The sequence below is a fragment of the Lonchura striata genome, chromosome 1 (assembly GCF_050655825.1).
Source record: "Lonchura striata isolate lonStrDom1 chromosome 1, ASM5065582v1, whole genome shotgun sequence".
Taxonomy (NCBI): domain Eukaryota; kingdom Metazoa; phylum Chordata; class Aves; order Passeriformes; family Estrildidae; genus Lonchura; species Lonchura striata.
In genome coordinates this window covers 83395846-83456793 of record NC_140703.1, presented here as the reverse complement: position 1 = coordinate 83456793, position 60948 = coordinate 83395846, and the positions used below count along the sequence as shown (strand labels likewise).

General features: G+C 35.9%; 1 long non-coding RNA gene across 1 annotated transcript; it reads right to left on the bottom strand.

Annotated features, from left to right (window-relative positions):
- Positions 1-8004: 8004 nt before the first annotated feature.
- LOC146768741 (uncharacterized) lies at positions 8005-28695 on the bottom strand. The gene is made up of 2 exons (XR_014949422.1): positions 13880-28695; positions 8005-12858 (listed from the first exon to the last, which is right to left on the bottom strand). It is a non-coding gene; the product is annotated as an uncharacterized LOC146768741 (long non-coding RNA).
- Positions 28696-60948: the final 32253 nt, after the last annotated feature.

Below are 60948 nucleotides of genomic sequence, written 5' to 3'. Positions count from 1 at the left end.
GCTTTACAGCCCATAACCAGTTGTCCAGACAAACAGCATCCACGGGCTTTCCCCCATTAACTCAGTGGGTCACCTTGTCATAAGAGATTATGTTGGTTAAGCCGGACATGCTTTTCACAAAGCCATGCTGCCTGGGCCTGATCAGCTGGTTGTTCTGCACATGCCACATGATGGCATTCAAAATGATGTGCCTCATGACCTTCCCCAGCACTGAGATCAAGCTGAAAAGCCTGCAGTTCCTGGGTCCTGCAGTTTGCCCTTCTTGTAGAGGAGAATCATATTGCCTAATTTGTAACTGAACTCATTGCTCTTCTTAGAAATGAGCTTTTATACTTAGGAACAAATCCTAGAAGAAATGCAAATGTATGTACTGATTACAGCTGATTCCATACATATAGGTGTGCAGATCTATACATACATATACACATATACAAGTACACTCATGTTTAGTTTCAGTATTTACAGTTATTCAACTTATTTAAAAGAAAATGTCCATCAGCCTTCAGGTCCCAACAGAGATATTCCCAGACCAGGTCCATTTCAAAACAGTGGGAAGTAACATGTTCCTATTTCACTATATTTCTTCATCTACGCAAATATTCCAATGCTTGCCTATCTAGAAACTTTTATTTTGTTACAGAACATGCTGTGAGGTCTATAATTTATTACAGCATTATTTTCTAGACACAGTAAGTTATATTAGTCATCTCATTCACCTGTGAAAGATCATTCAGAAGGTGAAAGACCTTAGAGATATGGCAAGCATTATTCTAACAAATGGAGATGAACAGCCTAGTATAAATCATGTTTGTGGGCTAGATGAAATGTTCAGTGGTGAATCTAAACATCATTTATCAGAAGGGAAATTTTGTAAAACACCAAACTACACTCCACATGTAAACTTTTCAGACAACCTTTTGTGCCCAGTCTTATAACTGTCAGATCTATTCTTGGTCAAAATATCTTGCCATTAATCAAATTTTCACATTAATTTTTTGCATCTCCCTGTGTATGTAATTGCAGTTTTATGTGCCTATGCCTAAAACTTCTGAGGTTTTCTCCTGTGATTATTGCCATAAAAATTACAAAATAGAATACTGCACTAGTATGACAAATGCAGGACTTGTCTGTCAGTAGATTTGTGACTTCTGGTCTTCAGGAATGAGTGTTATTTCATAAAAAAAAATGTACACATATAGGAATATTCTATATTAATAATGTAATATATATATAAAATGAGATTTTGAATGTGAATGCAACTCCACTGAAATTAACAACCAGTTGAGATATGCATTTAGGGACATACTTATTAACGAAAACTCAATAGTGTAATCAAATACTAAATGCCAGGGGAAAAACTGTTTGTAACAGTTGTATTGTTACACACATCCTATTGCTTATATCTCTATATATGTTTGTGGATATTTTTAACATTATGTACCTTCATGCCATTTCAATTGTCACCTGGAGAGTTCCCAATTTCACCTTAATAAATTATAAATTAAAAACAATACATGTAAATTTTTCATAATCTTATTGATATACTTTAAGGTACCCAGAACAAAGTGCTTTTCTTATTTTATGTGTTTCTTTTGGTGACAGGAGTAGCTCAGATATTTTTGTTTCATCACATTCTGTGTAGAAACAACTACAGATATTTAACTTCTTTTAGGAGCATTTCAATACCATAGTATCTGAAAGTCTTGATTGTTATGTGCACTGTAAAATAATTTGCTTTTACTGTGGAGACATCTAATCCTTCTGCAGGAACTTTAAGATTTAAGTCTTTATTTACAATCCAAACTATTGCTTTTAAATGTCTTTTTGTAGGTTTACAGGGCTTGTAGCTTAGAGTTGCATTATTTTCTTCCTGAAAAAAGACCATCTTCCCTATGGTGAAATAGGGTAAAAAGGTCTCCTCTATTTAAATTGTGTTGAATGAATTTATTGGCAAGCATGAGCTAGAGTCCTGTCAGGTATAAGTGTGATTCTCATGTAGTTTTAAAATTATGTCAAAATATGCAATTTTAAAGATGTGGGGGTTTTATGTCTTTTGTAGGAAGGAATAGATCTATAGTTTTGTCACACAAGACATTCTTTATGAATAACACAATTTTACCCAAACTACAATATGTCACCTTTTTTTAAGTAGGAATGAAGAAACTTTCATTCTTAGCCTTGGTGGGATCTACTGTTAAAAAGTAGAATATAAAAGGGATTGGGAAGAAAACCAAGAGGAGTTACTCTGGATAAAATTTTGTTACTCACAAATGCATTTAAAAGAGTATAAGCATTAGAACTAAAGCAGTCTGACTTTCTATAATTTCCTGGCTGGAGACTGCTTAAAGTTAATGCCCAAAAACATGCTAACCTTGTCCCATTTGTGGGATATTTTTAAGGATTCTCTTCAATTTCCTGATGTGATATAGACTTCCCAGGGTCTAATGTGTGTGCTTATGGCACTGGTTTTCCCTCATCTGAGATACCTTCATTTTTTCATACCAGTTCATCAATTTGCAGAAAACTCAACATAATGAGCTTTCTTGAGACCTCTATCCCTTTGTTAACACGGACTGAAAAGAACTGATTTTAAAAGAAGCCAAGTAGAAAGAAGCTCTCACACAAGCACTTAAGCATGGACATAAACCTCCACAATAAATCTGGCAAGAAATCTTATTAATACGTATGTTTGTAAATCAGATCCACTGCAAAATCCTATGACTCTAACATATGTTAAGAGTGGAAGACAAATCCTTAAGTATTGCTTATTATTTACTGAACATTTAAAAATGCAATTTTTTTTTTTTTTTTTTTAGTTACAAATGAATCTCTGCTTTACTGTTCTTTCTCTGGAATCACATACTTCAGAGGATTTACAGAGGCAGACTTGAAGTTCACATCTGTAATATTTGTATCTGCTATTGAAACTTACTCATGTTTGTCATTCACTCTCCTCTAGTGCTGATGAGATCAAAGAGCCTTATTAGCTGGATTAACTTTGTCAAGTTTATTATTTGCTTTTCTTGTTTTTACTGCTGGCAGAAAGCTTAGCATCATTTTGAAAGCTTTAGCAATAATACTTTGCTAAAGTAAAATACTTCTGTGTAGGGATTTGCTCTTAGAGGTTATTATGTTGTCATTTAATCACATCCCTATTTCATTTCATTTCATTTCATTTCATTTCATTTCATTTCATTTCATTTCTTTAAAATATATAATAGAAGCAAATGAAGAATGCATTCTGCATGTTCATAGTATTAGGCTGATACTTTAAAATCCTGAAGGCCTATTTCATGATCTGTGATATATACACTACTAATTAACTTGATTCATCTGCTTTCAAAACAATCCTCCCTCAAACAGGAGAGCTTTCACTCTCCAACTTGGTAACACTAGAGGAAATTATTTCCTTACTGTTTTGTTGTGCTTCAAGCATCGTAAAGTCTGCCTCCATACAAAACCTGGATTCAATGAATGCCTTCTGTTTGAAAGAGCTGACTCTTTTGTTCTTTTTTATCATTCACATACAGGCACGGAGGGGTCTTTCCCAATGAAGTAGGTTCTTCAGCACAGAGGTTTAGTTGAGATAACCTATGCATTCAAGGCTGTGCCCTTTGGAGAAGTCCTTCAAACTGTTTAATGAAGCAAGAACTGGGAAAGTACTTTGTTCTTGCAGCTTCTTATCCATTCTTCAAAACCATAGTGTTTAGCAACACACTAATGAATCCGGTTTCTTGCATGGAAATACAGTACTCTTCATTACAGATGCTTTTACAAATAGTATCAGTTATCCGATTATTTCAGCAATACGGGATTGTGAGAAAATGATTTACAATTACAGCATTGCACTTGTGAAACTGCTTATTGGATGTTCATAAGTGTTTTGAGATAACCTTTAAAGGGAAATCCTACACTGGAAAAGTGTTTGTATTAAAATGGCAGCTATTAAGTGAACAGATTTCTTCTGCTGTGCTGAGGTGCAAACAAATCAATACAAATTAATGCAGTTTGCTTTTCAGTTCCCAGACTCAATTTTACAAGGGTTATATATGCAAACTATTTCTTTACACTTTTATACATACAAGTATAAGTTCATATATGCATATATGAGTAAATTACCAATTTATCATAATTTTAGACTCCTATTTAATTTTTACGCTTCTTTGAATCTTCACTTTAAAGTTAAACTAACTAGAAGTAATAACACATTTAAGTGCAAGGTTAAAGACTTGTAGATTGTTAGTCTCAAAGTGATACAGTTGAAAGTATCACTTTTAAGTAGCTTTGGCATCTATGAAATGAAAGGATGGCATTATGAATCCATTTGAATGTTCTAGTGTAAACAAAAAGAACAAGCTTCTCCAGACAAAATTTCTTTTATCAATGTCTGAAAAAGTTTGTGAAGAAAAACACTAGTCAAGCAAGACTATAGCACTTATATTCTATCCTATAAACAGCAAATTAAGTTATCCTATACACACTATATTAAGCAAATAGTATTACTATTAATTGATTATTTAACTTCAGGAGTTCAATTTGGTCATGTAGTTTTTTGGATGTGATTATTTCAATATCAGTTCAATGTCAATGATACTACTATTTTATTCCCCATTAAAAAAAAAGTGTCTGAAATATATTAAAATTTTATTTCAACACTTGGCATTACTTACTTTTATTGATAATTGTAGGTGTTCATGTACCTATGCATGTGTGGGCAGCTATGCATAAATATCAGGTTTTCTCAACAGACTACAGCAATTTCTCTGCTGTCTCTGACTGTGGGTCAATTTGGCTATTATCTTGTTTTGCTCTTTTTCTTTCACTTCTTATCTACCACTGATATGCCGGAAGATGGCTTTGAGGTGTTAATCAATAACTGTGAAATGATCAAATATATCTTGTGTGACCAAAAGAAAATTACATACCTTAGTTACCAGGAAGGAAACATGCAGATTGTCATGGCCTATTTAAACAGTATCTTCTCTCTGATTATCAGAAATCTGCAGAAGGTTTACAATCCTATTTGTTTGAAGGGACAATGCTTTTTTTAAAATTACCACTAGTTATATTATGTCTCAAGCCTTATGTAGAATTATCTCCTGTAATCCACATCCAAATGAAGGATCATATTTTCATTTTTGACTATTAACAGGTGTTTGAATTAGATTATATCATATGGCAATGAGATGAGTCCTAAATGTTTCTTATTTAAACTTAGTCACAGCAGAAACAACCTTTTTAAACATTCTGCATTATATCATTAAAAATATACAAACATATTTCTAAAGGAATACAAAAATTATGCTTCAATGTTGAAATTCCAGTCTGAAGAAGACAAAAGTGCAGCACAATCCACTTCTTGTGTATCTTCTATTTAGATAGCTTCTTTGTGGACTACTATACAAGCATGCCCCAAAGGGAAGACAATGCACTAACTACCTAGAAAATCATTGTAAAGAACCCAAATGCTGCTATGTTTCCAAGCACTTCTTCTGAAACTTTCTTTGCAAGTGTTATACAAAAGCAGTAAGGCTATAGAAAATACTTTTTTCAATTTCTCATTCTGCTTTATAAACCATTTTAAGATTTGCGCACACCTAAACAGTTCATCACTTATAGAAATGTCTGAAGTAAACATAATCCTTTGTGATTTGATGTAGATATTCTACTTGAAAATTTTGCAGACTAGGGAAATATTTATTTATTTGTTTTGAGAGGTGGGAATCATTCCTCTTCAAAAAGCAAAATAGTTTACATTTTTAAAGGATGTTTTTATGTCAGTAGAATGTTGTCTATTCTTCCAGGGGTAACTGTGTTTTCCCCATCACTAGATTGCTACAACCCCACATGTAGGAGTATTTTCTGGCAGTATAATTTAGTCCAGAAAGATATTTATTGTTCAACACTCCCATGCAATTTTGTTACCTGCTTGCCATTCACTTTTAGAGGATCATTAAAATTCTTCTGCAATACAGTTTAAGAACTCCTGATGTGTTAACCTTCACCCTGTTGAATAATAATAATTAATTCCTACTCTTTGTTTCCCACTTCTTAGCTATCTTCTGATCCATGACTGTTTTTTTGCTTCTCACCAAGTGAGCTTGATTTCTAAAAAAATTTTCAGGGGAAAATCATCATCTTTAGAAAGTTTATATCAGTTATTAATGCTGTTTTTTTACTTCAGAGTGTCTGAAAAATTAATGTGCAGAAAATTTTTTCGAAGGTAAAAAGATGATATTATTCTTCCACTAACATGACGAACAAAGCAAAAATAAAACAAACCCAAAATCTATCAAGAATTACCTTAGCACCAGTTATTGCTAATTTTTTTTTTTTGTTATTGCTAAATTTATTATTTGGTTTTGTTTTTATATTATTCTCATGTAATATTTTTATGACCATCACATTCTAGTGCACCTTTCATCACTATCAAGTAGACAGTGAGTTGTACAAAATGCCAGAGTATCAAAAATGTTATTCTGCCCTGTTGATAAATCACTTTGAGTGACTTCAAGCACAAACTTCATTAAAAGTCTGTAATCATGGCACTGAGCCATAGCTTGAGTGCTCTTTTATCACTCTGGGTAACGTCAATAGTAAAATCATGACAACCAGGTTTTTTGTTAATTGTCTTATTTTCTTTAATTTTCTGAGTCTTTATCATGCTACAAAATATTTCTGCTAGGTAAGTGTGTTGAAATCAGATTCAGGTTGTCAGTTCTATCACCTCTGTCTGCAAATGTGAGTCACCTGGTCCAAGTTGGGAATCAAAGCTTTTTCTTTAGCCTGTGGAGACGGATATTACTTCCCAACCTATATTCAGCCTATCATAAGCACTATGATTGGATGGGGGGCACCTTTCACCTAGAAATTACTCTCTCCTGCTGCTGATGACTGAATCTAGATGGATAGCTCAGACTTAAAGAAATAACATTGTTGATCCTTGCTCCATTAAATTAGTTAAACTGTACTTTAAACAAATGATATATTGTTTGTTACTTTCTCATATCTTTTTCCACCCAGTTATCCTTTATTGTTTCAAACTGGCAAATTCTTTACAACCAGATCTATCTTCCTGGTATATATGCAATTCAACTCAATTAAGCTATATTAATCAACTAAAGCAGTACACAAATTAAAAAATACATATTTGAAAAGAATATTTTTGGACCAAACTATACATTACAATACTAATGAGATTTTAAGTAGCACTACATTCTATTTTATTTAATTTTTTAGTCAATATAGTTTTGTTTTCATCACCTTTTTCCTCAGTTGAAGATAAATGCTTAATGAAACAGAGCAAAGTGAAATTGTACTAAGGAACAGTTAACATAAATTTTCAGTGGCCACCTTAGAAGTGCAGCACTCAAAAATGTAATAGTGTTATATCATTTAAGAAAATGTATTTGAGTTTTCTATTTCTTATGACATTTCACAATACTAGTGTTTAGTGATTTCTTCAAAAATACATGTTTTGACAAAAGTAATTAAAGTGTGGACATTTTGAGTTATTCTGATATTTGAAACTAAAAATTGTCTGTGTTGTTACTTCTCATCCATCAATTCTTTCATTCACAGTGACCTTAAAGTTACTCAGGCATAGCCATCTTGAAGGTGATTCTAAAACTTTGATTAGCAGCCTGTGGAGTTTTTTTCCTCTTTGCTACTCTTTTGGCAAGTAAACTAACACAGAGACATTACTCTTTCAGATGTTATAAGAATCTGGCAGGGATTTTATTCTTTAATGAAAGGTAACGTCACTGAAGGGTAGAAAGGAAACAAACTAGGAAAAATAGATGCTAGATTTCTTTAGAAAACAACATTCAGATCAATTTTCAAGTTAAAAAAATGGAATAGTAAAGTCTGAATAATATGTTTAACTTTCCTCAAGACATATTGCAAGTTAATTAAGGTTTGTTTGTCAATTTCTAATTTTTCTGTTCAAGTATCATTCAAGTGCCAAGCATTTGATTACTTAGCATCATAAAAATATGGAGAGGGTTTTCTTGTCTTTTTCTTTCCTTTCCTTTCCTTTCCTTTCCTTTCCTTTCCTTTCCTTTCCTTTCCTTTCCTTTCCTTTCCTTTCCTTTCCTTTCCTTTCCTTTCCTTTCCCTTTCCCTTTCCCTTTCCCTTTCCCTTTCCCTTTCCCTTTCCCTTTCCCTTTCCCTTTCCCTTTCCCTTTCCCTTTCCCTTTCCCTTTCCCTTTCCCTTTCCCTTTCCCTTTCCCTTTCCCTTTCCCTTTTCTTCTCTTTCTCTACATTACTTTTGCTTTTTTTTTAATGGGAATGTCTTCCAAAAATAAGTAATTTTTAGTATTTTGTTCAGGTATGTTAAAGATGTGGTCTAATAAAATTCTGTTTAAATAATTCAGTAATTGAGACCTTGCTGTAGAAAACTGGTGCCCTTCTTCATCAGAACTCTTTAACTAATCTCGGCCAGTTTTAGGTTGTTCTTTACAACATAGCCCTAAAGGGTTCTGATGAAACCTGATTCAGTAAGGATTTCAAAGTTACAAAACATCAGCAGGACCTCTTACTGTTCTCAAACCAATGGAAAGCCCTTGAAAAGTTTGAAATAACTGTTAACAAATGTGGTAGCCATTTTTTCCTGCTTTTCCATATGCTATTTTTCCCTGCTTTTCAGTATGCTACATTTTAGACAAATGACATAAATTGCATCAGCTCAGCTAAAAGGAGCAGGCAAATATTTTGGGCACTTCTCAGTGGTGTTGAGCAATAGGAAAAGAGACAACAAGAAGAAACTGATTCACAGGAGGTTCCACCTGAACATGAGGCAAAATTTTGCCCAGAGATGTTGTGGAGTCTCCCTCACTTGGAGGTATGCAAGATCCATATGAACACTACCCCATACAATGAACTCAGGAAGACACTACTTGAGCAGAGAGGTAGAAGTACGTGCCCCCAGCAGTGGTCCCTTCCAAACCTAACCATTCTGTGATGAGCTAGATTCACTCTTTGTCACACTATGACATTAAATAACCCATGCACACACACTACGATCAAAAGAGTAAAAGGAATCAAATTTTATTTCTGACCTTGCAATATATAGAATTCTAAAAGTGACAGTGGATTGGAGGACAACCAATCCACTGGTCAAACTAACAGTGTATTAATTCTCTCCTCCCACAAAAAAGAATGCAAAACAATCATTATTTACATGACAGTGCATGAGAAACTCTAGTAGAAATATGTAAACATCAGAAGGCATAGAAGACTTTTAAAAGAACTAAAACTTTTAAAAGAACAGGGTGCCAACTCTTTAGTTTGATCTTCCCTCCACCTTATTCCCCATAGTACCTTTACAGTTATATGCATATAATTTCCTCTGCTTTAATGTCTTAGTAAGCAAGTTATGCAGACACGGTATAATTGTTAAAAGTGGTGGAAATTGGTGTGTTGGAAGATATCGTGTGAGCCATTAGTTTAAATGGAAATGCTTGTAGAGACACTCTGTGTGAAGTACATTTAATTCACTGTTAGTAAGAAAATAATTACATTAAAATTTATGTCTCCTGTTTTTTATGGAAGGTGTTGTGAACTTTTTATACTAATTGCAATGTCAGTATATGCCATTTCAGATTAAATAGATGCCTTTATTATCATGTATCTGTATAACAAAAGGCAAAGTGCAATGAAAATCATACATACAACCCCACTTGAAATTACATTAAAGATGCAATTTTGGACAAACTTGGGCAAAAAGTGTTTGAAAAAACACTTTATTCTGTCTCTGTAATACCATAGATTTATAGGGTAAAAAATGGGCTTCCTTCTCAGGTAATCCATGCATTAAACTGGACTTTGCTTTATTTAAATATTGTGAAATATGGTGTAGCACAATATGATTGAAAAGACTGAAATGATGCATTTAGACTAAAAAAATGATCTTTAGAAGATTTGAGTTACATAACACAGATTGTTCAGATTCTGTGAACAAGCTGCAGTATTTATATTTTAAAAACTCCTGCTTCTAGAGATTGTGTTTGAATTTGTTGACTTTAAAAGTCTATGACCTTGAAAGATGCTTGTCTTATCCTCCATCATCCTATTTCTGTTCCACAACTCCTCTTCTAAAATGATATGTTCTTTCTGAATGAAAAGTAATTCTAAGCACTTCACATCTTCAGCAGAGATCTGGTATTTTGTCATTTCAGCATGTCACATTTTTAAGCTACCTAATGCAATGAATCAAAATGATTCAACACTAGTTCTGGGCTTACATTTATTGTGATGTACAACACACTAAAGATAAATGACAATTAAACCAAAACTCTTAGCCAATAGCTGCACTTCTTGCTAATGATTAAATATGAATGTGTCTGAGTAATCTAGGGATGGATTATCTGTGTACTGTATCAACAGAACAATGGATGTAGGCAGTGCAAATTGGTTCAGGTTTTACAAGAGTTATTAGTACAGCACCACTCAGACCAAGTTATGTTTCTTTCAAGGCTGCTTGCCTCTAAATGCAGTATAGCTGCTCTTTGCAAAGCAAGCATGAGCAAGTAAGGAACTGGGAGAATTAGGTAGAGCACACTTGCCTGCTAAGAGGGAACTAAGGTGATGGAGCCAGACTCTTTATCTTGTGACAGAAAAAGAGACAAATAATTCAAATTAAAGCACTTGAAATTCAATCTGAGCACAAGAAAACACATTTTACTGTACAGACGGTCAAAAAGAGAAAGAGGTCGCCAAAGTAGTTGTGGAATCAACATCCTTTGAGATGTTCAATGACTGACTGAACATGGTCCTGGGCAACCTAGTGTATCTGTCTCTGTTTGAGGGGAAAAGGGTGAAGTAGACAATCTCAAGAGGTCAATTTCTGTTTCACAATGTTTCTGTGGTTCTGTGTAAAAAATTCAAAAGATGACAATTCATTAGAGCACATATACAATGGCAAATAATATGAGAGGTGACAAAATAGGTGAGATGGACAGGATTGAGTCAACAGTCTTATTCTTCACCTCTACCACCAGCTCTAGTTTCAGAATTCATAAAGAATTCTCTTTATAACATTTATAAAGAGAAGTACCTGCTCACAATGCCTCACAAGACCTTCATTTTCCCTAGAAATATTACTGTCCAGGTGTTTCCAATAATGAGGATCTTTCAGATTTTCTGTTACCTCAATAAATTGAGAGCCAGTTCTGAACACATGTACATAATGGCTTTCATCAATTTCTAAGGACCTGTCAACTTGCAGGAAGATCTCTCTTTCTGTTCAGGTAATCTTTTAATACCTTTATTCTATGGTGATACTCAAAGCAAGGCTAACTAACTGCTCTCTTTTCTCTATGGCCTCATAGTTTAGAATTCACATGAACCCACCTGACTCAGTAATTTCTTGAGGACTGCTAATCAATTTAGCAATTATACAGCAATGTATGGTTTACATTAATGTAAAAGCCTTGGTTTTTGGTAGGGTTCTTTCCCTATATTTCTGAGAATGTCAAGCTATTTCTATTTCTAGATACATTCCTTAAGGCCTCTGATGCACTATAAGGCTATGGGATATTTTAAGATTTAAAAGAAAATTTCTCAGATATGTTCTCATATGCATTTTTATAAAAACTTCCAAAAGTGCTAGTCTTTAAGTATACTTTTTAAATATAGAGGGCCCAGAACTAAAATTAAACAAGCAGCTTGTACTGTTCAATACTAGCTTTTTGTGAATTAATAAAATAAAAGCAAATAAATCTCATGCTACTAGCAGTACCTCTTTTTAGATAAATACACGTGAAGGCATGAGCAGAGAGGCACAGGAACGTGCTGCTCTGGACATCTGCAATCTCATATCAGCTTGCAGACTGCTTTGGAGAAACAATGACATGTAAAGCAGAAACTAGGGTCCAGATGAAGCAGATATCACTTCTGGATTGATTCATTGTAAGTGGCAGTGTATCTATGCCTCACCTCTGGGATAAAGGATAATTTCTTTTCACCTTCCCACTCCTGAGAGAAGGGAACAACACTTTTAGCAGGTCCTCTGCTCTTGAGATGCAGAAGCTCTCATAGAAAACCTATTTTATAAAGCAGAAGTATATTGCTAATAAGTAGGTGGTTAGAAATTGAATTTCATGGATCCCCGGGCTCTAATATCAGTGGGGCTCTGGCTTTTCAACAGTGCTAATTCCACACTTCATTTAGAAGCATTGCACTGCTTCTTCAATTGAGTCAAAGAGATATGAGAATTCAGGCAATATTTACTTAGATTTTCAGTTTTATGTACTCATAAACAAGGCAAAAAGAAGTCCTGGTATCTTATCAGCCTATTTTTAATTGGTAGTATTTTTTAAGGTCAAAACCATTTGTATTGATTGATGATTCTTTCTGTATCAAACTACCTCACCACTACATAATTTTTCAGAACAGCTAGTAAAGGTGGAGCATAATTAAAGATTAAAGCAAAGAATTCGTATGGGTGTTTTGACCACATTTGTGCTATGCTAAAACCAGTTCAGACTGTGAAAACATAAGCACTCCAAGCAAAAATGTTGTGTGTTTAGTCTTTGATTGCTTTCTTTAGGAATCTGTTGTTTAGTGGTTAAAACATTATACAGTTTTAATCTCACACCTTGTGATCAGAAAATTTACCTAAGAATATACTTTTAAAGATTTTACTAACATGAGCCTGTAATTTTTCTTTATTAGACATTTTTAATAACCACAGAAATTGTTTATGTACATTGGTGTTTCACAGGTGACAATATTTAGAGCCATTTACATAACAAAGAGGTTACCTTCTAGAAAATATTCTTCATTTTGTTGATTTTTGGCTTGATCTAATGTACACTGAAGTAGATGGGACTTCTTCCAAAATGTACTGCCAAGAAGCCTGAAAGAAAAAAAAATTCAAAATAAAATAAATCAAATAAGGATAAAAACCTTAACCAGCTTCTCAAGAATTTGTCTCTAAGAGAGGAAAAGTCTCTGGAGTGACTTTTTGCAGCCTTTCAGTCAGTACGTGATGGAGTCTACAAGAGAGCTGGAGCAGAACATTTTACAAGGGTGTGTAGCAATGTACACTACATGCCCTTGTAGTGTACATCACTACATGTGAAAGGGTTTCATAAAGAAAGAGGGTAGGTTTAGATTGGATATTTAAAAAAAAATTCTTTACTGTGAGGGTGGTAAGTCATTGGAACAGGTTGCCCAGAGAAGTTGTGAAAGGATGCTCCACAACATATTTAGGCCTCAAATCTAGATTAACTACAATTTTCTGAGCCAAGCAGTTTACACTTAGCTTAGGTGATTTTATTTGTAAAATATAAGCTTTAAAATAATAACTACAGGAGTCAGAGTACTGACCAACACAAATGCATCCTGGAAAGCTCCCTCAATCCCTCCATCAGAAACAATTAGGAAGTCCTTGATATTTTTTAGTGATTCCAGAAAATGAAAGTACTGTTGCTCTATACTTTCAGTCAAGTAAACTGAAGAAGGCTCTGGAACATGCTTAAATCTTTTCTGTATGTGGTCAGTGGATGCTTTATAAATTACATTCATTGCCTCTGAACATCTGAAAAATAGTTGTCATGGTAAACAACAATTTTCTTTGTGGTAACAAATGGTAACAATTTTTTTCATTAACACTGTCCCTTCTGCTAAAAGTAGAGTTCATCAATTCCTCCTTTTACCATTAAAATGAAAAAACGTGAAACAATTATTAAAAAATTTTCTCTACAGTAAATAAACAGTAGCTTGTCCTTGAAGGAGTTTACTGTGATATTCTTCAATCATATTCAGCACAGCAGCAGTTTCTGTATTTTCCTCGTGTGCTGAGCCCCTCTTAATCCCACCTGTGTGTAACCTCTCGTATTTTCAACTCCTAAATACATTAAAGGAGGCTGTTCTACCTTCTATAGTCCTTCACAAATCCAGCTGACTCCAGCTTTCTCCTACAGCCACTTTCCTTAGGATGAGTGTGTCCATGAGTTCCACAATTTGCCTGATGTAGCTCTTTGTAACAAGCAGAATCTGAGGATGAGATAGCAAGCAGATATTTATTTGTGTCCTGCAAAAGAACACAGAAAAAACCAGCAGGTTTTACTTTGTCAAGTCTCATTTTGTCTATGTGGTTTTGTAACACACATGAACTCTTTCATATTCTGAAAATGCTTTGAACTTTTCTAAGTCTTAGAGAGAGAGAAAAAAATATTTTCAAACTATGCTGTCCCCAAATCCCATCTTCTAACAAAAGTTTCCATCATTCTAATGAGTGCTTACAAACTCCATAGGTTAACAGCAAATAACAGTACCTGGCCAAATGTATGATTCACCTAAAAAAAGTGGAAGAATCTCATTCTGAGATTTCATTTCCTCATAAAAGAGGTGTCTTTTTTTCTACATAAATTTCATCATATAAGGATGGGATAGATGTAGGTCTTTTGGTGACAAGAGCTAAACATTTAAAATCCTCACTAAAAGAATTCACCCAAACCCACTATTGACAAACTGTCAGTAAAAAGAGAACAATTTTCTGCTTTAGGTGTGCAATATAAATGGTAATAAATGGTCTCTTTAACATGCAAAATACCGCACATCTCATTTCCAGTGCTTACCTTTACCCTGACCTACTAGAAAGTATTCTGGCTATCTCCTTCCCTACATATCTAAGACATAAAACCTGAGCAGAGGTACCTTCTCTTTCAGGTCCCACAGTTTATAGAGGTATGCAGTTCTGCTCCATATATCAATAACCTTCTACCTCAGAAAGAAACACAATCTTTGTTAGCAGCAGCCAAAAATCTGTAAGTAGATTTAAATAGAGGATTAAGAAAATATATAGACATTAAGCCCATCGGTAGCTGTTAAACACAATGAATGAAATACAATCTGCCTCAGCAAGTTCCAGGAAACTGGGAGGTTTTTAGTGGAAAAGAATCACTTTACACCTGTTCTTACATTTTTTCCTTCAGTACAAGAAAGTGGAAAGTATTTGAAACAGGATGTTGGCTCAAAAGGACTTTTGAATTGATGCATTAGAGAAATTTATATATGTTACATATAAACCAGTTTCCAAAGCTCTATAATAAATACCAGATGACATAAACCAAAATAAAAGATCTCTTGAACACACAAAAGGATTCTGTATTGTCTCCTGATTCCTCTGTGTCTTAATCTTTGCCTGCCAGAAAACAAAACACCATCTATAGAAGCCTACATAACGATAGGAAGGAAGTTCAATGTGTCCCATGTCCCAGTGTCTTGCCAGATACCTTCCATTGTTATTATCCCAGAGTCCAGAAATGTCTTCCATTTTTTCAAGTTATCCTGTACATGGGCTGCTGCTCTCCAATTGGAAAGTCTTTCATGCTGAAGATTGCTCACCCATATTAGTTATGCTTTCAATGTTTTTGTTTTTTCATTTCCTTTCAGTTTTCCTTTGATTTTTATATGCAGTAGGTTTCTGAGAAGTCATGTTCAGGAGTCCACCAGCAGTGGTGTTTCTCAAACTTGGAACATCCTAATTTCCCCTGTCCTTCTTCTCCTAACTAACACACTTCCAAACCTGTCTTGTTGATTTATAGTCAGTCCTCCCTCTAAAGATAAGGTCTATTTCATTTAAAATGAGGCCATCATTGCTCTAACTAAAACTTCTATGGATTTGTTGTTATTTTCTGTGATTTGACTGTGTCAAATCCTACTTCTTCCCTCACTTCTCAAATTTATTTCTTGACTCAGAGTAGACACCCTCCACTCCCTGTGCCTCACATTCAATACACCACACAAACAAGATTCATAACCTCAATTCCATATAAATATTGATTTATTCATATCAAGAGTGCTCATTGAAATCTCTTTATTGATTTACCTCCTGAACATGTAGCAATGTGAGAAGCAGGAGGAAATGGTATCTTGACCTTCTGTATAGCTTGAACTAGAATCCAGGATGTTAGCCTTTAAATATCAAAGTTTGCAAGTAACACCACATACCATCTTTGTTTCTTCAAGACACTCAGTAATGCAGATCTTCCTGCATATATCTCTGTGATTCTACCAGAGAAGGAATGTACCTTCTTCAGAGACTACATTTGCCTTTTTCAACATTTGCCTATATTCTTGAAATAAAAATATTTAGGTACATATGCAAGGGAAATAAAATCCATCTTCTGTCCCCAGCATCCCTTATTTATCACTGTCTTACCGGAAATTAGGCAAAATTTCAAAGTAAAACTAAAAAGAACACAAAATTTAATACTTAAAGTAATACACAGTCCATTACTCATCTGCTTTTCTATATGTAGGAAGAACCTATGTTTTGAGAGTCATCCAAGGGGAATTTACAAATCTAAATTTCTGCTCTAATAGCATTTTTGTTAATAAACAGATACTTAGTGGTGGGAATTTGAGATAGCCTGGAGATGCTAAGCAACAATTTGGTAATTTTACTGTTCTTAATAACTAGCACAAGAGACCTATACATGGGCAGTGATCTTGAAAAAAGGCTTTTTGAGTCCAAAATATTGTTTACCTACATTTATAGATTTTTGTAAATACACATTATGTTGTTAAGCTTTTCAAAATTAATATGAAGGGATTCTTTTTTTTTTTTTTTTGGTTTAAAATTAATGTATTTTGTGAACCACCTGTTCACACATTTTTAAAAAAGATATTGTGCAGCAATTGCCTTCAAAAATTGGGTCATATGGTCAGCCCCTGAATTAATTATCTGATCAAGACTGGTTGGGATGAGACCAAATAATTACTCATTAGCATTCAGCACCACTGTCAGGCTGCATTTTGCATGCTACAGTGTATGCTGCCCTTTTTCATTTTACTCAGTCTCCTTTTTGGGTTACACCACATTGTTCTACATGACTGGGAAATGAAATTGAAAACAGAAAAAAAGAAGTTTGGAGAATAAAGCAGACATGACTTTATATAAAAAAATGTGCCTTACACAGTTTTGCTTATTGAACAATCATATTGTCTAATAACTCTTTCTATAAATCTGCCACATACTGGTCTCTGCAGGAAGTCAATAGGAATTTTGGGCATAGATAGTTTGAAGCATTCTTCAAAACTAGTGTTCTATGTTTAAGTGATCCAGTTTGCAACTGGTTGAGCTGTAAAGCTATATTTCCTCTTACCCTGTAGGCTAGTAACATTTTTTTTAGTCTGAGCAGCTCAGTATTGTATTTCAACAGCCATGCCATTTAGCACTGTGTGGTACAGGGTTCATATTCTTGGAGATGTGAAAGAGAAACAAACAGCTGTAGGTGTCCCCAGATCTGGTTTGGACACCATACTTCATAATGTTAGACTTAATAAGCACCATGGCATCTTAAAAGAATGATAAAACAGAATCTGCTTCAAGGTCTTGTATGTTACGTAGAAAATGCATTGGATTTAAGATGCAACGTTCTCCAAATCTCTGCCCATATGGCTATGCCTAAACTACTTAATTGAGTACACTCAAAGCTCCAGTTTCATGATGAGGCCAAGTGGAGCAGAACAGCTGCATCCATGCTGTTAGATTACTTGCTGTCCAAAACAGGACATCTACACTGGGAATGTGCCTAATTGCACATTTGGCCTCTGTCCTATGATAAGTCCAAACCTTTGTTGGAGATTTGTCAGGAGACTGCTGGTTGGCATGAACCTCAAGAAGACCAAGACTCATTCAAAACACTCAACTGTACAGACACTAAAATTTCAGATCCTGTGGATGTCAACTGGCCTTAGCTCAATAATAGATATGAAATTGAGTAGAAAAAGCAGAAAGTAGAAAGCATATGCCAATTAAATTCACCAGAATAATCTTGAAATTTTGCCCTCCTGACTTTGAAAAAATTTTTTTAGCCAACAAAGTAACTATGTAACAATTTCTGCTCATTATCATAGCTGTCAAAAAATCAGTATCACTACTTATTTAAATTCTGAAAGTAACACATTTTTTCCTAAATAGGTTCTGAAAGAATGTTTACAAGGATTATATCTGCATGTACTGCTTTCAAAAGTGTAGCAAAAATTCTTTAAACCATTAAATTTTTAAGTATCCCCTGCTTGATCTGAAAGATGCCACCTGTAGCAATCTCTACACTTAAGTGTAGATTTTAGAGCAGAATCCAAATAATCTAAAACCACTGACATTGTTTCACAAGGGAAATGACAAAATAGAAGTCTTTATTTTAGAAAATATTTTTTAGGTAATCTGTGTGAATTTCTTTTCTTCCTGACCATCACTGGCCAGGAGGATCCACTGTAAAATTCACCACATATTTCAGGCCCCTGAACTTGAAAAACACTTAATCATTCCCCATTTTGAGGATCCTATATATTTGGGTATGTTGGTTCTTTTGATATGAACCATGTTTTTAAGGAAAATTTTCCAGTCATTCTCACATCTCTTGCCTCAGTTGGCACTGTGGGAAAATATTAGGACAAATGAAACTGTAATTGTGCCAGACAAAACTGAAAGAGAAGTGGTACCTCCACTTTGCTTTCCTCCACCCCATTCACTTTCTGCATCAGCTTGTCTTCTCTGATCTTGCCTTTGAATCAGTCTCTCTTTCATTTGCTATAAAAGTACACTGATCCACTGCAAAATGCTACTGTGTCTGTTGATTCTCTCTTTATATCCCTCTCATAGAATTTTATGGCTCCTGTGGATTTTGCTAGTTGTCTGTTCTTTTGCAACTTTGCAGACAGACCTTTATTTTCTAGAGAATCTGAAGAATCCATATCTGAGAAATACACACATGGTCCTGTACTTTTCCTCATAGTCTGCCCAACAACCTCACTGCCATTGAATCATTCCCAGCTCTGGATGGAGGGAATGAGGTAGGCTCCTGCAGAGTCTGATTCAGAGGCAGACAACTGGTATTGTGGTGCCTGTGACCTTTGAGGAGGTTTTGCAAAACTTCCAGGCCCTAAGCACTAATTTCACAGCAGAAAGTCTTGAAGAACTGGAACTTCTCACCTAAACTGAGTTTCATGAGGGCTTCCAGAAACCTGCTGGTTTATGGGGCGTCATTTTTAATAATAAGCTCAGGAAATTCCAAAGGAGTAGAAGAATCCTAATGCAGTACCAATCTCTTTGGAGCTGCCTGACCAGCTAGAGCTCAATCACTGGCAGCATCCCAGTTCAAGTAGTGGGAAAGGAAAATCTATTTAAACTTAACTGACACAAATTAAGACAAGATGTATTAATAATAACTGTCAATAAAATTTTAAGAAAAATAGGCCATGACACCTGGTATCAGTTTTTAGTGCCACTAAAAGTGTGAGAGATGAAGCAAGATGAATGGGTGTAATACACTTAGTTTTGCAAAATATTTCATATGGTCTGAGCTATTGCACTTCATAAAACAACCTGCTTAAGAATAGTGATATGTAAGTCAACTAAATAATATTTGTCATAAGGTAGTAAACTGTCACCAGATCAAGAAAGTTTTATATTGCACATGCACCTGGTAGCAGACTTCATGCTTTTCCCCATTTTCTTCAGTAAGTAATATCCACCATTTAATTTTCTTCTCATGAAGTATGAGTCTAATTCAAAAATATATGCTGAGTTAGAGCATGAGAATTCTCATCAAACCCAATTGGATTCCCACTGACAGGCCAAAGAACACAAAATTTAAATTGCTCAAATGCCAAGAGGTAAATGAATGATAGAAGATTCTGTAGAACTGCAGGCCTGAATGCTTTTATCTTGGAGCATTTGTATACGCATGCCATGAGTAAAGTATTCTGACTAATCATGTTATTCTCTGACAATTTATTACAGTCTTACAGTTAGCAGAATATATCTTTCCCCTTGACAAGTCCCCTGGGAAAATAAGATGAAGTTAGTCTTTTATCATTATCTCAAGTTTGTCTTTCCAGATGCTTTTATTACAGTGATTTTGGAAGCAAGCATGTTAAGACAGAGATATTACAGGGCTGTTGTACAAAATAGTATTGTCAAATACCATGTAAGTGAATTTAGGTATTATCACAAATATCTTAGAGATAATTTAGGACTAAATAAAAAGAAGTAAATCAACTCTTGAGCCCTAGGGTACCTTTCAATAGTAATAGTTATAAATCAGAATGATAGCCTGAAACAGCCACTGATTTTTCCTCTTAATCAAATGAGATCTGAACCAAGCCATCATTCTAGTAGAAAAAGCAAAATTTAATTAGCTTATCTAACAGTGTCATTTAGTGAATCAAAAGCTTTGAAAGGTCAATGAATTTTGTCCTTATCATCTCATTATCTTCCATCACTAACAAGATATCATTAAGCAACTTCATGTGAGCATTTAATGTTGCAACAGCCAGTAGCACTGCTATAATTCAAAGGGAAAATCCAGGCCATTTAAAAATATTTATTTTTATTGAATTTTTCATTCACAGAATACTCCTAAAGGTCACTGGAAAAAGGAAAACAAATACAGTAATTTTACATTATTTCCATATATGTTTTTATCTCTGAAAAAAATAGTAGAGAATTTTTAACAATCCCAGTTGCTCAGACATACACAGAACTCAAAATATGTCTTCAAGAATATAAAGAACAAAACACCTCAAATGCTTCATTCTATTCCCACTAATATGAGTACAATCACCATATAATATCCAACATTATGACCTCTGTATCTACACAACCAGTGGAGGACAGTGATGAGTGGCATTCATCAAGGGTCAGTATTGGGACTGGCACTGTTTAACATCTTTGTCGGCACCATGGTCTGCGAGCTGGAGCTCAGCATCAGCAAATTGTAGTAATAAGACAAGAAGAAATAGCTTCAAGTTGAAAGAGGGTGGATTTGGATTAGCTATAAAGAAGAAATTCTTAACTATGAGTGTGGTGAGAGACTTGAAAAAGTTGCCCAGCAAAGTTGTGAAAATCCCATCCATGGAAGCTTTCAAGGCCAGGTTGGTTGAGGTCATTGGAAGATGACCCTGCCCATGGCAGAGGGTCTAGAACTAAAGGATCTTTAAGGTCCCTTCAACAAAAATTAGTCTACAATTCCATGGCTCTATGAAAAACATTTCAGAAGCCTTTCCCCATCCTTGCACAGGCAGGTTCCCCTTCCACTACACAGTACCTTCCTACCCAGCACCACATGGTCAATTTTATAAATGTGACCAGCAAAAACAGCAGGGTTTGGAAAACAAGTGCTGTGTGCATTGAAGGTCATTTCACTGCTCTGCTTTAGAGCACAGATACACAAACTCTTGAATACATCCAAGAGGGCAGCAACCTGCGGTGAGGCAAAAGTCTGCAGTGGGAGCCTCTCACTACAGATTTGCCTTCAAAGTAATTCTAATGAAGAACTGCACCCTGGAAAGTAATTTTGTGGAGTTACACTGAGCACTGCTGTAAGGCAAATAGTAGCACATTAGTTATAATAATTTGTTTACATTCCCTAAAATCAATGGAATTTTAACATTTGCTCTTTTAATAGCATGGAGAGAAGGCAAATAAAATAACTTGCTGAGGTTATCTCCAACAGATTGTGATCATTTTACCATAAGTCAGGTCTGGAGCCTAAACTACCTACACTGAGAAGCTGTAATGATTTCTAAAAATACATGCTCTTAGCTGAAAATCCACATGTGCTTCAGCTGAGATGTTTCTCTCCCCCCCCACACACACATTTTATTTATCGTATCTATCTACTTTAAATTGATTTTGCTATCTTTTGCTCATAGAAGGCTAGAAAAAAGGGCTAAAGGAATTCACATATCTTACACTATGCTGCTACAGAGTTTATGTGGCAATCCTTCATTGTGAAAGGATGCAGGCTTTACAAAAATCAGAAATCTTAACTACAATGGAAGTTATCTCTTAAAAAAGCAAGATCAGCAGTTTTAGACTGATAAGAACTTTTAAGATAGGAAACAGAATACTCTGGCTGATAGCAGAAAATATCTGAGTCTCTGAGACAGGTGATGAGGCAGAGAAGGGTGGGTAAACCTTTTTCCTGATCCTATTCACTGTTGTTATTGCCACAACCATCTCTGCTCACTTCCCATGTCAGATTTTTCCTCTGAGCCCAAAATGGGCAGATTTTTCCTCTGAGCCAGCCTTTCACATCAGCCCCCAGAAAATGAGAACTTTGCCTGTTTCTGCAGATGTGGGAGCAAGTGGCTTTCTTGCTGGCTTTTTGTGCTAGCAACCACTGCTGCTTCACCATCTGCTGCTCCTCTTTTGTGTCTCCAAGCAGCTGTAAGTAAAGCTGCTGTATTTAATTCACATTCCAAGTTTTTCTTAGCAACCACCAAGGCTAAAAAAACAAGATCTTTTAATGAGACCTGAGATTCTGCAGTCACTGCAGCCATACTAGACATATGCCTTATGGACATGACTTGGACCCATCCAGGGGTCTATCCAAACCATGGTAAGAGGGAACTGAGTGAGAGGCAGAACAAGTAATTAGAAATTTTCCAGCTAAGCAGACTTTTCTTGTCTCTTGTTGAGAAATGTTGTTTTGCTGAAACTGAAAGGCAAGTTTTCAGGGAAGGTAAGCAGCCAGGTCAGTGCAGCTGAGTCCCAGCTGGGAATTCAAGCAACATAAGAGACTTGGATTTGATCCTTTTGCTACCTAGCACCCTGGGGGTGTGGTACTCTGAGGCATTCTCTAGTCCATCAGTTTCCCACCTCAGCTGCCTATTATTGCAATACTACCAGGAACAGGTAAGAATGTAAGCTATGGGGCTTTATGAGGTGAGATTTAGCCATTTTATTGCTTGCAGGCCAGAAATAGCTGAATGGCACTGGACAACAATGAGAACTTTTCTAATAGTTAAACATTAAAAGGTTAATCTCAAAACTACAAATCCATAGGGTCTAGGTTGATAACTTTAGGAATTGTAATAGAGGAATTGTATAAGGCAGTATGTTTAGAAGTGTTCAGTACTGGTATGCATAGAAGTGTGATGTTTTTTCAGGAATGCTTTTATTATCTCTGCCTCACAAAATAGAGTAGTATTGGTGTTCATAGAATACAGGAGTCTCAGGACCACACTTTCAAGGCAGAGCACATATTTTTGCCTGTGTCATTTTGTGCCAGATCTCACAAATATTAGAAGTGAAAGCTAAAGTCACATTTTTCTTAGATGTACAAAAAACCCATTTTTAACACATGAATTTGTTTGTTTGCATAAGCAAACAGCAAAAAGAAATAAATGAAAATGTGAATCATTGAACTAAAGAATAAAGAATCTAGGAGAGCCTATAAGTGAGTGATCCTTCAACCCTGTGAGTCCTTTTTGACAAAACAGATGAAACTACTTTTATCAATAATCTACAGATTAGCGTTCATGATCATATGTTAATGGCCATAGCAGCCCCAGAGGAAGTGTAATGATCAATTGTGGCAATAATCCACAAATTAAAGATCTCTAATAGTATGCATTCACTTGACAGACTGCAAGGGTTTTAAATGCATATTGCATTTTATCATGCCAATGATCCATGGATTAAGGGCTTGCATTTATATATAGCACATTGTAATGGCTTTGAGGAAGCTATTAGGGTCTATCATATCAATGATCCATGAATAATGAGAGTTGTTGGAGAAGTATCTTTCAGCCCATGAGGATGTTTTAGCATGGTTTAAGGTTTAGCAAGTGTAATATACTTTATGTAGCACTTCTTACACTTGTATTTACACAATGAAAAAAACAGTATACAAGGTACATGAAGGCAAAAGGAAGAAGTACTGCTCCAAAGGGAAAATAATGGTTTGTTTTCCTTCAGTGCCTGAGATCAGTTTCTGGCAGCAATAATCTCTTACTTCCTGCTTACTGCAAATTCATATGGTGCTCATACTATTGCTACAATCAAAAGCATGTAGGATACAGGCAAGCTTTGCAGCATGACAGTAATCAAGGAGGTCATCAAGGTGGAATCAACAGAGTTATGAGGGGTTGGGTAACCTCCTAATATTGATTCAAACAGGGACTGTTCAGTGTTATGTGAATCCCATTCTATTTCATTTTGAAATATTCAGACAGCTCTTGAAGCTCAGAGATATACAGTATACAAAACTGCAGCTTTATTATTTCTTTCTTCCCCACAACATCATGTCTGCACAAAGATTTAAAAGTCATCATTTTCTTTAAAACAAATCTTGATCAAGTACCACCTCTTTCCATAGGTTTCTAAATCATGGAATTCTTTGAAGTTTATAATTTTGAGCATGATTGAAGGAATACAAGAAACAAGACTTCTTACATTAAAAATGCCCTCTGAAAATGTCTAAACTAATGTGGCACCATTTATGAAAATTATTCTAAAATTCTTCCATCTGTCCAAGTTGCTTCTTCCTCAGAAATTGTCTCCTCCTTCACAAGATCACCTCAAAGACAAAGTGAACTCTTGGCCTTGACAATACGTGAAGGAGGAGGAGGGAGGCAGGCCCTGTCTCCATAGCTTGGCAACATCATCCTGTTGCCATATTTCTCAGTGACCGTTTGTCTCAATGCCTATGGATGCTCTTGGGAAAGAAGGGACATCTTTTCCACAGGATACAGCTGGAGGGGTGAGGCAAGAGGACAGAAGAAATAGCTGCAAAAATCATTCCCATCTCAGTTTGTTGCCACATCCAACTCCTTTGGCAGGATGAAGCAGAGAAAGCATTTCCTGCTGTGGCTATTGCCTTTATGGGTTACTGCAGTCTGGCTGCAGTCATGTACAGACAACTGTAACCCACTGGATCACAACACTGGGAGCCAGCCACTGCAGCTGCTAACTTTGGACCAAATTTGAGGGCAACTTCTTCAGACAGTGTATAAGGAAATTTGAGTAGAGATCAAACAAGATGTAATGCGAGTGTTGGCGAATTCACGAGCACAGCATGTAGTGACTCTTACAGTCAGCAAATCCTAGTTCAAGCTCCGTTCAGAGCAGTGTAAATACTCCTGTTCCCATCAGCGGGCTTTTTTCCAGATGGAGAGTTATAGTTACAGGTCGAGGGAAACTCAGCCTCTCTTTTACAATCAGCAGTGGGAAACAGGAGACAACTTCATCCAGTGTTTCTGGTGGAAGTTCCTTGTCCTTTCTATCCTTTCTGCAAAATACAAAATTATACCTCTGTTTAGCTGTTGGATCTCCATTTCCTCCCTCATCTTTGTAGCTGGATTTATCAATCCTTGCAGAGCAGATGAACCAGTTGTAGTGGTATCACTATATACTCTAAAGCTAATGAACACCACATAGAACTGAGAATTTGGCCAGGTAACAGAACTTCATACAAGGATTTGCTTTCCCTCCACCTCACAACACACCTTTTTTTTTCCTTCTTCTTCCTAATTAAATGGAAAGACATCACAGCCAGTATTTTGAACTATTGTTAAAATAAGCTTTCTAAGTGCTACCTAAAATAATTTTAAAATGTGATTGTTCGTGAAAGAAAAAGAAAGACATATAATCTCCCTGTGTTTAGAAAGGCTTTTTATTATCATTGCACATATTCACTTCTCTTTTTCAAATAATTTATGCTGTAACAGCAACTTCTCTCTTCAGTCCTTGCCTGCTTTACCAGGTAGCCACAGCACTGAGTTTGTGCTACTACTGATTTTTATTATGGTTAGGAATGTGAAGCCATTAATATAGGGTTGTGAATTCATCACACCACCAAGCTAAGATGTGGGGTAATGAGGGATAACAATGCTATTCAGATACCAATAACTTCAGCAATATCTAGTGCAATGTAGACTATTGCAAGGAGATAAAATTGCTTTTTGTGCAGATGTTCACTTTTCAAAGAAACCTAATTGATATCTATAGTAAGAGAAAATATTAAAATCTTGAAAAATCTTGGAAAATGCTGATCTTTTTATACTGCTATCATGAAGTTGCACCTCAAAATACAGGGAACGTGCATGAAGGGCATGGAAATGCAGTTTCAAATGTGGCAAAGACAAAGGGAAAAGTAATTCAGGGAAACCATCTGTCACCTGGCCTCCTGGCTCAAGGGTAGAAGCTAGAACCAGTAATAGAGTTGAACTTTTTATAAAGCATGGTATGGAATATAGTCTAAGTTTCAAGGTCAATAGATGGTAAGCTTGAATTTTGTGCTAGGTGTGCAGGCTTCCTCATACCTTCTGAAGAAGATCCAAAGTCACTGGTTCAAATTAACATCTGAAATAAAAGTACAAAAATATGAAAATTACAAATAGCCCACAGAGGAGAATATGCAATTAACTTCTCAATTTTCTATTGAAGGGTCCTTAGAAATAGGCTGGAATTAGACTTCATACAATTTCAGTAGACAGACACAGCATATTTCAAAGGTAGAGAATTGTTTTGGGTTTGTTTTTCCAGGAGTTAGCAGGATTTTGATGAGAGAGGGAATGCTGGGCCAAAATTCTTTGACACTGAAAAAGAGCTGAAGCTGGGTCACCTAACAGTTGGGCCAGTCCTCCACGCTGCTGTGGAAAAGTTAAAAGGCACATGAAATTTATCCTGTGAATAACCTGCTCCTGTGGTCATGCTCAGAGCATGACAAATGAATCAGGGGATTTAGGGAGAGAAACAGTTTCCGGATCTTGACTAAGCTAAGTCAACAGGATATTTGAACTAAAGTTTTGTCTGTATGCTTGAGTACAAGATTGCATGTGTCTGGAAGATTTAAGGCCCATAGATACTTATCTAGTGTGGCTAGAGAGCAAGAGAGCTGAATTATGGGCTCATTCATTTGGATTCAGATGTGTTGGCACTTCATAAATGACCAAACTGAAGCAGTTTCTGTATCCTCATTAACATATTTTCTTTCCAGTTTTGAGGTTGCACAATAGTGATACAAATACAATCTTGTAAAATCAAGCAGAGATATCTTGAAAACAATTCCGAGAGAAAAAATAAGCTTACCTACTCACTGTGCAGTAACTTGAGATCCTGGCTCAGAAACACACACACACACACACACAAAAGAATGTTATCTTAAAATCAAGAGAAAAAAAAAAAACAACCCCTGAAAAAAAACCCAAAAAACAGGTTGTTCATTATTATTTTTAGTGAATGATAAAATGATGATGAAAATAATATGCCTCATATAGTGATATAGATCTGACAAATTTCTCAAACTATTAAGGATTATAATTATTATTCTTCAATCTACTTCAAAAGTTTTAATTGTATATAGCTGAAATTCCACATTAACATCTAAATAGCTTAGGTGTTTCTGCTGAAATAAGTCAAGCTACCTCCACAAATTATTGTGAAAGAGCAGGGCTATGTTCATGAGGGTCCAGACATTGATAAGGTCATATATGTCAGCTTTCTCTCACTTCCCCTACCCTCTAATTCACTGTCATGCAGTTCTGAGGTCTGAAAATGTGCCAGCAGAATCTCACCAAGGATGTGCATATGCGGCTGTATGTGATGGGGCTGAGAGTAGATGTGCTTGGTCAAAGTGCTGTCATGGGTTGGTGCTGTCGCAATGCCACTGCACCCATGAAGATATATTCTCCTCAAATGAGTGTCTATCCAGTGTCTAATCTCTTTGTCTAACTTTTTATTGTGTCATCTGGGGTTCTATCCAGTGTCTAATCTCTGTGTCTAACTATTTATTGTGTCATCTGGGGTTACCATGAAAAGCTAAGTAAAGAGAACTCTGTGAGAGGAGCTGTTTGAAGGTAAGCAATATCTAGTAAAGGGTTTCTAGTCATTTTAAGACAACAAATTTAATATGTTTTATATTAACAGGAAAAAGGCCATCTAACTCCACTAAAATGAGTGGCAAAAGAAGTCCTCTGTGCCCAGCTTTGCTATAGAGGAGTGTGAGGCAAATAGTTCTTCTCCTGTTGCACAAAATATTGTTGCAAAGGCATAGTTGAGGTACATTCCTTTCTTTGGGAATTCATCTCCAGAGGTTGGCCTGGGCAGAAGTAATGCATTATCAGAGTTTCACTTGCTGCAGTTTGTGACTTGCCTATTGTCTTTTCTATGTGGACCTCTGAGAAGAGCTTGGCTTCTTCTCTGTAGACCTCTTTTATTGAGTGGAAGACTCAATTTAATGTCTCCTTTTGCTTTTGTACTCCAGGCTAAGCAAGTCTTTTTCCTCCAGTCTCTCCTGTATGTTATATGTTTTGGCACCCAAACTATCCATAAACGTCCCTTCACCAGACTCTGTCCAGATTGATATTTATTCTGTCCCACAGCTGGTCAGAAAATTGCAGAGATGCCAGATGGAAGTTAATTAGCTTTTCCCTGGTCCTTCTGAATGCAGTCACTATGTAGGTAGATTTTATAACTTCCTATTAAATACATAGGACTTTAAAGTGATGATTTGAGAGGGTGTTTTATCAGGCTTGGCTAACACAAGACAAAATGCAATAGAAAACAGTTGAAAAAATCCTTGGCTATTTCATAGAGTTTTATAAAATTGCTCAACTAAAAATTTTAAACTAGGACAGAAGAGAAACTCTTTAAACTCTTGCTTTCTTAGTTGAAATAGAGACAATTGGTGTGATAGTTTTCCCCCAAACACTTTTCTTCATCATCATCCTTCCTGCAATCCTTTTCTAGCTGGATCTGAGTTTTCTTGGGTTAATTTCATATAGGCATAGGATTTCTTTTGATATTTTTCATTAAAATGTATGCATTGGAAATGCACCAGTTATAATATGGATATACATGTAGATTAATAATAGTGTAGCCTCATATAACTTTCATAATATTCTTGTCACTAATCTAAATGTATAGAATATAATTGGCTTGCTCTGATACATATATATATATATATATATATATATATATATATATAAGCACAACCTGGATAGCTCAATAAATTCTTTCAGTTTAAAAATCTTGAAATACTGTGCCTTCAGATTCAATTGAAATTCCTTTTAATTCATGATCAGGTAATGTACCATAAAAATTAAACATTGCCCAACAACAAAATGATCATGGTTCATTGCATAGAAAAATGAGCAGGGAGTACAGTTTCATGATTAGTTAATAACAGCAAAACATTAACTTTCCCAAGGTCTTTGTTGGCTCTGAAAACATATCCTATTGTATAAAATCCATTTATAAAAATGTACTTTCAATATGTATTCTGAAAGAAAGAATATACAAAATGTGGATTTCCTGCAACAAGGCTACCTGAAGTTCAGTTGTACTGACACAGTGTGGTGTGTCTCCCTCCTGTTAAGCTCAACAAGTTCAAGACAAACACAGAATCAAACTTGGCAACTGTTACTCAGAAGTGAAATCCCTCTTCCTAGAGGAAGTTCAATGACATATAACTCCAATGGATAACTCCTGTGAAAAATTAAATATTCCCCTGAGTAAGGACTGTAGAGGAGGCCATCTAGCCCTGAACATTTCCATCTGCAAAACAATTCTAGTAGTAAGTAAATGAGCATAAAGCTCTCATAGTCACAACCTAATATGTCTGAATTTGGAATTTTGGGGAGTAAAGGATTAGGAGGGAATCAATTATGTAAGAAAGAAACTACCATAATAAATCTCTTTCCTTTGTTTCCTTCAGGTAACAGATTCCCATGAAGTTATTCACATACTTAACAGTTTTCTTGCTAAAAGGTACTTGTAGTTTCATTGAAATTACTAAGAGAATGGAGTCATTCCATACGGAACAGTTTTGGGTGGGGAAAAGTCCTCATTCCTTCACTATGCCTACTAACCTAAATAGCCTATATGTGAAAAATAGCTAAAGAGCTTGTTGATGATGGTCTTTCTAAAAAATGCTTACATATTAAGATAACCAGCTACCAAAAGGAGAATATCCCACTTCCCTCTGTACCATTGTGTTATTGAATTTCATTTCTCCTTAGGTTAATTGTTATGTTATCTGCATGTTCTTCCAGGTCAGCTGATGAAGCAGTAGTCATATCTCTTAAATTTGAAGAGAAAAAGAATTATAAGAATGAAATAACAATTACAGTGTAATAGGGAACAAGAAAGTAGATGAGAACAAAGGAAGAAATACTTGTGAGGAAGGTTCTGATTCAATGTTTTATTTTTATGGTTAATTTGCATGATTTTATAATCACACATTTTCAGTTTTCCATAAGTATGACTTTATCTTTTCCGCAGTGTATTGCCTTCTTAGCCAAGCTTATCACCATGATAGGAGATTACTTCAGATGGCTTAAAGATGACAGGATGCAAGGAGGTGATAAGCTGTCACATATCCAGCATAAGTTTCTCTCTGCTAAGTCTCAGCCTCTCCCACTGTGAGGCCTTTGAAAAGAGTGGGCATCGTTTCAAAAGACAAGAACAATCACCCCTCTGCTCAAATTTCTTTTACTGCAGCTGGTGGGGAACTCTGCCACCACAGGTGACAATGTTCTTTCTTTAATGCTGAACAGATATATCTGAATGCAAGCTTAATGATAAAGAAAATGTGTTAGATGAAGGCTTAAATATTCTGGATATATAAACAGTCTGAATAATTTAATACCCTGCAGTCTAAACTGCGGCTGCTATTTTGGTTGAACGGGTTATAGCAGAATTATGCTCAGGGACAGGCCAGGGCATTTGCTATGCCTCTGTAATCTGGACCATCCATTTTCAAGAAATTAATATAAAACTCAAAGAGATAACATCTTTGATGCAATTATTCTGCAATAGAAATGTATGCCTGTAACAATGAAAAGAAAGATGTCTTGCTTATTTTTAAATGTATAAGGAACTGTAGGGAAAAGTTTTGATGCAAGACTCTTTATTTGGGTAAAATTTAATTTGGGATTGTTATGGATAGTAATGCATGAGCAACAAGCAAATACATTAATTTCTCCTTGCACCAATGGGGAAAAAGGTCACAGTAGACCAGTAAATATAAAGCCCAGAGGTGAGAAAGAAGGATATCAACCATGAAATTGTATTAATTCAATAATTAAAGTGAGTCTCAGTTCCAACACAGGCTCGGGTTCTGTAGCAAAGATGTGACAAAACAATTGGGAATGGCAGTCCATTGCACTCATATTAATCATCAGGAGAAAAAGAGTTCCAGTAAATCGAACGCTTTATGAACACTATCGTGTATCTAGCCCTGGACCTGATATCATCTCATTAATCAAACCAATACACAGGGAGTGAAATTTCCACCTGAGTGTAGTTTTGAGAAAGTGGCAGTGAAAAGTGGTAGGGTCATGTTTTTGTTCTCAGATGCTACAGCAGAGCCAGGCTTTGTAGTGCTCTTCCCAGCAAGGGAATGAAAACAGTGCTGTAGAGGGAAATTAATTATTATCAGGGACATTCCAGCTGGAAATCTCTGTTGCTGCAAAATGAACATATTTCAAGAAGTTGAGTGTTTCCTGCTGATCTTGTTAGGTTCCCTTGTGTTTAAGGGCTTCAAAGCTTCTATGGAAATGCAAGTTCCTATTAGGGCTCACAAGGAATTTAGAATTTGATTTTGCATTTTAAATTTTTTATTAGTTTTCCCTGTTCAATCCCAGAAACATGCAAGAAAAAGAGATACTCCAAGATAAAATCAGTGGCCCAGTGGCTGGGATATTAATTTAAAATCTGGAATTATCTCATATCCCCATTTCCAGTGTAAACCTTCTTGAACAGATGTGTTTTTTCTGGGTTGCTATCATTTATGAAAAACACCAATGGATGTTTTGGAGGGAGATTAGAATAGCTCACAGAGATACGGTTGCTGTTCTCCAATGAAATGTGTTGCAAACAGAGGCAAAATAGGGAGTGAATGCCAAGTGTGTGCCTGGGCCATTTGGATGCCCTGTAATTAGTGTTTCCTGTCAACATGAGTGCTCCCTTTCACCTGTGAAGGCATCCAAAGGGAAAGCTCTTCGTTTTCACAACTCATAGCTATTCTGATTAAGGAAACGTCTCAGGAAGTTTTCAACTAGTTCATATGTCTAATATTCTTGGACAAACCCCTTCAAAATGAAATTACCAACAGGATTAGATCTGTGACTGTCTTATTACAGGAATATTAAAGACTGCACCCATCCCACTTTTGTTCTGTGTCTCAACAACCATTTTCTTCATCAACCATTAAATTTAGCTGCTGGGTGTCCAGGTATAGGTTGAGGAGTATTTTGCATTCATTATTTGCATTTGTCATTAAAAAAAAATTCTTGCAGTGTTTAAAAAATGAAACAAGTATCCAGCCTTACAGTAAACAGATTTTTAAATACTTATGGCTTCCTTTAAAAGCCCCTTCACTATTTTTATAGAACACTGGGCTCAGAGTTTACACAGTATCAGTTAATATCAGAATGGATGTGACTTAATTTCACAATAAAGAAATAACAGCTAAATCATGGAAGGAGAAAATGAGGAGTGGATACACATAAATTTGGACTGGAGAACCAGAGAAATTTAATTCTACACTCAGAATAACATTCCTTAATTTCCTGCTACTTTGTTTCCATGAATAGTTATACTCACTTTATATATATTCCATTTTAAAATATATTTTCATGAACGCCTACATTATTTATATATATTCACATTCTTGAATCTTTGTTTGAGAGCAGAAATTTTTTAGAAATGCAAATAAAACAATAGCTGTTGAAAGACAGATTTTGACTGATAAGGAGTCAGGTATTTTGACTGTTCTATTAACTTTTTAAATCAATTATTCAAAATACCTCTATACCAAATCTGATGGCTGCAAAATAATTTTCCATTAAGAGTTTAATCAAACCGTAATTAATTAGACAAATACACTTTTCAGATCACAATTTTTCTGCTTTCCCACAACGTATGCAAATTTTCTTATCGATTTTATAATAAACTTTCCCTTAGAAGCTGATAACTGGTAGCTCCAGTAAATTATCATATACACATTTAGATTTGTTAATTTAGCATCAGCAGCTATGCTGAAAATGCAATGGCATGTTTAAAAAGTTGGTCATTCCATCACAACAGGCTCTAACACTTCATGGTTCTCTGTATATAAATATTTATTGGGAAAAATTTGTAGGACATAGGTATGTAGCCTTATAAAAACAATTCTGCAGACTTAATGATGTCAGTACAAATCTATTTTCCTTTAAACATCAATTGTTAGTGGCTAGACATTCCTCTTCTTTCTGGACTTTCCCAGGACCTAGCAGAGAGCAAATAAGTTACTTTCTGGTTTTGATTTATTAAAAATATGCAACATCAGACAATTTTGTGCCACAGAATTTTTTAAAAAATTGTGCAGAGAGGTGCTATATGGGGCCCTCAAAATTCCTGCCAAAGTATTTGCTGGAGGTCTAACTTGTAAGAACCATATCTCACATTCTACCATTTTCTCCTTATCCTTCACTGAGAACAATAGATTTGAAAGGAGTACAAAAGGTTAAACAAATATTCAGTTGAAGAGTATTCTTGCAACTTTTAAAAAACAAAATATTTCTGGTGTACTCAGGAAATCAGCTCTTGCAATTTCTGATAAAATTTGATTTTGATAAAAATTATGTTTTTGTCACTAAATTATTTTTTAGTGTCAAAATGCACTAAATTATTTTTTAGTGTCAAAATGTCTCTATATTAAGTCAACAAACTAATTTTATTTTATTATTTAAAACAACTAAAAACTGAAAAGGACCTTCCTAACAATTTACCATGTAATTATAAAGGTTTTGTGCTTTATAATGTTATTCTGTTATAAAAAGTAAGAATTCATAGATATAGAGAGTTGACTGGAGATATTAGGCCTTTAAAAAAAATTAAAGAATCAGTTGTGAACTTATGTTATTGAAATAATTTTACTAAGAAAATATGAAATAGTGGCATATACCCTACCTACAGAACCTAATTGTCTTTGTAGGGCACAGTGAGAATTGGATTGTTGTGATTTATATTAGCTACAATTTATACTGCTTGTTCCAGAGTAGATGAAGAATAAAAGTACTAGAAAAGCAGAAATTATTAGCAGCAGCACAACAATAATATTCAGAACTTCAAAAATATAAACCTGTTGGAACCTCAGACTTTGGTTTGCTGACTCGGACAATGAGAAATGCTGTGCTGTGGTTCTGATGATCTTCATAAGAACATATTTTAGGACAAAACTGAAACTCGTGTTAAAACTTCGTACCATTCAAATTCCTGAGTCACCAGTATGGAGGACTACTTATGGAGGACTTTTATACAAAATAGGTCAAAATATAATACATATATACATATACATGTCTGTACATGCATATACATACATACATACACATTTATATCTCTACATATGTTTGTCAAGCTATTTCTGCTTATAGCTGAAACTAAAAGCATTGTTGATAAAAACAATGGAAATAAATGCAAAAGAAAATCTTTCTGGTGCTCTCACAGCTTTCACAAACAAAAGTATTTTTCACATGTTTCATTTCAAATGTTGATTTATGGTCAATGTAGCTTCCAAATTTCAACCTACATCAGTGATGGAAACTTAAATCAAGACTGATCCTGTTACTCTGACTCATTCCATCATAAAGGCCTTATAGAAATTCTGTGACCTATTCTTTAATGTTATTCTTTAAGGAATATCTTAAATAAATATTATTCTTGTGAATTATGAGAATTAATTTTGCCTCTGGTTTTGTTGTATCAATAAACAGAAAGCAAGGATTAAATATTAATTTTGGAAATAACTTATTACAAAAATAGTAATCCTACACATATGTAAATGAAAGCCTTATGACTACACAAATATTTTGGTACTATTTTTGATGCAGCTGAGGGCAATTGCATCTGTAGTTCACATTAGACACACAGATACGGTACTGCCATGAGGCTGGAGGCACTTTTTCCGTGGGAGTGATATCCTGGGAAAAGAGATATTCTGGACCTACATTACAACATATCCACAAGATGTGCCTTTAACCCTCCACAGAGTAATATATAAAATCTGAAGCATATGGTTCTTCCTCAGGCATACCTATTTGCCAGTGAGTAGCATTATGGTAGTTTTATTTTCAATATTTTCATTACCTTTTATATATATATATATATATAAATCAGCTTCAAGGATTGGAAAGCAAGTATCTCATTCCAAAGCATAAGATGAGGTCAGATGAGATGAGACAAGATGAGAAATCATGAGATGCCAGCATCAACGAAGAATGTGAAAATCACTTTGTTAGGCAAATCCTGTAAGGCCTCACTCTCCACAGAGCAACTAGAAAAAAAACAGACGCCTTCTAGGACTTTCCCATGTGGAGAGGCTGCCCATAAAATGTGAACCATTTTTTCATTTGATAAACACTCATGTCTTCAGCTGGGCTCAACCTGGGGCTGCTATGGACTGCTGCCCTCCCTAACTACTATGACCATTGTACAGCAAATTGCACTGAACTGCAATCACGAGCTATATAGACTGCTTAAGTCTCCTTGCAACTCAGAAATGCCAATATTTCTACTTAAAATTAGAGACATGTCATATGGTCTGGAATATACCTTTGGCCAGTTCACTCTCAGTGGATTTGTTCCTTTATAATATGGCCACTGCAACCATGACCAACGATCATAATCAAAAACCAAAGTGAACTACTTTTTGTCCTGTCCTAGCTTTGAAAATGACTGCTGATCTTGACTACTTTAGTCCAGGATGCATCTGGAATATAACCATCTGTTTTATGCTAACTTGAGCAAATGCAGGTTATCTGAGCAAATTATATATTTGTGTATGTCTCTGTGTGTGTGCGTGTGCATGAACATATGTACATATATTTCTGTTTGACACAATAAATCAAATTTCAAATGAGCATTTACTCACCCCTTCCAGTGACTTTGTATGTAACAAGCCACATTCCTACTGCTGTGCAAATTCCACGGTATTTTTATGCAGCTCCTCCAGAAAAATACATCCCTACACGTTTTGTAAAATTCAGTACAGCAACCATGAAAATATTTCATTGTATATTAAAAATGTGTTTAAGATGTGTCATAATACATCACAGGCTTCCCATCCAGGACAAAACCATTGTTTGATTCACAGAAAGTAAATTCTATCAATCAGGTTGTCCTCTGTGGTAAAAAAAAAAATAAAAAACAAAACAACTTAAGATTTAACTAAACAAGAAATAATCATAAAATGAACAAAAAATAAACAGGTAAAGTACACCAGCTTAAGGTTTTCCCCACTTAAAACACTGAGAAGTTAATACTGTGTGTGGGCTTAATTCTAAAGATAAGATAAACGACAGAATCCTAAAAATACATGGGGTTAAAATCTGACAAAAAGTTGTATTTGTTCAGTAATTATACCTGGAGCTTCCCAGAATTTTTAAGTGCACAGTAAACCTTATGAAATTCTCTGCCTGCCTGAACTAAGTATAGAGTAATGAGGCTACATTTTAGAAATATAATTTGCATATTAAATCTCACCAGAGGTGATCATTTCAGCACAATCAGTGGGAGTTTATACTCAAGACACCAGATAAATGTTACACAATATCTTTTCCTAGCAACACCCTGTGTCAGCTGAGATTAAGGTTGTCAGAGTACCCAAAATAAGGCTTAATTCAGGTCAATTTAAAATTATTTTTTAATATTTCACATCTCAGTCTAGCAATTTCCAGTTTAATTCCACAGGACATGATGCAGCACTAAGTATTGGAAAATAGGGATCTTTTTTAATGAAGAATTAATATTTATTGAATATTTGGCTATATCATAATCTTTTCATGAACAAAACTAAATAATAGTGGGAGAATCGTGTGCTGGGGAAAGTGAACACACAGCAGCATTAACCTCCAAATAGCCATGCTCATTCATGCCAGTAGTGCCTTTTGCTGTGCAGTTTGCCCCGGGACACTGCTGAGCCTGTCCTCTGGTGGAAATGGCCTCTTCCCAGGTAGCAGAATGCGCTTGGCTCGCTGCACTTCTGCCTGGCACTGCACCGGAGGCCTGCAGAGCCTGACACCGCACGGTCTGTCACGTCGCCTGGCTTTAGCAAAGCTGTGCTAAAGTGTTGCAGGCTCTGTATTTGTTGACCATCAGAGTTCAGCTGGGAGACAATCTATCTTTCTTAAATACTCGTTATCTTTGTTAGCTAACTCATCATCATTTAGGCAGCTTAAGTCCATACACATGAAGGGCACAACAGCTAATGCTGTCAATGTGGACTTTGAAATGATCTATGAAGGAGAATATAGGGCCACTGCTTCATAATCAGATACTAGAAGTGAATTACCTTTCAATACTTTTTCTGTCCATAAATCTGAAATGCTGTCAGTTCAAAATACGCAGTTGTTTCCCCGGGGAGTCTCAATTTAGATCCCATGCCTCCTCTGCAGTGCAAGGCTCCTTTACCTGCCTTTGCAGCTGTTTGAGTAAGGTCAAGTGAGTCATCTGAGGTCACAGAGGGAAAGAATGACCCAGAAAGATGCTGAAACCAGGCCAGGACCTTTCAAAGTTCCCTGCTGCAACTACTGAAGCACACTGTCTCCCTTGAATAATTCTGCCTGTTGATCCCCACTGAACATACACATTTCCTAGTGCCACAGGAAATGAAAGCTTACATCTAAGCTGTTGTAAGAGCTAGCATGCAGTGGGAACAAAACCCTTTTTTTACTGTTATGTCAATAACATTACTTCCATTCATGTACTTCAGGATATCCTTACATCCTGAGAAAAAAATGGGAAAGAATACAAACCTATGTCCAAATACATCTTGCTTCACACTGTGAGTCAAAATCCCAGCTTTGTGGTTCTTAGATGTTTGCCTTTTCTTTGATGGGATTGAATTTAACAGTTTTGGTTTAGATTTTTCCATCACCAAGACAGTTTGACACACTTTTCTTTCAGGAAGAAGACATCACTGCATTTGTGACAATCAGAGTAATCCTACAAGGATTTCACACATAAAAGCCAGCCTGGAGTTACCTGCAATGTTCTTTATTTGCTACCAGCATCCACACAGAAAGTTTGAGCTAAATACCGTGCAGTTACAGCCCAGCAGGTAGCCTGTGTATGGTGTCCTACATCAAAGACAGACAAAAAAAGTGCATGAAACTACATACCTGAATGAAGTGGTAGGATCTGATTGTTGCATTGTATGGGGTCAGTTTCTGTGTACCTAAAATGAAAAAAAAATTATATATACAAGAAAAGGGAGAGAATTAAACCAAAATCACAATTGAAAGCAACATTTTAAATATTTAGCTTTTCACTTTTCAAAATCCCAGCTCCAGCCCTCATGTTTAAGTTTTCTTTGCTTCACTCACAGTGATTCCAGATGTTTAACTGGCATATAAGCAGGACCAGTAGTATTTTCCTTCTACCTGTAGGGAGCCAGTATGGCTCACATTCCATCATTTAAATGCAGAACTAGTCCATTAGTTAAAATAATAGCAATGCTAAACTCCTGACGTCCTGCTGGCACAGCAAGGGTGAGAGTTTAAAAAAGGCCTATGTACCAGCCATACCTTGGGGCTTGCACTCAGCTTGGGCCAGGTGACTTTCCCACCTCTCATCTCAGTCTGTGTTTTTGTTCTGCTTTTTCTTTGTATACTGTACCCTGTTTTACTCGATGTTCTGTGAACCTTCATTGCTGGTAGGAAGTACTCAGGACATCTGCTCTGAATTTACTTTTCAGATAATATCTATATGTGTGGGGATTCTTTTTTTTTTTTTTGTAATATTGCAGTTAGGTTGAAACTGGCAGTCTGCAGGAGGGAAGGAAAGATCAGTACTATTTCTAATAACAACAACTATTTGCAAGCCCAGGGACTTCAGCAGGTATCACTTTCCTCCCAGTGACACACAGCTATCTCAAATCAGAATACCACAGCCATTTTTTACCAGTAACATTGCACAACAGTTTTAAACAAAGGAAATGAAATATGTATTTATTCATGGCTAAAATACAGGGCAATTCCAAGGATGCAGAATGGAATTCACCTGGAAATGGGCCAGAACATGGAGGCCAACTTTTCACCCTGGGAAAGGATTGATGTGCACTTTTCTGTGATCAGAGGTCATCAAGGTTTCAGCCTTGTAACTAGCCATAGGGGTCTACAGCTGTGGCATTGCTCAAATTAGGCACTGAAGAAAACAGTAGGGAAGAGTGATCCAGCTCTCCCTAAAATAAATAGCAAGACTTCTGTAGGAGTTAGAGCACAGTGAATCACCACTTGTTTCTTAAACACCCTATTTTATCCTTGGGGCTCAAGTCACCTTCTTTTTAGTTATGATATCTGATGGGATTTCAGCCTAAGCTCTGTGGCTATGATCTTACGTCCTATAATTCAACCTGCTTCAGAAAATCTCTATTTATTGAGTGATGAATAAAAGAATTACTTAGTAGCTTCTTTTAGCTTTCAGAAAGGAAAACACAGTATTGTATGCACTATTTCAAAAGTTTTCCTCTATTTTCCCGTGAGGATTTATTCTTAAAAAAAAAAAAAAAGCCTCACTGAGAAGTATAGTAGTTAATTCAGATGGTTTCAAGTCGCCTAGAGCTATTGACTGATATATGCAAAACCTTGCCATTATGTTTTCAAAACAGCGACAAATAGAATTAGGAGTGCAACTCCTTTGATGATACTTTGAATTTTTTTTAAATTACCTTCCATTATTGTCTGGGCTTGATCCTTCTCCCCCAGAAAGTAGTGGGAGTTCTGCCACTGACTTCAGGGGAAAGGGAATTGGATTGTTTTCAGCACAGATTTTAAAACAAAGGCTTGAAGTTGGCAGGAATAGAACCCTCTGCCATGAATCGAGGCAGTAGGTTGCCAGATGGCAACTTTTCAGAGTTATGCAAACAAATTTGGTTTATTCAATACAAATATTTGAAGGGAAAAAAATTAAGAGTATTATTCTCATTTACCAAAGTGTCAGATCAGAGCCTTCTAAATTTTAATTTGGTTCCAAGAAAAATAAAATCTTTACCAAGATTGTTATTGCTCTAGAAAACACCTGAGTCTGGCTTTCCATGACAATTTGTACTACTTCAGATATAGTTTTTGGTAGGTGAAGAAAAACAGGAGTACTGGGGAAGGCAGGAATTCACACTGTTGCTGGGAGAAGGCAATTTAGGAGCAGTTGGTTGACCTCAGTTTAAGGAGAACATGTTTTGTGCACAACCTGAAGAGAGAGTGAGACACCCTGAGAAGACATTTTGAGCTTTTAAGTTAGATCCTTGAGGTTAGGCACTATGAGTAGCCCCATAACTCACAAGTGAAATTTTCAACATATGGATGTTGAAAATTTTCAACCACCCAGACCTACTCATCACTTAACAACCAAGAGAAGGAGGCAGGTCAAGAATACCAGAAGAGTTCTGTTGTTGGACTTTTGGGTCTATTATGCTCTGGTCTGGTTTAAGTCATGTAACACCCTGCAAAGACAAAAAGTGAATATAAAACACAAAAAAGGTAGATTTTGTTTTTCCTTGAAAATTAACTTTGGCTCTATTTAGAAAAATTACCCATGAGCAATAAATAATTAGTATTGCTGAATTCAGAAGACTTGACATTTTGCCTATTCAGTAAATAGGCTAAAAAGGAATACAGAACAGGTCAGAATAAGAGTGCTCTAGGACCTTTAATTCACTATCACAGTCCTTTTCTCCACTGCATCTAGCATTAAAATAAAAAACAATAAAGCACATCTGCCATGAATTCACTCTACATACAGTTTCCTTCCGCCTGTGGTGAGGGGTGTGCTTTTGGAATGGTAGAAGATTTCATCTTTTAACATATAATGAAATCCACATTCCAGTCAAATATAATCAGCCCTGCCAGTGAACAAAGATATTTTTATTGTTCATGTTTGCCTTCAGAGTGCCACTGCACATTACTAAGCATGTTGGCTTCTTGCCACCTCTATTTTAAGCTGTTGAGAAATCTGGGAAGTGAAGAAATATCTGCCTTTGCTTTTTAAGGGTAAAACCATTATTTAAGTAAGCAGACATTTTAAATAACTTAGGCTAGAAAATGCATCTGTTCTTAGATGGACACACTTCTTTTAGTTAGAATGACTATATCTTTGAATTAACCTATTGTTCCTCATAATCCACTTGTGTGCACTGTGTTGACCTCATGGGAAAGAAAATCAAATCAACTGTAAATTGCCTGAATAGATTTGTCTGAACCCATGGAGCAGCAAATCCTACATTTACATTTTTCACTCAAGACAAGTGGTACTTGCCACACCTTCTACTCAAAAGGTCACACAGAATTTTTTATACTCACTAACAAAATTACAGCAGTGGGCCACAGGTTTGAATTCATTCTCTTCATATGATTCCTAGACCATGGAGGAAGGGAGAAGAGAATAGTAGAAAAGTTCAGAGGAGCAAGGCAAGAAAGTGGGAAGGAACACTTTCATGTTGATGAAAGAGTTTCATTTCAGATGGATCCTCTCTGCAGCTAACTTTGGGGACTGGCATATGGCATATGCTACAGATGGATAGGCAGCAATACATGTACAGCTGTAAGGTTCTGGCACTCCTGGTCCTGGCCCACGCTGCCAGCTGGCCAGCAGAAAGCAGAAAGCAGGTTTGCAGGACGATTTGATTTTCCACAGCTGTTGTACAAAGCATGAGGTCAAGGGAGGTGAGAAGGAGAGTGAGGGGATTGTAGCTGACTGGTCCTTGCTTACAGCACAGAGGCTGAATTCACCCATGACAACTGCAATATCCCAGGCAGCAACTTTCTCCATGTGCAAGCCCTTCATTTAAATGATGTGCTGATATAAGGTTTAGGTCTTTACTGGGCACTCTGGAATCTCTTATGGTACAAAATTAATGAATACCATGCAAGATGGGTGGTTCTTGTCTAATGCACAGTAAATATACCAAGTAGATTGAAGTATAATTTTGTGAAAAAAGGACATCTCTGTTTGATAGTTATGCTTATGAAAACTCACTCTAACACCCCTCTGTGTGTTGACAACAAATAGTTTTGTAAAAGAAATCAAAATAAGATCCCCTTGTTCCTGGAATCATAGTCAAAAGCAAAGTCCTTTGCACACAGCCCAAAGCCTCACATTTTAGCTAGTGGGGTTTGAATCACAATTTACTATTATTTTCCCAGGAGCCAAAAGTCACTATATTCACTTTAATGGGATGGCTTACTAGAAATATTTAATTTCATAGATATAAATTTTTATTAAATTAATTAATTACTTGAAAATGTTTGAAAACAGACAGTTTTATTATTATATTATGTCAAGCCGTTTGAACAAAAAGTTTCCTATGAAATTACCTGATAACACTACTTTATTCAAGATGGTAAGGATAAGGAAGGAGTATGAGAAATTTCATATTAACAGGCCTGAGTAACTGGATAAAAAAATGTCAGAAAGAATATGAATATGGAAAAATCCCTCCTATGCAGAAAGGCTGAGAATGTTATATTTGTGCTGCATGGAGAAGAAAAGGCTCTGGCCTCATTGTGACTTCTAAGGGGGCTTATAAGCAAGGTGCAGAGAGATATTTATAGCAAGACCTGTCATGATAGCACAAAGTGTAATGGTTTTAAACTGAAAGATGGTAGGTCTAGAGTAGGAATTAAGAAGCATTTTTTACTGTGAGGGTGGCAAGGCACTGGAACAGGTTGCCCAGAGACACTCTGAATGCCCTATCCCTGAAAGTGTTTATGGCGAGGTTGGATGGGGCTTTGAAACATTCAGTCTAGTGAAAGATGTCCCTGCCCATGGCAGGGGGATGAAACTGGAGGACCTTTAAAGGTCTCTTCTAACCCAAACCATTCAAAGATTCTATGATTCTATGAAATTCTCAGCATGAGGAAAAAACCTCTCTACTTTCAGATATACAAGGTGATCTCTGATCTGTTCATCACTCTGTAGGAACGAGACCTTGAGGGCATGATAAGTAGTTCCACAAAAACATCAACTTAGTATTCAGAGGCACTCAAAAAAGAAATTCTTATACTAGGAATTATTGTGAAAGAAACAGAGAATAACCCAGAAAATATTATTCTAGAATATAGATCTATCATTCATTCTGACTTTTAAACTTGAACTCTAGTTATCTAATCTCAGAAAACATATGTATCAGCAAGGTTCAAACACTACCAGGATGGTTGTATGGATGACTCAATAGGCTCAAAACTTTATCTCAGAAAAGAGATGGTTTCAGATCATAGCACAAAGGTCTACAGAATCAGTGTTGGCCAGAGACTCATCACTCACTGCTCTTCTTTTGCTGGAAAAAAAAAACAAAAAACAAACAAAAAAAAAACCCTAGTGGAATTTGATTCAAAGAAGAAACAAAGAAGAAACAAAAAACAAACAAACAAAAAAAAAAACCCTAGTGGAATTTGATTCAAAGAAGAAACAAAGAGGTAGTTTTTCATGCAACATGAGTTAACCTTTGTAACAACCTGCAAAAGGGCCTAGTCAATACAAGAGGTATGTGTGGTATTAGTAGAAAGAAGGGTTCATAGAAGGTTACTAACTAGACAAACTGCAGATGTTGAGGGAAATACTTGAGCTGAAAATAACTGAAGATTAAGAAAGCATTAGAAAGGAGTATCACACACTTTTTTTCTCCTTCCTACATGTGCACTTCCAGGCTAGTGTTGGCAAACTAGATTAATCTGAACTCTGTGACTGCTCTTTCATTCCTATTGCAAACCTCTGTGTATTTTGTATGTATCATGGCTGCCTGACCAACTGCCTAGAAAGGAAACAAAACTTTATATTCACAAGCATTAATAAAGGTAACTGCATTTTAGCAGATTATTAGAAAAGGTGCATGAGGAAAGTTTTGGAGAGAGAAGAGGACATTTTGGAGCTCAGTCTATTGCTTGATCCTCTGTGATAGAAGGCTAAATGAAGAATTCAGAGAGATGAGCAAGCTAAGTAGAGAGGGACCACTGGTAGGAGCAGTAGGCAATGGGGGTGTCCTGCATACTGCTCCACAGAGTTCCATTACTCTGAAAGTTTACCATCTTCAACAGGGGTTTTGTGGACACATCTCTTCACAAGGCAAAGGTGCTTTTTCCTTTGTCAAAAAAAAAAAAAAAGCTCCCTTTCCTCCTACATGGCCAATATTCAAGAAACACACCTTCTTATTTGGTGTGCAATACAGAGTTCTCAATCAAATATGTCTTTCACAGTCTGTACAAAGGTCTTTTCTTCTCTCTTACATTAAGTATTCAAAAGGCTACTGAGGTAGAAGATGAAATTAACTCTAAAATCTGGAGTCTTGAGATTTGCACCAAGTTGTTAAACTACTTCTCTCTTAATTCAGTGAATAAATATGTAACCAGACTCAGTAACCAAGACTGAAAATATGTTCTTCAAAAAGGACCTTACTAAAAATGAAGTGACCAGATTTAATTATTTCCATCTAAAATAAGATAAAAATGTGTTTTCAAAGTTGCTAGTCTTTACCTTGGGGCAATTTTTTTTTTTTCTCATTAATTTAATGGCATAGTCTTTGCATAAAAGCAGCATCCTAATTCCTTTTCTAGTAACATTTAGAACTCAGATCTGCATGTCATGTAATTCATAGATAATTTGTCCTTCAAATATTGTCTGGTACAACAATGCCTACTGGGAAAGATACACAGGTGGAAATTCAGGATACAGCATATCCCAGAGTTTCCTACAGACAGTGTAGGGGAAAAACCATTCTAATCTGAGGGGAAAAATAATGTGGACATAAATGTATAGGTTTACATCAGTTTGTCTCTGGATCAGATAAGACTCCTGCACCTTTTTTGTTTATTAAATGCAGATAAGTCTTGGGAATACAGCCTGCACTGATAGCTAAGTTCCCTTGGGAGCTCCGGGAAGTCTCATGCAGACAAGGTACAGAGCAGCCTCCAGCAACCCTGGCCAATGTAGGACACAAAGGATGTGCAGCTGCAGCATGTGCATAACTTGGAAAGCTTCATTAGTCAACAATGCAGGGGAATTAACCACCCTTTTGTTTTTTTGTTTTGTTTTTTTTTTTTCTTTTTGGTATAGACATTGCTGATGGTGACTGTGCTTTGTATTTGCATAAGGATAACCTATTGTAATGTGTATCTATTCAGGTTTACTTGTGATGCTTTCTTCTTATTCTCTTTTATAAAGAAAGAAAATGCTTTGGTCCTCTGAGAATAACATCAATGAATCCCAGAAACTATTTATTGTTCTATGTATATAATGCACTTTTGCATAGATCTTTTGGAGTAAAAGAACAATAAATGATTCCTCTGTCCTTGAAAGGGAAGACAAAACCTGTAGATGAACATCATTAATTGCTGTTAAAATTTGACAGCTTGTAAAATAAAATATTTTAAACTGACAAACCTGGTTCAATTATCTTCTAAACTGCATGTGGAATGTGTTGAGAGCTCAAGAGATGTTATTTCTACAAGAATTGTGAAGACTTAGACTTCCCTTTTTATAATAGATCTGCAATGGCTGGTGCCATCAGAGAAAAAAACTTTGATGATGCATTAACATGGTCCTGACCCAGCTGGTTGGCATGCATTGTCACTCCAAAATTCCATTAATAGGGTGCCTGAGGACATGAACTCAGTTTGACTTGAAATCTTCATGTGTTTCAATTAAAAATGCATTTATTTAATTAATGTAGACATTAGAGAGAACACTAGTTTAAAAAGGAAGACTGAATCTGATAGACTATCTTCATCTTTTTTAAGACATCTGGGAAATATTGCTTTTTTTGCAAGTGTAAAATATAGGAAAGGGAGGAACGGAAATGTTGCAAATTAATAGATAGGAGGCACTGAGGAAATTATCAGGCCTACTGCACTCAAAGTAGTTATATTTGGAGGTGGATAGCTCTCTTTTCTCTGTCTCTCTCTTTTTTTTTTCTTTTTTTATGGATGAGAAAGTTCTAATTCCACTCACAGGTGCTTAAAACAAGAGAGGTTTGGCCACAATGCAAAAAATGTTTATTAGCATCACTTAAAGTGTAAAATCAATGCTTTTTGAAATACAATACATGTGAAAAAATTCCACCATTGCTGACACCTGAACAATTTCGTTGAAAGAGAAAAGTGAAGAGATGAAGGAAAAATACAGCTAAGGGACATATCACCACGGACATTCCTATTGAACCTAGTCCCCATAGACTCTATTTTCTATTTTAAGGAAATGTTCTGCTACTCTTACCGACTTAACTTACTTTTAAGATCATTTCCACTCCACAGCAGACTTTAGGGCCTTATCAAAATAAGATTCAAACTCCAAGTACAACTGCTTTTTTTGAAGCCTTGGAAGATCTCATGAAGAAGATGCCATTTCAGTCCTGCTTTTATAGATGCAATTTTCTGATGCTGCGTTCCTTTTAAATAATTAGCTGCCATGTGGATTGTGGTCACAAATGGATACATCTTTCCTAAGACACTCTGTATGGTATCCATTCTTATCAACCTAATGTAAACAGAGATTTAGTTACCCACAGACACACCACATAGATCTTATCTAGCACAGAAATACCAAATTAGCACTGACTGATTCTTAGGTAGCTATCACCTAGCTGGCAGCTGTGATTTTTCCTATCCAGTACATCTGCTTGGTACTATATGCCAAGGCTAGATCTAGGGATTTTGGCACCTTGGTCTGGTTGAACAAATCCTTTGACGTTTTCTCCTTGATGTGAGACCTAACAATGAATAGCTTCAATTGCATGTGCACTTAGCATTGTCTAGATTATTTATTTACTTTGAACAGTTGTACAAATGGGACAATTCTGCAATCTGATAAAAAGAGGGGAGCTTTGATAATGATGTGTCAGAGAGTGGACACACAAGTATTGCTTTTTGAGCTGCTGTCACAAAGTTTAATCTCAGATACTATAAAGGAAAGTGGTAGTCTATGAAGGTTTTGTGGCCTGTTGAAAGTGATTCAAAAGCCTAAGAAGAAGACAAGCATACAGATTCTTTAAGATATTATGCAAATGGAGCCATAATATCTCATGGTTTTCCTGACTTAGTGCAATAACACAACAGAATGATATTATGCACAAATCCATTCCAGCAGCAAGAACCTTGCTGCTGCTCTGCTGCCTTTTTTTTTCTTTTCCAGCTGCTCTTTCCCTTCCATCTTTGCCAGCTCCAGAGTCTCTGAAGATACACAGTACCTCAAAGAAGGCACTGACCTAGCTAAAATACTCGAGGAGGTGAGAGGGTAGCAGACACTTCCTCTCACAGAAAACTGTTCTTAACAGGTTTCATTATGTGGTGGCTCACAGGCTAGACCTGCCACTAGAGAGGAGATAGGGACAAGCATTAATGAACAGCCTTGGAGAAGGGCAGAACTTTCCTTTTAACCTTCTTTCCACATTAAAAACACCAGCTAACCATAACCAAAATGATGTAAAGCAATAGTCTGCAGAGTATCTCTTTCTGAAGGACAGAATAAAAGTAATTTAAAACAACAGAAAAAGGGGTCCTATTTATACAGGTTTTTCATATAAGAGTACACCTTCCCTGGGAATGTTAAATTGAAATTCTTTTAGATAGAGTAGTTTGAAAGCTGCTGATTTCTGGTGAATGGGCTCAGCTGTGGTTGAGTGCATATGCAACACAGCAGATTTTGTGTGTGGGACCAGCCTGACAGCTCTGGTGGGGACAGAAAAGGTCACAGATGGGCTGAACTAAAAGAAATTGGGACCCCAGCTTACCTGACCATGAGCAGTTCTGGACACAGGGTAGTACTGCTGCTCTGGGACTGACTCTGCTGAGCAGAAGTTGACTGCAAATGCTACAGTCTGGTCTGGAGACTTTCAGGAACAGCAAAGTTGCCTAAAGTATCTGGACATGGGGTGGGCATGGTGGGGGAGGGGAATGGTTTTCTAATTTATTCTGCACCTGTGAAATCGCCATCAAAATTCATCAAGTCCCAACAAAGTCACTCATGTTTTTTGCATAATCCATTGCTGTGAGAGGCATAAAACAACAAAGCAAGTATGAGCAGAGCCTCTGGCTCTGGGAGCATCACATTTTCTTTCCCTCAAAAATACCCACCTCAAGAAAGCTACATGCTGAACGTTATAGGTATTACTGCACACAATTCTTTCTCTTCCATGTTTCAAAGGGATGAAATGGCATACAGCTTTTATCTTTTTTAAATTATAGCTCTTTTTATTTATAAAGACTTCAGCTTGAAAAGCTGTTAAAAGTAATAAACCACATCTTTCTGAGAATACAATTTCATTATTTAATCATGCCCAGAGGCAGCAAAAACACTGGAAAATAATTGTCTTTTCGTCACTCAAGCATGAAACGCCCAACATTGTTTGAAACCTAATTCTAATAAACGTTTAATATTCTAGTTCAGAAATCCCTTGACCATGGGTAAGTACAATCTCATTTCTCAGTCTTTTAAAACAGTTTGATGAAGTATCCCAGCAGGCATAAGTTGTGTTTTCTTCTCTAGATTTTTTTTTTCTGTTGGCAAGGTTTCACTTTTTGCAGCCAGATCTACCAGATCACAATTTCAATAATATTTAAGCATCTCCATAAGACATTCATTCATTTAATTTCTTCAATCTAAAAATTCTCTTTTAATTTTTGGGAAAACCACATATGAAGAAAATGAAGCACAGGGAATAGTGGATCCAGAGATTCTGTAGCTAAATGAATATGGGAAGACTGTATTTACTGCAATGGCATTGTTTTGGCACAATTTGCCTTTCTTGGAATTTTTTTTTTTCCTACTAATTAGCAAGTTAGTAGAGTCTTTTAGTATATTTTTCCAAACCATGATCAAGAGATTTTTTCATATATCACAAAATCACAAGATTATGGCACTTTAAAATAAACTAATTAATTAATGTTAACATTGTAGCTTATAATTATAGGCCTGGTAAGTTAAGACACACACTAGGATGATGCTGTTACAGGACTGGATGTCTGTCTCATTCTGAAGACAGGAGAATAGAAAATAAACACAAGATATTGAGGATTGATATTTACTACAAGTGGCCCATAAACAGTAGACTTAGATTCACATTCAAAGCTAAAGTCCTACCTATAAGTTGCTTTGATACAGATGCTATTAAATAATACAGAGTTAAAAAATAAAACCTTTGCAATATGGGATACATCCAGTGCTTTTTATAAACTCTGACTAAAGTGAAACAATTTGAGTATGGACAGAAACCATATTGCAAGTTACAGTTTGTGAGTTACTCCTCCTTTTCAAAGCTCCAGTGAAGTATCTGGGCCATTTCATGTTACAATTGAAAAGATCAGGGCCTAAAATAGTGCAGGTGAAACAGGGAATCTTAAATGACTTTTAACTCCTGCAGGTGCATGCAGAGTACCTGAATCAATCAAGAAAATGGGCTACTGACCTGAAAAAAGAAAATTAAATAAGCACACAGCAGAGAAAGGAGAATAGGTATTTGCAATGGTGCAGTAGTTACACAAGAAGAATGCAGAAAAAAAACCCAGGAGACAACAATTTATATTCTATATATTAAAGATAGGGGTAAAGGTTTATTTCAGGCAATTGTCACCAAATATAAATTGTTTCTGAGTCTCAGCCTAAAATGTGGTGCAGCATAGCATCTGAGCACAGGCCAGATCTCTGATCACAAATGGGTATTTCTAAAAACCAACAGAGGTGAGAGCACCAAACAGCTCATTAAAAGCATTGCTAATTTTTTATAAAGCAGAGCAAATACAAAAGAGGCTGTTAACATTTTTGTATATTTGGGCATACTGTTTTTCACTATATTCATTAAAAAGTGAAACCATCTACCTTTCCCAAAATGTACTGATTGGAACCTGGGGAATGAACCTCACCCTGAATGCTGAATTCCAATTACATTTGGAAATGTCTAAACAATTTTTTTTGTTTATTTCTTTGAGGAAGATGTTTAGATTTACCTTGATTATGTGTGGGTTTTATATATATGCATATATATTTCTAAATAATGTTAAGTTTTTTAGCAGAATAAAAAATATTATTCTAAATATGCATTATTCACTAAGATAATACTGAATAACCTTAAAGACTATCAAGGTAGTACACAGCACAGAGAACAGCTGAATTCTCTATCCTCTTGGATTGCTATTTGCCTTGCCAAATCTGTAGTGAAAATGTAATAAAGGGGCTCGGTGAGTGGATTTTAAGCGAACTGACAATTTGAGCTTAGAATGATCACTGTTTTGTGACTATTTGGGGAACATGACTGCTGGAATAAAAAATGGATAATGACAAAAACTATTCTCCTCTGACAAACCATTCTTCTAAAGAAATTGAACTGTGTTTTGTTTTTTTTTCTCCTCGGCAGAGAGATGATACTTAATCCATTGAGATGTAAAAACTCTATAAAAGAGACTCTTTACAGGAGCACTTAGGTCACTAGGTTAAAGAAAGTGAATGGTATTCCTAATGGAAGATAAACGGTTGCCCTGTGGGGTTTTATCTGTCATACTAATCTCAGAAAGCATTTCATATAAAAGTAGAGTTAAAAAGACTTAAAGCAAGCTTCGCCACTGCAGTAAACTAATACCTGTGTCTTACTGCTTCTGCCCTACATATGTGAAGTGTTTAAAATGTTTGGCAGGAAGATTTTTCCCACATTTGGCTAGGCGTACTCAGTGAACCCAATGTGAGATAATCCAAAACAATTCAGGTTCAACAAAGGTTGAGAAAATATTATAGAGGACGTAAAGCTTTGATGGAAAGCTTCTTTGATCTTGAGATTATAAAATACACAATTTCTAATCTGACAAATTTTTAGCTGCAAAGCAGAATATCTAAACATTCCTCTTTTGTCATAACAGTTTAATCCCTTAAGAATGTGATTTAAACTGCTGGGGAGCAAAGGTTACCACATGATTTGTACGAAAGAGGAAACCTGCCCCAGACACCTAGATAGAAAAATGTGAAGGCCATTAAATTATATAACTAAATACTATCTGCAGATTGGCACTGCCAGGTCACCTTCAGTTCAAGCTGTGTCAAGTATCTGTTGTTCCAAACATACTTGTTCACTGAATGAATACTAAAACACTTCTGATTATTTTAAACTTTGGATTTTGTGTTCAAAATGACCCACTTTGCTGCGCATGAAAAATAGCTTCAAGTACAATAAGAGTTTATGTATCAAGAGCTGTGGAGTGGGAGGTTTTGTTCTGAAGTTGGTTTTGAGGGGGGAGGACACTGAGCATTTCTGATGTATTTATTAATCTCATAAAAGGTATTTCTTCTTCCTACTAATCTTTCTTAGGGCCATAGACTGAAAAATCTGCCACTAACATAAAAATAATGATTTTTAAATTAAAATCACCCTTACAAAGCATTGTCTACCTATTAGGGCAGCAATTCTTGTAAGGAAGTACAATCAGCAAAAGTAAATACAAAATTGTTTTGAGTTATGCACACTATGATTCAATATCACAAGTCACATGTGAATCCACGCATTGGAGTTCATAAAATGTCTTTTGGTGCTGATATACCAGCACAAATCATTAACCATTAACTTGAGCACAAAATCTAATAGAGCACTAGACAGCTTCTAATGTCTTTTAAAGTCAGTTGGCTCAGACTTCAAGCTTATTTTTTGAGAAAAAAAAAATCAAACAATAAAAATCTTATTTCCTCTATGAAATTGAAAGCAAAGTTCATCCTTTTTGTTTGAAAAGCCAACAAGTAGAAATTTAATTCCATGGTGATTTGATTTCCATGAATCTGCACATTACTGTTTGTCACTAATGTCTGCAACTAAATATCTTTATCCAAACTCCATTCAGTTTTCAGCTTTTTTAACAAATTGTTCCCTACCCTATAATCATGCCTGAAAAAGAGAAAAAGTCTGGGAGCAGAAGACAGGGATTGAAATAATGACTAGAATGGGTTTTTTACAATCATTATACAAATGAATATAAATAGTGATGATTAATGCATGGGTTGTCAATTTAGAAAGCATAGCCCAGTACAATGTTGTATTACAAAATGAGGAAAACATGGATCTTTATGGTAGAGTTTTTTACCATAACCGAACTTTTGCTTATACTTGGGCAGAAATCTTCCCATTCAGTGGGGAAAAAATAATGTTGATAAGAATGAATCTCCATAATCTCAAATTTCGAAGAAATCATATCAGAAATAGTAGGTATATCAGTTCCTGACATTGTGTTACTTCTTATGTTTCTTGTTCCTACATTAATGATAAAAATATTTGTTTCTTCCCTTGTCAAAATATGCAACTCTTTCTCTTAATCACTCCAAAATCATCACAAAAATTAATTTTACAAAAAAAAAACCCCAACAAAACCCACACAAATTTTGGTCTCTCATATAAAATCCAGTGAAAACCACCTAATAGGTACAAAAGGAGAGTAAGTTGGGAAGAGAGGCACCCTAATTGCACAAACCTGATTCCTTTTGGAAGCAAGTATATACTTGATTAGAAATAGCATTTTTGAAATAGCTGCACACTTACTGGAATCACAGCTGATCTTCTCCACATGCCCTGTAACCATAAAATGAGGCTTCTGACCCAGTGTAGGGAGGTAGGGTCTCTGCTCCTCATGCACAAAGGTTGAATTAACGACATGGTATTCCTTGAGCTCCACAGAATTTGCAGGATGTGGCTCTGCCTGGCTCCTCACCTGCTCAGGCAGACATTACATGCAGGGATTATCAGGTCTTTTCCAATTTCCCTAGAGCTGTTTCTGTTTCCTGGCAGTGTAGATTTTGGACCATTAAACTATATAGACTTCTGTATAAATCTAGGCTAATATTGTAACAGACATTATTCATTTCAAAGGTCAACACATCTACCATTAAGAACTCCCTTTACCATCCTCTATGTCTCTGAAATGCTATCCATATTTTCAGATTCTGTTATGCTCTTCAGCAAAACAATTTTGGATGTATAGTTGTGTGCTGATATAGCAAAATAAGAAAGTCCCATAACATTAAAAACAGATTTTCAATGTGTTTCCTTCACTAAACATCATTACAGCTAAATGGAATTGAGAGAACATATGATTTCTTAAAATAATCAGAAAGAATTTTTACACAGCATATCCATTACAACTTATTCCTTTCAGCCACAATAATTATTTACAGAGGTTTCATAAAATATTTACATAAAGTTTTCATTAAATACGTTATTGTTAATATCCATCTGAATCAAAGAGTAGACACTGGGGAAAACCTGTGAGAGAGAAACAGGGAACTGGGAGAACACTCATGCTGAAACAAGCTACATACACCCATGTGACTGACCCAGAAACAATTTAGTTGTTGCCAGTACAGCTGTCTTTGAAATCAGCCAAACAACCATATTCTTCTGCCAAAAAAAAAAAAAAAAAAAAAATTTTCATAGTTTGGCATCAGTGTTTTGCAATCAATTTGTCAGAGTTCCAGAGCAGCTATTTTAATTTTTAATGTGATTCTTCTCTAATCTTTAATTTTTATCTCTTTAACAGTGTCTTGAACAGTCTTTACTTCCCTGACAGAAACCTCTTCTCTATGTATCCTCCTTCAAACTTACCTTTGTCTTCTGCTGTTTCAATTGTTCTTCCACTGATGGGGATGCATTTCATTTGTCCAACTTTTGTCTTTGCTCTCAAGACAGATCAGTAAAATAAAACCAAACCCCTTATATGTTAAAGTCTGTCCTTTCTTCAGTCTCACAGTCTTTCAAAAGTCACCTCAATGCCCGATCATTTTGCTTGTGTTTTCTTGATATTTTCAGTTTTGACTGGATTTCTGCTAAATATTCCAGTGCAAGGTTGTAAAATCTTTCTTCTTTCAAAACATGCCTTTTTTCTATCAATTGCAGGTTGTTACTTCCTTCACTTGAGAACTTATTGTAGTCCTAATGCACATAATAATATTTAATGACCACTTTCTTCCCCCATGCCAAATCTTTCCTGTCTGCTGATGTGCTGTGCAGTTAAAAATCATCACTAGGATTTATCTTTGCTTTTGTTTAATTACACTTGAAAGGTTTCTTTTTGTCTTAGTTTTCTTCCAGTTTTGCTGTTGCTTTATTCATAATTTTTCCAACTTGTTGTCTCACTTGGATATTGAATTTTGAACCCAGACTTGTTCATATTAGTCTGTGAAAATAAACTGCAATATTGTCTTTCTGACCAATATTTGTGCTGTATTACAAATAGTCTTCTAAAGTGTTATGTTCTCTAGGAAGTTTTCATTTTCTGTCTTATTACAGTACACTTTGTTCATCCATCATCCACTCCAGCAGTTTTGTATCCTTGTCCTTGTAGGGTTAATCTCAGAAATTCTTATTTAGGCAGAACTCATCACACTATAACATTTTTGTTCCTTTTAAAAGTCCAAAACATGACAGAACTGATGCAGTATCTCTGAAAGGCCTATGACTTCTTTGAGTTCCAAGAATGGCACTGCAGGTATCTACATTTAGACACCTGAATGATGCCATGTCCAGTCTAAGTCTGGTTTTAAGCTCCCTCTGTAGTCCAGAACAAGTGTTCAAAAGAAGCATTACTCTCCAGAGATGCACTTTTTCTATTCATTGACCAGAAGGGAACCTAATCATTTCATTCCAGAGAGGTCAAGTTAGTTCAGTGCATCCTGTGACATATCCAACTAGTCATGGGAACAGTGGGTATTACTTTCTTCTCTGTGCTTCCTGAATATTTGAAACTGTCCTGATTGTTGCTATATTCATTTAATTTAAAATTTAAGATGGAAAATTTACCCTTTGGTCTAGCTTATGCTGAGCTTTAACTAGTATGAAAAGTTATCTGGTTTCAGGATCAATGATGGAATATATCTTCCTGGATTTCTTCACTTCAAGTATGTGTCAGAAATAGGAATTAACTCAAATAATTGCAACATATCAGACTGAAGAAAGATTAGGTTATTATAGGAAAAGATCACCAAAATAAAGTTTTTTGAGACAACTTCAACAAAGCAAAATATATTCATATTCCCTAGTTCAGTCTGGGTTGGCTGACAGGAAGCTCTAAGGAGACAGCATTGAATTTTTTTTTAATGTTAAATGAAGTCAACAACATTAGCCAGAGGTCAAGAAAGTCTGAATTTCAATTTGATGAGGTTGACAATCAATCATCTGAAAGACCAATATTGCAAACCTTTGACTGTTCTCTCTCAGGAAGAATAAGTAACACAAAAGGGTGAACATCATTCTTTCCCATTGATTTTAAATGGAAATAAAGGTGACTGCACCACAAGTACTGAGCACCTTTTAGGACCAGGACTTAATTTAAGAGAGGAGAAAATGAAACTAAAGTTATAAGAATAGCAGCTTGGAGGTATAGTTACACAAAATGGTCCAGGCAATAGGATGCTAGGAAATAGAGAATCTTAAGTAGATATTACCTGTGTGGAGACCAGGACTTTCAGGAATCCCTAAATATGATTCTCTATATATGATTATTTAATGATTAAATTACATCATTAAATAAATGTAACTATTTGAGTGAAGATTACTGGAATACAAGAAAAATATTTATAATTTCTTTCTCTGTAAGGACTGTCTCATAATAATTTGTGCAGAACAAAGCTCATTTGGGAGATGTTAGGAAGTTGGGATATTTAAAAAATAAAGAAGATTTACAACAATTTACATTGGGAAGGTGAAGAGGGGAGAGAACTCTAGAGTATTTAGCTGTCAATGTTATTTTTAACATAGATATAAATACTTCTTTCACCAGAATGGACATGCAGATTAAGCCCAGAGCAAAACCGTTTTAGGACATAAATGCTCTTCACACTTGTTTTCCTTCTTTGCAGATGATGGCAACAGTGAATGTTGCCAGAGAAATTTGTAAAAATAACTCTGAACCCAAATCTGAAATGAAGTGCCCTCCATGGAAAAACTGGCTAGGCTGGAAGAAGCTGGTTTCAGAGCTAGCTAGGCAGGAGGAGCATGAATAGAAGAACAGCTGAGTAGGATAAAAGCTTCATCTGGAAGGGACAAAGGAATTATTTTGGAATTAGAACAAAATGGGTAAGAAACAGACTGCTCAGAACCACTTTAAAGGTCTAGAGTCAGAAAATAAGAAACAGATTTGATTAAGTGAGGCCAAGTAAACATTGCTCATGAAAAGAAAGGAAAAAAAATCAATACTACTGCAGGCAAATCTGCAGACTGGGGACAACATGGAAATGAAGAATAATGAAAAAATAGCATGGCCAGAAGAAAGATGAAAGTGTATAAAAACATCTGGTAATTACCTGCATGGTTTTTCAGAAAATATAGCCTCCTACTTAGACTTAGTGTGCCAAGAAGCTTATCAAAAGTTCATTCTCCTGACAATCCAAGTTCTTGCTAAAAGGCTATCATTGACTTCTGATAGATTTCAACTGGAACAAAGAACAAGGACCAAGAAATGTAAAAAAAAAAAAAAAAAGGAATTCTGCTCAAAGTGTCCACTCCAAAGTACTGAAACATTTTGTGTCAAAATCTAGAACATTGGCCATTTCTTTTGGGCAAGGCGAAGAAGCAGGTGGCATTTGGAGAAGATTGTGATCATTAGGAGGACAGAATCACCTTCCCTTTAAGCATTTAAATTGAATTATAAACATTAATTCCTCCTTTTACAAAATCTTATATTCCTTGGAAATTTACTTTCAACTGTATTGCTGTATTCAGAGTAGCATTCTCTTACTAGTGCTTTCTAGCAAGAGTTATTTAGTGTTTAGTGTTTATTGCTAGAAGTGAGTTGCTTCTTGGAGCTTCTCATGTAAAATATTCTGCTGGCTGGCAGGAAGCCTAAGACTTAGAAATTGTAGTTCTGCATGAAAGTTTGTTCCAGGAGTCCAGTCTTTGGCTCTTTATCCTCTTTTCTGTGCTACTGATCCAATGACTTTAAATTGCTTTTTAAAAGTAATTTAATGAACTAATAATGTTTTATTTCAGCTTGATATGCATTTGGTTGGTTTACTCGGGATACAGTTACCAAACATGACTCACCCCAGGATGATTATGTTTCAGTTTCAGCCAGGTGCTCCCAGGACTTGGCAACCATCATCCTAAAGCTGATGTCTGTACTAATTCTGCACTTAGTGACCTTCACGATGTGGGTGTTTGGAATGATTCTGTTGGCGCAAATACAAATTCTCTCATGCAACCATCTGTTCCTTGTGGAGAGGAATTTTCAACAGGTATCTGGGCTGTTTCATCTACAGCACTCAGTTTTCAACACAACTCCCATATTTCTGGTGGGGAAATAATGCCTTCACTGCCTTGCAGAAAGGGCCACCAGTGATATTTGGAGACTGGATCCTTTATCGGTCTTAACTGTAAAGGGAACCTGCTGAGCACTTCCTCATGACACTTTAATACAACTTCAATTCTGAAGGCTGGTCTTTCATCCCAGAGATCCTTATTACTCCCATTCTCCTATCAAATAACCATTTTCATAAACCCCATGCTTACCTGCCCTGGCTGCTTCTGAAGATGGACCAGTACATGGCCAGTTGATGACCAAGGGTTTTGACTGGTTTGGTTGTAGCATAGTGTGACCAACATACTTGAGTCTCTTTGATACCCTGACTTAAGGAACTACAAACATCATTCACAGAAATAGGTATACTTTTTTTTTTCTTAATTTGGCCTACATCAAACAGGCAGGCAGGGAGAAAGGTTTTCATTTTTCTCAATTAACTATAAGCCTAACAGCTAGTTCCTAATGTAAACCTTAGAGGATTCCTGTTCCACTGGAACCAATGCCGGCATCTGTGCGGCATCTGTTTTAAGACAGATATACCAGTATAGAATGACATTTTTGCTTAGTATATGCAGGTTAATTTCCTTGAGGTCATTACTGATTTTATATGCTCTTTGGAGACTTCCTGCTCTTCAGAAATTCTTGCACAGTTTATCTACCACTTAAATGCACTAAAAGAGGAAAGCAATATTTTGTACACAAGAACAGTTTTTTGCAATCTTGAGGTTTAAAAAAAGAAAAAGTGGAAAAAAAATCACTGTCATTTGAATATTGAAAATGAAGAGTTCTCTCTGCAGTAAGAGACAGACTAACTCATATAAGGCACACATTTGTACAGAAGATAAACAAAGTTCCTATATGGATTTTCAGATTCACAGGTTACATGACAATGATTTTGAAACAAATATTGTAATTTATGTGGTGCACAGGGGGCTTTGCAGTAAAATTTAGTGATTACAGCAATTTCTCTTTCGGTATTTCTGAGACACCTTCTATTTTAGGAACTTATATTTTGGGGATAAGTATGTCTTTTTTTTTAATATTTCAATATTGTAAGGCTCAAGAAGTCTTTATTGGTTAGGAGGGAGAGGAATTATGCTGTCTTATGAAATATTTCCCAAACAAATCCAATGCATGGAAAAGTTTTGAAAATTTAATTCAATTTACCTCATCTCATTTTGATTTGTGTTTCATGGATTCTCCCTTCCAGTTTAGTGTGTTACACTCTATACAACGGCATGAAATTTTAGGAGTCAATCCAAATTGGCCACCAGTGTCAACTTCCTTTGTTGTCAGACCACTTGCAGTGCTCAGTGCTCTGCAGAAATTATCACAGCCACTTGATGCAGAGTCTCTGAGTTCTTCTGCTTCTTCAACTTATATTTCATGGAATCATTGAGTCACAGAATCATTTATGTCTAACTGTTAAGACCAGGAGTCCAGCCATTTACCCAGAACTGAGAAGTCCACCAATAAACCATGTCCCTGAGAACCACGTCTACACATCTTTTAAATATTCTCATGGATGTTGACTTGACCACTTCCCTGGGCAACCTCTTCCAATGTTTGACAACCACTTCAGTGAAGAAATTTTTCCAAACATCCTATCTAAACCTCCTCTGGCATTACTTAATGCCAACTCCCCTTGTCCTAAATTTCTTTCTTATTTCAACCCTATTAAAAATGTCCTACCTTATGTGTAGTTTTTGATGTACTCATTTATGATCTTATCTTTGTAGCAGTTAAATCCTTTAATGTATTATTTTTGGAGACAGCTGGCATACAGAATGATGAGCAACGTTAAGAGTCTAAATCAGGGAAGTGTCTCCAAGCAGTCAATGCTTTTTTTTTACAGATAAATAGTAGCTCTTTCTGCTTCTTCTCCTAACCAGAAGAATACAAGCCAGTTTCAAATAAAAAGAGTGCGGCTATATCAACCGTAGTATTATGGTCAAACTAATAAAGATTTTCAAAGTGTATGGCCCATTCAGACTTTCTTTTTCTTTATGTTATTTAACTGGTTAGGAGGTTTTAGAGCCAGAAAGGTGGGGAATCAAAATCAGTATAAGCTGCAAACCTGAGTAACTAGTGATGCACATGCTCCTTATGTCCATAGCGCTTCATTGCAAGTGCAACAGTTGGGATAAAAATGTGCTGACCATATCTTATGATACTTCATCAAAATTCCACAAGTGCAGGAGTGTATTCTGTGAGTGGTACTCTGCCAGTGGGACTCTGGGAGGTTACAAATGTGCTCCTCTGGAAAACTTTGGACTTTTGGAAGCATCTTAAGCCCTTCTACATTAGAAGGTATTCAGAGAAATGCCATCTTGAGGGTTTACTTTTGGGTTCTTTCTTTTAGGGTTTAAAGTGCATTTTAATGGCATCAGGTTTGTAGCAGAGACAGAAGGGGGCATTTCTCCTTTATTATATTAGTCTGGAGAGAAAAAATACTTCAGAGAACTGACTAAAGGGTGAGAGAATGGGTATAGATTTTCTCTGTCTGACCCATAATCATGTGGAAGAGATGCTCCAAGGCCAACTACTAGCAAGCCAGAGGGTCATGGTACCTCCCTCATATTTCACACATCTTCTTATCCTTTTGCTTAAGATTTTTCTGTTTACTTTTTAGCTATATCTTGCTGTTTTGCTGTTTCTACCTGATTTTCAGGCTTTTCCTTCAATCATTTTGACCTATTTCTTTTCCATTAACAGGTTAAAGAGGAGTGGAAGAGGGGGAGAAAATATTAATTATGAATACACAAAACAGAGACTAGAAGGCAACTGTTTCACCAGGGACATCACTGTTCTTACAGTCAGAAACGCTGTTCTGAGCATCTGCACTTCTGAATCCCATAGCTGTAGGAGCAAGAGTGGGACATGAATTCATGGTCAGGTGGCAAAGAGGAAAAGGATACAATGAGAAGTCATCTGTAAAACAAACAGATAAAGAAATACATTGAAATCTAAGACCAAAGGAGTACTTGAGAAGAGTTCTCAAAACACAGGATATAAAGGTAAGCTAACTCTACTAAGGTCCAGAAATAGAAAAAAGAGGAGTTCTATAGAGCATAATTTCCTTTGCTACAGGACTGCTATTTTTGAAGTCTAATCTGTTTGGCAGACTCACCATGGAATGCTAACTTAGATGGAAATCTTCCCATAGCATAATCAGAGAGATCAGGGAGGCAAGTGGGTGCCACTGGGGATGTTTCCAGTATAAATCATATTTTATCTCACCTAAACTGTGAGCCTGCAACTATAAACTCTGTAAGCGAAACGAAATATTGGTGTTATCCTGGTTTGCACACAGTTCAGGACAAATACTTAGACAAAATTAAGTCATGCAAATTGGCAACCACTGGTTGTAAATAGCCTGCATATTCTGAATTAACATAATACACAGATGAACTTGTAACATAAAGACAATGAAGTACAACAGAAAGAAAAAAAAAATGCAGCTGCAGTAGATAGTGTGTTCACTAAACACATTGTCATTTAGACAACAAACTCCTGATCTGCCTTATTGTCATTGTTGCTATATACAGCTTACCTACATGAGTACCCAAACGTGACTGGCCACAGAACCACAGACAGCAGAGATGTCACTGCCTAGCCATTTGTCAAGACACAGCAAGAAAGAAATCTGGGTCATTTGCATGATTATCATTTGAATAATCATTATCATTCCAGACAGCTCAGTATGTTGCCTCAGGCATCTGAGCAATTTCACCCAGTCACCTCAGTCCTGTAAAGCAGGGAAAAGTATTCTGTGAACTTAACAGATCTCACAGGGAAAAAAAAAGTCCATTGGATTCCAGATATATGCTAACTCTTTTATACATTTTCAGGACATATAGAAATTTTATAAATATGGCTTTCTAGTCATGGCCCTTATGATTGGTAATAAGTAATGTCCTTG